The 72,089-nt window shown below is 31.8% G+C and overlaps 7 protein-coding genes across 11 annotated transcripts; all 7 read left to right on the top strand.

Annotated features, from left to right (window-relative positions):
- The first annotated feature begins 3,085 nt into the window (after positions 1-3,085).
- Positions 3,086-5,221, top strand: LOC137812696 (uncharacterized). 2 transcript variants are annotated; one of them, XM_068614860.1, is made up of 7 exons: positions 3,086-3,421; positions 3,522-3,691; positions 3,787-3,889; positions 4,077-4,193; positions 4,276-4,446; positions 4,666-4,789; positions 4,861-5,221. In XM_068614860.1, the coding sequence occupies exons 1-7, from the start codon at positions 3,131-3,133 to the stop codon at positions 4,989-4,991; spliced, it is 1,107 nt and encodes a 368-aa protein (XP_068470961.1). In that variant the 5' UTR covers positions 3,086-3,130; the 3' UTR covers positions 4,992-5,221. The 2 variants fall into 2 exon arrangements, with proteins under 2 accessions (XP_068470961.1, XP_068470962.1); XM_068614861.1 differs by having other exon boundaries at positions 3,092-3,421; positions 4,077-4,226; positions 4,333-4,446.
- Positions 5,222-12,046: 6,825 nt separating this feature from the next.
- Positions 12,047-12,820, top strand: LOC137812695 (disease resistance response protein 206-like). Its single transcript, XM_068614859.1, has one exon. It carries the CDS (start codon positions 12,142-12,144, stop codon positions 12,685-12,687), a length of 546 nt encoding a protein of 181 aa, XP_068470960.1. The 5' UTR covers positions 12,047-12,141; the 3' UTR covers positions 12,688-12,820.
- A 7,094-nt stretch (positions 12,821-19,914) lies between these two features.
- Positions 19,915-20,689, top strand: LOC137812694 (dirigent protein-like). The gene has a single exon (XM_068614858.1). It carries the CDS (start codon positions 19,986-19,988, stop codon positions 20,553-20,555), a length of 570 nt encoding a protein of 189 aa, XP_068470959.1. The 5' UTR covers positions 19,915-19,985; the 3' UTR covers positions 20,556-20,689.
- A 5,224-nt stretch (positions 20,690-25,913) lies between these two features.
- Positions 25,914-34,954, top strand: LOC137812693 (potassium transporter 3-like). Its single transcript, XM_068614857.1, has 9 exons — positions 25,914-26,085; positions 26,826-27,069; positions 27,166-27,414; positions 27,541-27,591; positions 27,714-27,974; positions 28,052-28,104; positions 28,766-28,880; positions 30,793-31,047; positions 33,368-34,954. The coding sequence occupies exons 1-9, from the start codon at positions 26,044-26,046 to the stop codon at positions 34,468-34,470; spliced, it is 2,373 nt and encodes a 790-aa protein (XP_068470958.1). The 5' UTR covers positions 25,914-26,043; the 3' UTR covers positions 34,471-34,954.
- A 10,868-nt stretch (positions 34,955-45,822) lies between these two features.
- Positions 45,823-51,027, top strand: LOC137812692 (uncharacterized). 4 transcript variants are annotated; one of them, XM_068614852.1, is made up of 3 exons: positions 45,823-46,308; positions 47,373-47,470; positions 48,380-51,027. In XM_068614852.1, the coding sequence occupies exon 3, from the start codon at positions 48,702-48,704 to the stop codon at positions 50,688-50,690; it is 1,989 nt and encodes a 662-aa protein (XP_068470953.1). In that variant the 5' UTR covers positions 45,823-46,308; positions 47,373-47,470; positions 48,380-48,701; the 3' UTR covers positions 50,691-51,027. The 4 variants fall into 4 exon arrangements, with proteins under 4 accessions (XP_068470953.1, XP_068470954.1, XP_068470956.1 ...); XM_068614853.1 differs by having other exon boundaries at positions 45,907-46,308; positions 47,373-47,475; XM_068614855.1 differs by having other exon boundaries at positions 45,960-46,308; positions 47,350-47,475.
- A 4,300-nt stretch (positions 51,028-55,327) lies between these two features.
- LOC137812689 (calcium-dependent protein kinase 1-like) lies at positions 55,328-61,930 on the top strand. Its single transcript, XM_068614843.1, has 8 exons — positions 55,328-56,105; positions 56,673-56,816; positions 57,800-57,952; positions 59,071-59,186; positions 59,525-59,692; positions 60,824-60,951; positions 61,052-61,151; positions 61,454-61,930. Exons 1-8 carry the CDS (start codon positions 55,445-55,447, stop codon positions 61,541-61,543), a joined length of 1,560 nt encoding a protein of 519 aa, XP_068470944.1. The 5' UTR covers positions 55,328-55,444; the 3' UTR covers positions 61,544-61,930.
- Positions 61,931-62,902: 972 nt separating this feature from the next.
- Positions 62,903-70,620, top strand: LOC137812688 (potassium transporter 3-like). The gene is made up of 9 exons (XM_068614842.1): positions 62,903-63,143; positions 63,865-64,108; positions 64,211-64,459; positions 64,575-64,625; positions 65,457-65,717; positions 65,798-65,850; positions 66,806-66,920; positions 68,035-68,289; positions 69,074-70,620. The coding sequence occupies exons 1-9, from the start codon at positions 63,102-63,104 to the stop codon at positions 70,168-70,170; spliced, it is 2,367 nt and encodes a 788-aa protein (XP_068470943.1). The 5' UTR covers positions 62,903-63,101; the 3' UTR covers positions 70,171-70,620.
- Positions 70,621-72,089: the final 1,469 nt, after the last annotated feature.

Genomic DNA, 72,089 nt, shown 5'->3' with positions numbered 1-72,089 from the left:
CCAACAAATAGAGAAAGAAATGATTGTTTAGGGTTTAGGTTACTCTATAAGCCTTCATCTTTTTTGCCATATCCTTGACAATTCCCCTAAATTTAAGTTTCACCATTTCTCATTACTCTTTGCTCTATAATTTTATTATAACTGAATAAAAAATTAACATGTAAACATCAATATTTTTTTTCTTTCATTTCAAACATAGTCAAACATCAATAATTCAATTAAGAAACATCAATATTCTTCCATTTCAAAACATACACAAACATCAAACCACTACATTAAACCTAGTAAATTCAAAAACATCAATATTCTTCCATTTCAATAACATTGGATGCATGTTAGTACATTACTCATTCATTCTAATCGAATATGCAAATCAGGATTTTGATAGAAAATATAGAATAAACATATAATTAAAATTAATGGTTGAACAAATATGGTCATAGAACAAAATAAAATATTATTCTAATCCCACAATAAATAGAAAGAAAAAAATGATGGTTTAGGGTGAAGGTGATTGTGATAAGCCTGGATGCATCCTTTCTTCCATATCCTAGCCAATTTCTCTAAATTTAAGTTCCACCATTTCTCATTCTACTCCTTTCACCTTTCTGTTCCTCGCCTACATGATCTTTGGACTCGAATGGTACATGCAAAATTTATGCTTATTTATATAATTATCATGTATCATTTGTTATTGGATATAATTAAAATTTTAATTTATAATTAAAAAGATACTATTTGATCTTTGATGTTGACCGAATAAGGTACTTCGAATCGATTATACAACTCGACCGATAGATAAGTTAATCCAATTTAAAAAAAAAAAGACTGTCCCATTCAGATGAGTAGCCCCAAGAAATTAAGTCATTCTTAATTAGATATTATTACCATTGATAAGTTACAAACTTCACACTAACAATATGTTTTAATTCTTTTTCTATGTTTTATAAAACGAGTATTATTTTTGTAACAATTTGATATTATAATCTTCTCCCACTTTAAGAAGACAATGGCTACAATGGTACAAATAATATTTCGCCCCTGTTTGTCCCGGATGAAAAATATGAGGATTTATTTTAGTTTCTTACTGATATTTAAAAAGAACTGCAAGAATGAAGAGATATGTGCTTTCCCTTATTGAAATATAAATTTGGGAGGAGAGATAGCTATTCATGACAAACCAAGAATAAATATAATTTTTAATATATATTTTTCATTAAAAATATAATTTTAATATATATTTTCCTTTAAAAATTATATTTTTAATATATATTTTCCTTTAAAAATTATATTTTTAATATATATTTTCCTTTAAAAATATAATTTTTTTATTTAACTTCAAAATTATTTTAATTCTAATTTATATTTTAAAAACTAATGTTTTATATCAAATTATTTTAAACAAATTTTCTCTTCGGTTACAAAACCTCACTTTTCATTTCTTTTTTCCAGTCCCTCCGTGAGAAACCGTAGAACTGAAAGAAAAAAAAAAAAGGCCACAAGACACTATCTCTCTTTCTTTCTCTTTCTCTTTCTCTCCTTTTTTTTTCAATTTTCTTTTCCATAACTCATCTATTTCAAAACCAGATCATATCGTGTAGTAGCTGAAGAGTCAGACTACATTTTAATCCGATTAGATTTTTAAAAAATAAGTTCATTTTTACTTTAAAAATCTCTTATTATTATTTTTATATGATTTAGTCATAAATCTTAGTAGAGTCAGTTGATAAAAGTGTTTCTTTCAACTTGATTAAGCTCATATTAAAATTTGGATAACTTGTTATAGGTTCCTAAATTTTGGAGGGGTTTCCCGGTTTGAAGTAAAATATTCATCAGAATAAGAAATTAAAGATAAGGGAAGTTATCTATGTTTTTTTAATACAACCTTAGATAGTTGATTTAAATAACAAGTTAATCTAGTAATTGTATGCTTGTTAGGTTATAAAGTTAGTTAAACTGAATGTGATTATGAGTATGAATTTGAAATATACATGTAATTGATTTGAGAAATCTTAAATGATATATGTATGAGTACTTGATATGTGTTGTATGTGAGTGATGAAAGCTGAATGAACTTGATGTCATACATTTAGGATAATATATGAGATGTTGAGTTTTGGTACATTAAGTATGAAAAACCTAGCCTATGAACAGAGATCTTCTGGCTTCACTAATGATTTAAGCCACATAGACCAATGTATCAGTTGGTGGAAACTGAAGAATGAATTCATACACACCGTGATCACTTGTAGTCACAAAGTATGGATGTTTAGACTTACACTGATCCGATTGGAGTGAATTAGATGTTAGTGTATAGTAGAAGCATACTTAATAAGTCTTCATAAAAAAATAATTAAATACTTATAGTCTTATCTATATAAACGTCCATTATAGATATCTATTTTGTATTCATTATCATTTAATCACGTATAATTTTTATTTTTTTTCAACTTATTAAAGTAGTCACTCCTTTTTCCTTTAAGAAAAGTTTAAACGAATTTCTCTCTGTTTTTTTTTATCATTTTTTTTCTATTAGCTAACACAACAAGACTAGTGTATTCTTTTACATAAAACGCAGGGTTAGGGTAATCACTGCTTATTAACTTCATTTGTGTTTTTGTCTTCTTTATCACCCTATTTTTATAAAATTATATGTTTTCATGGCAGATGTTGTTTGTTTTCAGGAAGACTACTTTTAAATCTTTCTTTAAAAATTCTCTATTTACTATATAAATAAAATACTACTAATATTTTGAAGAAAAAGAAAGTATTAAGCATTTTAAATTTTCAACATCGTAAGTATGTATGCATTTTATTTAATATTTTCTTCTTAAAATATTAAAATTCTAAATCCTGTTTAGACATTTTCATTAATTCGCTAGTTTTGTATGTTAGATACTACATGGTTTTATATTCTAAAACTATTTATTTTTATTCAATAATTTTTTATAAAAAATATTAAAAAATGTATGGGAGCATATCATTCTTTAAAATACTAAATAAATGTAAGAAAACTTGAAGGAGGGTAGAGATTAGTAACATTTTCAAGCAATAAGGATAAGGGTTAAACATAAGAAAGTGAATATTTTCTTTTCTTTATGTCTGGTGTTAACATAGCTGCCACAGCAAAATGGGAAGCTGCAGTGTGGATAGGGAGAGGCTTGAGATGTTCGAAGTTGGACCATGCAAAGATGCTTTCGAAATGGGTCTCTTAATTGGCCAAAGATTCTCCAAACTCATAAGGAGCAGAGTGGCCAGAGATCTCATTTTACAAAATCATCTCCGACCCTTTGCCCTTGCACACACCCCTCACTCAGAATCACTTCTCAAAGCACTTTTTCATTCCAACAAAAGCAAATTCCCAAGGCATTGGGATGAACTCTTGGGGACTGCAGCAGGAAGCGGTGTGCCACTTCTTGATGTAATTGCAAAACCTTATATTATACATAAATAATTAAATGCTGCAACATAACTATGAGCTTGTAACATTGATATCTCGTGTCTTGTGTGTGCGTGAGCAGATTTTACTTATCAACTTCCGGAAGGAGATTCTGGCGTTTATTCCAAAAGAAGGGGCAAAAAGTGCCAGTGTGGATACCTCGGATGATTGCTCCGATGTTGCTGTTGTCGGTGAATCTATGGCTATTGTTGCGCACAATGAGGATGCAAATGTTGCTCTTGTCGGGCACACGTAAGCTTAGAGATTCATTTATGTCTTGTCCTCGCTTCAGAATTCGAATAATTAAAACGGCTTTGTGAGTGTTTTCTGTGAAATTACAAGTGCAGCTACTTAATCAAAGGAATCTTGCCGGATGGACACTTTTTTGTTGGTTATACTTATGCTGGGGAGCTTCCAAGCTGTGCATTTGGGTTCAATAGCCATGGACTGGTAAAGTTTCCTATATAATCACTGTATCTAGTAAATGATGTTCTTTATTTTTCTTCGTGTGGTAAAATTCTCAATTTAAAATATGTAATATAATGAATTTAAGGATTTACAATGTCATTAAAAAGATATCAATTCAAGCATGGTCTTGTGCCAGCAATGTCTACAAAAACAATGATATGATTCGCAGGCGTTTACTCTGGATTCTGTACCCCCCGCTGAAGATGAAATTGTGGCTGGTGGGATTGGGCGCAACTTCATTTCTCGAGACCTTCTTGAAGCTTCAAGCATGGATGATGCACTGAGTGTTAGAATTTGCATCCCTTTCCTTCCCATATCAGTGAGTTCATAAGTTTGATGTTTTCTTTTTTGTGTCATTATTTCATCAGAGGATCCAATTGTCAGAAGTTTCTCTGGGGCATTCTTATAACCTGATAGAAACAAAGACCCGCAGGATTTTTAACGTTGAAACTGCATCTAGGAAGCGGATTTCAGTTTATGAGGTGGGGGAAGTACCTTTCTTCCATGCAAACATGTACCTCCACCTTCCTATTAATCAGGCAAGTGATACAAAACAAAATCCTGTTTTGCATTTGTTTGATCCAGACCTCTGCATACCAAATCACATGGGCATGTTTTGCTGCTTGGAAGTGTCTCAATTCACTTCACCAATAAAAGAATTGAACTATTGAGGAAATTGCATGTCAAAATATCATGAAAAAATCCATGATGAAACATGTGTATCTGTGACTAAAACATCATTTGGATTTCATTCAAAGGTGCACGATGAGAATTCAATCAGCAGGCAGAAAAGAGCATCTGTGTTGACAAAAAAGTCGAAAGGGGATTTTCTGTCACTTCTAGGAGATATGGATGACAAAAACTACCCCATCTACATGACAGGTAAATTGAAGACATCTCACATCTGAATCCATATACTCTTGATGATCACTTTTTCTTTCCCCTATTCTCAGGTCCATTACTTCACACCCTTTGTACTGCCCTTATCGATCTGGACGAACAAACATTATCAATCATTGAAGGGAATCCAAAAAAGGGAGATGTTTCATATGTTTTCTCCATCTCCCCTCAAAAGTCCCCATGATTCTAAAGCAGCCAAAAAATTATTAGAATTGCAAAAGAACCTGTTACTGGAGTTCCCATCAATACAATGCATAGCAGTAACCTGATCACAAAGAGATCTTATCCATTTTGTTATAGTCACTGACTTTGCTGTTGATATCAGTCGCTGTAAACGATAGAAGGATTGCTACTCCGTTACTTGGTCACTGTTATATATGCTATGCTATCATTGTCACTTTGAACCTCGTAAAATCTTTATCGTCTATGTTGTCACTTTTAACATCAAATTTTTGAGACGATACATTTTGGGATGTTTCTTGTCGAATACTAATTGATCAACGTATTGTCACTGGATGATTAGGTGGTAACATTTCTTACTCAAACTATATACTCAAAAAAACAAAACTTCGAGTTACCTTACAGGCAATTTCTTCCTGCATTTTTTTATATGCACCCAAACGTAACCATTTCAATCCAACTTTTTCCTAGTTGTCACAAATTTACTTATGCATATTAATATCCGGAAGTGTCAGTTTTGTCTATGGATATTAACATCCGAAAGTGTCAGTTTTATCTACGGATATTGGTATTCGGAAGTATCATATTTGCTTACGAATATTATCATCTGGAATTATTCTCTTTAACTACGGACATCTTTATCCGGAAGACACATCATACTTCTGGATATACATATTCGAAAACCAATCATCCTCAACTATTTTTTTTTTACAGTATGATGATTTTGGTACTTTTAATGAATTAAAATCCACTAAACTAAATAAATTTAAAGAATTAATGTTATGGACTTTAATCCAAAAGCAACTAGAAAATACAAAATAAAATTGTGAAACCATGTACCTAATTACCATTCAAGTAGCAAACCAATAGTTTGGTGAAGCACTCCGAAAATTCTTGGGCGAAAGTGCAATAGAAAGAAATGGTTGCATTTCTCAAATCAATTGGACAAAGAGAATGAGGTTTGTAGGATCCTTTTATCCCCCAACAAATGGGATAGTGTCATGTGTTGGCAAGGGCCACATGAGATTTAAAGAAAAAGTTAAAGGAATTGGCAGGGGCACATTCTGGATTTTTTCATCCGGAACAAATCAAGCAAAATATTCTTCCAGACATAATTATCTGAAATTATTTTGGATATATATCCAGAACAAAATAACACAATTACGGATATATATATCCAAAAGTGAAAATTTTTATAAAAATTTACTGTTTTACTGGGTGCAATCAGCTTTAATCCAATTTCTATTTTATTAAGGATACAAAAGTAATTTCATACTTACATGTTGGGTGCCAATCACAAATGGTGCAGGAAGAATGTTGAGCCCAATGTATTTTCATTGTGTTTTTTTTTTTTATCAAACTTAGTTTTGTGGTTAAACAGTGTTCTCAGGATGATCTAGTTCAATACTACGAACGAAATTAACCTTTATATTGTAAACATTTATTATATTAAAGGTAATTACAATACCACAAAACAAATTAATCTTCATCAAATAAATAGACAAGAAAAACGTATTTTCTTTTAGTATATGTATTCTCTGGCTGCTTCTTCCTGCACCTCCATAGCTTCTTGTGTCACCCCCATATATTTTTTATATTCCAAAAATGCCATTTTTTAATATTCTAGATTACATAATCCGGAAGTCTTTTTCTAGATTCAGAATTAGCTTCCAGATTATGTAATCTGGAAGTCTTTTATGATTAGCTTCCGGATTACATAATTTGAAAGTCTTTTCTATACATAAGATTAGGTTCCGGATTATATAATCCAGAAGTATTTTTTTCAGATGTGTGGTTAGCTTCCGGATTATATAATCTGGAATATATCTAGATTACATAATCCATAGACTTATTTAAAATGCAAAAAAGAGTTTCGGATTTTATAAATCTCAAAAACAGTTTTCAGATTATGTATGGAGGTGGTACAAAAAAGGAGAAAACGGTATTTTTAAATTTAGTATGAAGGTGGCAGAAGAAGGTATGGAAGTGTAGGAAGAAAGAGTCGTATTCTCTTTATACACATTTTCAATGTAAGAAAAAAGTCCCGAGGCTTTTCAAAATTGGGCCTATATTCTCTTGCCCTTCGTGAGAAGGCTGTTCTTCCTGCATATCCATAGCTTCTCCGAGATCCCGTCCTTCTTAAAATACCAAATACACTCTTTATTATATTGATGTTTTTCATTTCAGAATTAATAATTCGAAAAATTCTGAATTATAGAATTTTAAAAATATATTCTTTTCAAAAAATTTAAAAAACATACTTTGAATTATAAAATTTAGATGGTATTTTTTCTGATTCTGTAATCTAAAATGTATTTTTCTTAAAAAATCAGATTGTATAATCTAGAAGATATTTCTGAATCCGAAATAACTTATGGATTTTACAATCTGAAAAAAGTGGAAATTGAAAAAATACATCATCGAATTCTAGATTCAAGATTCAGGAAAGTATTTTTTAAGGACAAAATGGTCTTTTACTTAACCTATGGGAGTGCCAAAAGAAGTTATCAAGGTGCAGGAAGAAACAACCTCGTGAGAAACCTAGTGTCATGTCCAGTAATGCTTGTATCTTTTTCCCCTTTATTTTAAATATAAAAAATAGTATCATAATAAACAAAATTTACCAGAATAATAATTTTTATATAATTTGGAATACTTATTTGCATGTGATACTTTCAGTAACTCTTTGATTTTTTTTAATCACAAATCAAAATACTAAAATTTGAGTTGTTCTTAATAATAATAATGTAAATTTAAGTCAAGCGGATTATTAATACTTTGTTAATTTTGATTTATATTTTAAATTTTAATTCTATGTTGAAAAAATTATGAGTTGATAACTTCATTTTTTAGGTAATTACAATTCTAATCTATTGACATTAGATTACAAAATTCTCTATTACTTTTCTAGTAATATTTAATACATTGAAAACATAACATAATTATAAAATAATTACTGAAAATTAGAAAAAAAAACAAGATGTTTAATTTTCACAAATCCTCACAAAAGTGCAATGTTAAATATAAAATAAATAAATAAATTCATATGTTATATAACTTTATTTAATTTAAAGTTATCTTTTTCCCCTTCTTGATTACTTAAATAAGTTTGTTCTCATAAAATTGATAAATTTTAAATACAAAAAAAATAGTTAAAGTTTTTTATTATGTTATTCACACATCCACGATAAAATAGATTTTAGCATGCTATTCAACATTATGCAATAAATCTCCGTGTAAAAAGTAGATTTTATATTTTAAACCCTAAAATCAATAAAAAATAGAAAAGTTCAGAGAAAGTTACCACGTATATTCCCTTCACCTTTGTCATTCTTTAATATTGTGTCAAACAATGAAGAGGAAGAAGAAGCTCTACTTAATTTGGAGTTAGTTTCAAATACATGTAAATAAGATTATGGATGGAAAATTTGTGCTTAAAAGAGAAACTTTCTTGAGATTCGTGAGTTAAGTTTTTCAATATATATTAATAATTGACAAGTTAATAGATACTTTATTATATCAACACTGTTTATAAAAAAATAGTTGAAACTTTTAATATACACTAAGTTTTTTCTTCTGCAGTAACAATTTATAATCTATAGTTTATAACACTATATAATGATAATAGAGGTCCTTTATTACATTTTAATAATAATAATAACGATCTTCATCTTCTTTTCTATTCCAACCACATTCCGAATGAAATGGTTCGTTTAAATCATTAAATTAAGACTATCGTTTATTAATTCAACCATTCATTTATTGGTCACCAAGACCATGATATTATGTCAAGAAGGTCAACCATTTAGGCCAACGACTTCATTTAATTCATTGAAAACACAAAAATGTTCTTTCAACAACGACTTGGTGAAAACAATACATTAAAAAAACTCATATATATATATATATAATATTTTCAAATAATTTCACTTTTCACATTTTTTAATAGAAGGGTCTTAATGAAAAAAAAAGTAACTTCTACCTACGAAAAATGGAAGCTTAATCCTTTTTCAATACAATTTTTTATTATTAGGTTAAACTTTTGAAGAGTTTGTTCACTTTTATCTTATTATAATTGATAGTATAATTTTCTTTATTTGTATATAAAAATTAAAGTCTAAATTTATTTGTGTTAGCAATGTGGGACAGACCATGTGGGACGTTCCACAATCTGATAATAAAAAGTGCGAGACGGGTTCAGTAATTCAATCTGTTGACTTGTTTAAGTCCATCTCGCATGACCTGCAGTCAATCGCGGCACTGAGCTAATTGAAGTCATTTCTTTCTCCCCGATTTATTGTGAAAGCATATTTTATTTTGTACGATGCCTGTATTTGTTGAATCTTTAATCTTAATTTACACATGTGAAAAAAAACATGACTTTGTGTTATCATTGACAATCAATTAATTAAATTAATTGTGGAGTACTTATGTCAATCACCTAATTTATTTTGCAAATTGGATTGGAATTGATGAGTAATGTACTAACGACATCCAATGTTATTAAAATTAGAAGAATATTGATGTTTTTTAATAGACTATATTTAATGTAGTGGTGTAGTTTTAATGTTTGAATATGTTTTGAAATGGAAGAATATTAATGTTTGATGTTTTATATCAATAACAAATATAAGTTCAATTTTTTATTCAATTATAATCAATTTATATTCAACTTTTTTTATAATTAACAATATAAAAAGTAACAAATATTTTGATTGAATTTTTTCATATTTAATTTTTCAATAACAAACATTTTTATTGAATTTTTTAAAAAAAATTTGTATGCGGACGGGTCTTTAGACCCACAAACTGACTCTTATGCGAAGCGGAGTAAAGAAATTTCGAAGGTTTCGCAGACAGTCCACATTATCATTCATAATTTATATATAAAAACTAAAGTCTAAATTTATTTGTATTTTACTTTTATTTATTCCTCATGAACCGACCATGTTGCCCTAAAACTACAAGGCTTTTATTATTTCGATTTATACAAATAATATTGTCATTGAAGTATATGACAATTAACTTCAAGTTAAAAATATACTATTATGGGTTTGAATATTAAAACTCTCCGTCTAAAAGTTCTAGGATAAATTATCTTCTTATTTGTTTAACTTGTTGAAGGGACTCAAATTATAAAGAAAGAAAAGAAAAACAAAAACAAAATATATATTATATAATTTATTTATTTTTGTGTATTCTTCTTGACTTTTAACAAGTTTGTTTTAAATTCCTTTTTCACATCGATATTTAGATAGTATATTACAAAGAAAGTGTATCAATTAATAATCGATGTTAAAGAGTAAAATTAAAAATAGGAAAAAGTAGTTTGTTAAAAAGATAAGTTATTACGTTGATAAAGAAAAATATTTCATGACATCCACGATTTTATAGTTTTTGGACTCATTAATATGAGCAATTTGAAGATTTTATTTCAGTTTAAATGCATTAATTACTGAAACAAACGGTCTAGAGTGTGTTTAATTTTTCATTAACGCCGTTCTTTTTAATAAAATTTGTGACCTAAAAGACCACAAACACAACATTTAGTGATTATTTTCTACTACCGTTAAAATAAATATATACATTTATAAAATGTCAAGAAAATTATTGAACTTAAAAATAAATTAATCCTAACAGATTTGTAGGAACATTATTAATTAAGGGTAATAATAGAAGAACCTACTTGTCCCTTTCTGCATGTTCGTTAACATATAATCGGAGGTAGATGAAGCCAAATGAAGAAAAAGATTGATTTAAAAACGGGACCAATGACCAGTGTTACGTGGTGGTGATGTGAAATGTGGAATTTGCACCACTGAATAGGGATCACCAACAACGAGTCACCAACCCTTAACATAAGGACTTTTTGCCACTAAATTCAAGATCTACCTAATACCACCTACCTCCATTAACTTATAGCTTCCCAAAAAACGATTAAAAAAGAAAATTATATTTTATTTTTTATTTTTTATTTTTATTTTGTTAATTTTTCTAGTTTTTTATATAATGAAATATTTTAAATTTTAAACATCGTAAATATACTATTTTTAAGGTGATAAAAAATCGTAGGAAGATATAGTATAATCATTACCAATATATATAAATATAACTTTTGTTTATTTGTAAGAGTTTTTGCCATATTTCTGCACTAAAAATAGAGTGCTTAACATATTTTGAAAAAATAAAATACGTGGTTGAAGCATCATTACCTCTGCAAAAAGATTTGTATATCCTCATGTGAAAAAAAATGTTTTATTAAGAAATATTTATTAGAATATTACCTTTTTAAAATATACTTTCTAAAAACAAATAACAAATATAAAAATTGAATATTTCAACTTCAAATCTTAAAAAACTTAAAAAGAAACTCCTTAACACGCATATAAACGTCCCTCTTGTTAATAATGCAATGGAATTAATTAACAGACACCATAGTCCTTTTCAGCCATCAGCATCGGAAGTTACAGATGAATGTAACTGTGCACTGAGGAATAAAGATGTGGAGTAAGTTTACTCGTTTTATTCTCTATTTCTTTTAGGAAAAGATTTCTTTGACTTTTTGTAACTGTTTGTGTTCTTTTAAGCATTGTTATTGTATAATAATATATTACTATTGAATTGAAAAAGACATATTATAAGGGTGAGCTTGTGTACACACAACTTAATGAAAAAAAAAGGTTAAACAGAACCAGAATAATAAGAGCTTAAATTAATATGTAATTTTAAGCAAATTTTAATTACAAAGAGTTTAAATCTTAAAGTTACTATTGGAGATATACTATATTTAATTATTATTCTTAATATTATCAGAATTAATATTCGGCTAATGGCAAAAAGTTAATTAAGGAACATTTTTTAATTAAAGTTCTTTAACATGGCCAAAAAAGTCTTACTTGTAGATACCGATGCATAATATCATTTGAAACGTAGATACATATTTGTGTACAAAAGTACAAACAAATTTTACAATTATTAAACTTCTTCCTACTTCCTACCAATTGTTTTCAAGAAATTGGAGAATCATCAAGTCCTTATAAAAGGACACTAGAACTATGTAAGAACATCACACAAAGTTCCCAAAGTATTCTTGGCTATAGAATAAATACTCTAGTGTGTTTCTCTCCCTCTTGTTTTACTTTTCTTGGGATATAATGGGTGGCAAAGTTTCCCTCATCATTTTCTTGATGCTGCTTGTTTCATGTTCAGCCGTGAAGAGGAAGCAATTTGCACCATGCAAAAACTTGGTCCTCTTCTTCCACGACATCATTTACAATGGAAACAATGCAGGCAATGCAACGTCTGCAATAGTGGGAGCCCCAGAAGGTGGTAACTTAACCAAACTGGCGAGCATGTTCCACTTTGGAAACATAGTGGTTTTCGATGACCCCATCACGTTGGACAACAACCTTCACTCAAAAGCCGTGGGAAGGGCTCAAGGCTTTTACATCTATGACACCAAGAACACTTACACTTCGTGGCTAGGATTTACGTTTGTTCTTAACAGCACTGAGCATCAGGGAACCATCACATTCGCTGGAGCTGACCCCATCATGCAGAAGACTAGAGACATCTCAGTGACTGGTGGCACTGGCGATTTCTTCATGCACAGAGGAATTGCCACCATTATGACCGATGCATTTGAAGGCGAAGTTTACTTTCGACTTCATGTTGATATCAAGTTCTACGAGTGTTGGTGATACTACAACTCCTTGCTAAATAAACTATGTTCATCTTGATCAAATGTTTTAGATTGGATATTGGATTATGGCTACGTTTCTCTTCGCAGAGATTTTATTGTATCAATCTACAAGTTTGGATTTCAACTCAAAATTCCCTAGACCATCGAATAACTGAACCTAATTAAATTGATTACTCGAATTTATTAGTCAACGAGGTTTTATATTGACACATGCTAGAAAAAAAAAATTTCTTCGTGGGGTAATATTTTTATTAATATTTGATTCAAGAATTAAGAGAAGTAATCAAGTCTAACACTAAACTTTGGAAACAGACTTCGAAAATAAGGTGTGTTTGCATTAGGAGTAAGATGGATATTAGATGCATTTAAAAGAATATATACATTTTACTCTCATTATCAGTATCCATATTTTTATTTTATCAGCATGTCAGTATCCATATATACTTAGTATTGACTCCTTACATCACTACTGTTCACAATGCTTTCACTACTGTTCACAATGCTTTCCTTCTGTTGACACCTTTTTATACAACATAGTTCTCTTCTTTCGTTCTTGCTATTTCTCACCACTTTTCTTCTGCTCACCATATGAGTAATTTTCTACGACTGAAATGTAAAAGCTAGCAAAAGAAAAAGAACTGATTTCATAGAAATCATGTTTCCCAAGGTAATCTGTTTCTAAGTTGCTACAAACATTCAGGCAAAAACTCAACATCTAATCTCTAGTAGAGTGATAACTAATTGAATCAATAAGCAGTAGTTTGGTGAAACAGATATCAACTACACTAATAGTGTAAAGTCATGGGCTTAGTCCGAAGGAATGTAATATATGGTTCATCTTTTGAGCTCCAACTCACCATAGTCTCATTGGTCTACGCTTGAGGCTGAAGAACATTTAAGATCATGGATCTGACCCGATAGTTGGCAATTTACGGGTCATTTTTCGATCTGTGTATCTAACGTAATATTATAGCATAAATCAAGAGATCTCAATTAATTAATCGCTCAATTAAGACAGAATCATGATCAAAGACGAAGATGTTAGAATTTGTTCATATGTATCAGATTACGCTCTGCAAAAATGATCATCTGAAACACACTGATAAAGGATATACTTATCCTCGACCACCTTGAATGTTCTTGGTTGAAAGTCACCTATACTCTTATCTGAAACAATTATACTCAACTTCATATGTAAAATATAAGAAAGGTTGTGATGTGAACTTGTGTATACGTTGTCAACAATTAAAATAGTTAAAAACGAATATGAAGAATAAAACATGTAACATGTAAACCACATCATTGACTTTTGGGATAAAGAGATTACCAAAGTATAGTATAAAAATATATGTAAATCTTATTTTATAAACTTATCTTATAAATTTAAATTAAATTTAAAGTCCTCTTTAAATATGGTATCAAAGCATTCTGAGTCTATTATAGTAATAGTTTATTCAAATAACATTCATTGAATTATGCGACCGATTATTGAACTTGTTGAACCACTGACAAATATCTAATTTTACTATTGAAATATTGATTGCTTAGGTGAAGAGATATGTTGGATATTCAATTGTATTAATGATGACGCCTCTTCCTTGGGGAGAGTGATTTCAACTATGTAAAAACACACTTTACAATTTATATTCCCATTTGTTTCTCCATAGGGTGTTCTGGATTAGGTTGAGTAGAATTTGGGTGAACTCATTACTAAATCCTTTAAAAACAAGTATAGAATTGAATCAAATTTTTGCATTTTTTTTTATGTTATACCCAATTTAATCTAACTTACTTTTGAACGATTTAGTTTGAGTTTGATCAATTGGATCAAGATTTTAAAAGACTTTTTTTTATTAAAATTATAATTTTCAAGTATCAATCTAATTAAAAATAATACAATATTTATAAAAAAAATTAATTCAAGGCTTAGTAAGTGAATAAATAAAGTCATAATAAATTTGTTTAAACTAATTTTTAGACATAAACAATATATAATATAATTCAATGAGTTTTGTGTCACATATAAAAGTGGATTAGTTTTGGATTAAGTTAGATTTCATCTAATATAAATGAAACTGAAAATAATTTGTGTTGAATTGGATTGATTTAGATCATAGGTGTTAAAATGCTTTTAATATAAAGCTTACATGCCTTTGCGTGTTTTCTTTTTCAATTTTTCTCGTTGGACCTTTAATAGTTCTCTATGTTTCATCTCCCTAGCAGGATGCACAGTGAAGTCAGGAAGACGGACGACAAGTTCTCATCAAAGTCCTTTCCAAATTCGTGCAGTAGGTGAAGGGGGCATACCACCTAGAGTGGCTGTCGGGCAAAAGGAGTGCTTATGTTGCAGTATATATACCAAGGAGATGTAATGTGGTAGGATAATTGTTGTCTATTTTTGGTTGGTAGAGGAATTACAATAATTCTAATAGGATTGGTTTTGGAGAGAATATGAAGCAATAGGTAACAAACAAAAATTATATAAGAAAATGGTAAGAAAAATGAAAATCTTTTTATTCTTTTGTTTGTATTTACATAACTCCATATACAGTAAATATATACAAGTGTTATGTAGGGATCCATTAATCATAAAATTCTATCAGTATTAAATTAATTGCATATAATTGCGTTCAATATCGTACAATAATGTACCATAATTGCATACAATAATTACGTATAATTTGATAATTATTATTTTCTTAATATTCCCCTTAAGTTGGTAGGTGAAAATATGAACTCCCAACTTGTGTCCTAACGTCGTCAAAAAATGTTCCTTGTGCCTTCATAAAAATATCGTAAAATTCAACTAATGTTTGAAAATGAAATCCTAATCATAGTAAAATTCAAAATGGTTAGGTTTCTGATCCAATTTTTTAAAATTCAATGAACATTGTTTCTTTCAATATTCAGTTCAACTATTAAATAATATGTATATATCTCAACTTTCATACTCTACATCCATTTTTTTCTAATCCTATATCTGATCAGCTCTCCTCACATCATTCACCTTGAATTGACAAAACGTGACTTAGTATTTTTATACGTGACTTAGTATTTTTATGTGTATTTCTTTTGAGGTAAGATTCCCTTATTAGTTTTACATTTAGACACATTTTCCTTTATCTTTTCAGGATGCTGCTAGATATCGTAATGAACTAAACAAAATTGCCCCACACTCTTTTTTGAAATCTTTATGCTACAGCATTGGTATGATCCCTATTTCCTTATTCTTTATCTAAATTAGAAATACGTTTAACTAGTAAAGCAACTTCCCTTTTTAAAGCAATCTTTGAAGCTGATAGAATAATTAGTTAGATACCAAGTGTTAAGAAATGGAAAGGTTATAAGATTCCAAATCCAACCCAATTCCCCCAAATTCAAGCTCCACCCTTTTTTATTACTCTTGAATCTCAAGAAACTCATCCCCTGAACATAGGTATAAATCTTTGAAGGCTCCACCTTTTTCATTACTCTTGAGCCTCAAGAAACTCATCCCCTGAACATAGGTATAAATCTTTGAAGGCTCCACCCTTTTTCATTGCTCTTGAGCCTCAAGAAACTCATCCCCTCCACCCTTTTTCATTGCTCTTGAGCCTCAAAAAACTCATCCCCTCCACCCTTTTTCATTGCTCTTGAGCCTCAAGAAACTCATCCCCTGAACATAGGTATAAATCTTTGAAGCATACAAAACATTCCATTGGACTCGTTACTAATGCCTTTTTTGCCAGACATGATCTCTTATTTAGCGGATCAAAATGGAAAGGGATGTGTACATATTATTTAATAGTTGAATTGAATATTGAAGAAACCGTGTTCATTGAATTTTAAAAAATTGGGTCACAAACCTAACTATATAACAATTTGAAACCAACTGGAAAATAATGTACACTTTCACGTTATTTTTACTATGATTACGATTTCATTTTCAAATATTAGTTGAATTTTAGGATATTTATTTATGTTCATCCAATGACTGGCACATTGTACGAGAAAAGTTACAAATTGAGATAATTCGTTCTTCATATGTACTGACACAATACCAGCTCGCAAATACTTTTACGAAGGTACCGCGAAAGGAAAAATTTTTTGACACTACGACACAAGTTGGGAATTCATATCTTCATCTACCAACTTGAGGGGAATATTAAGGAAATAATAATTATCAAATTGTACACAATTATTGTACATTATTGTACGCAATTTTATATACAATTAATTTAATAATGATAGAATCCCATGATTAGTGGATCCCTACATAATTTTATTGACCGCTAGGCTTTCCTCGTTTAAGGTGAGATCGAACATTTGTTGTCGTATGGTGGGCTCGCCCACTTCGACCGGATCATCGCTTCGGTCCCGTATGTTAGGTTGTACGGTGTTTCCTGTGCGGTTGTTTGGGGTGTGCATATGTATGCCCTTAGTACTTCTATCACCTCTTTTGTCCATCGGTCTTTCGCTTTTCCGAGACGTTTCTTCAGCTCGTTCAATATGACCTTTTTTGCGGCCTCGACTTGCCTGTTGGTTTGCAGGTGCTCGACCGAAGTTGTGATTGACTTGATGTCGAGGTTGACATAGAAGGATTGTAGTCCTTGGTAAATGAATTGTCAACCGTTATCAGTTATTATCGTGTTAGTGTTAGGGATGCCGAACCGACACACGATACCTCGCCACACGAAATTTTGAACGTTTTTTGCTGAAATGGATGCGAGTGGCTCGACCTCGATCCATTTAGTAAAATAGTCAATTCCTACCAGGAGGAACTTGGTCTGCCATTTTCCTAACGCGAAAGGGTCGATGATGTCCATTCCACAGATGGCGAACGACCATGGGGAGATGAGACTGTGCAGCGTTTCTGGTTTAGCATGATGGAGGGGGCCGAACTTTTGGCATTTGGTGCATTTTTTCACGTACTCAGCGCAGTCTCCTTGAACGGTCGGCCAATAGTAGCCTTCTTTGAGGACTTTAGAAGTCATCATCCGTGCCTCCGAATGATTTCCACAGACCACTTGCTGTATCTCGGTCAGGACATACTCGGCTTGCTCGCTGGTGATGCATTAGCCTCTTCGGTATAGATCTTTGTTTATCATAGTGTACCGGGCACACTGCTGCTTCATTGTTTTTTCTTCTTCTGGCTTACATGTGCCGTCCTTGAGGTACTGGATGATGGGGGTCATCCGGTTGTCATCCTTAGTCTCGGCAACAGCAAGACATTCAGTTTTCGACACACTGGGGTGTCTTAGCCTTATCCGTATAACTGATCGTTAGTGGCTCTTCTTCTTTGTAACCGACAGTCTAGACAAGGCATCGACCCTTTTGTTCTCCTGTCTCAGTATGTGCTGCACATGTGCCTTGTGGAACCAGGCGATGCTGTTTCGGACAACATGGTAGTAGCGCTGTAGCAGGGGCTCTTTCACCTCGAACTCTCATTTGATTTGGCCGACCATAACCTGAGAATCGCTTTTGCACGTGATCTCACGTACTCCCACGTTCTATAATAAATAAAATATAAAAAACCATACATGTACAAAACTCACACACGTATGAGACACCAGAGAAAGAAGTATTTAAGTAGGAGTAACTACCCGATCAAGAATAGTCGTAACATCCACTTAACCACTTCTCTCTAATATATATATATATATATATATATATATATATATATAATATTAATAATTCATTAAATAACTAAATATTTAATATTTAATTATATATTTTATTTATTTTAAATATTTGTGTAAGATAAAAAAAATTATGAATATATTAATTCTAGTGTATTTATTCAAAAAATGTATTCATTTTATAGCTATTTATAAAAAAATTAACTTTTATTAAATTGAGTGTCAATTTTTTCTTTCATAAATGAATTTGCTTTCAAATTTTATCAATTTAGTGATCAATCCTAAAAGATTGAATTTAATTTCGAGTGTTGATATATTTGACCACCTTTGTCAAATTACAACTGGAGAATATTTTTTTCTTAAATAAAACAATTTTAAAATTATATTTACTAAATCACAATTACAAATTAGTGTTTTCAATAAACAATTGACAAAGTAAAACACTAAACATTTTCCTACCATTTTTTCGAACAATTATGTTTTCATTTTGAAAAAGTCGAGTTCATTTTCAATAAGAATAAATAACTGAACAAATATTACAAGTTGAAGAAATAACGTTATAATTAGCATATATTAAATTGTAAGTATAAAAGAAAAAAGCAAATCCTTAAACATTTGATAATTATAAGAGAATAGCACAAGCTATTTCATTTATTAAAACTAAAAAAGATTCATCCGAGTAGTGGAGTTGGATGAGGTTTGCTTGGGTGGGTCGACGCAACCAACCAACCAGCAGCAGGTCCAGTTGTAGTTACACCAAAAACACGTTTAGTACTTTGTCTTATTCCTCTTTACGTCTTCATCCAATGATTTCGCATGTCGTAGACTCAAAGCAACCAAAAATTAAGCACTCTTACAATTTTGTTTCCTTAAATGGAAAATGATACTCTAACAGATATATAATTCTTGATGATATGATGTGTTAATAAAATATAAATTTAAAATTAAATGATATAAAAGATATTAAAATAATAATATTGAAGATTGTAATGTAATTATATAAAAAAATGTAGGTTGTAAATGTATGATTTTTTTTGTTTTATTTTGTTGGAGATCTCACATCGACGGGAGATTATGACATTTCATTGTATATAAGTGGGTGCAAACTTCATCCCATAAGCTGGTTTTATGGGGTTGAGTTGGACTTAAAGTTCACTTTGTAATATGGTATCAGAACCATTTTCAAATTTATCATAGCGAAAATTTGTTAGGTTTATCAGGCCGTTATCGGACCACCCATAATATATTATCCCACGCACAAGTTGTCACTCTCAGCGTGAGAGGAGTGTTGAAGATATAACTGAGTGCAAACCCATCCCATAAACCGATTTTATGGGATTGAGTTAGGCTTAAAGTTTACTTAATATATTTATTATAACTTTTCCTTCAAAGCCAAGCCTAACTATATGCTAGATATACAAAAAGAAGTCATCACCAAAAGAGAAACAGTGTTATTCAGTCAGCTTAAAAGGTTCACCTAAACATAAAAATGGCATTATAATAATAAGTTGCTAACCTTCTACAACATTGGTTCATGTTAAACTTGAAAGTCTTTGCAGGGATATATTTAATTAACTGCAACTTTGCTTTATGGGTATAGTCACTAGAGTCTCTAGACCCGTGCTTATAAATTACAAGTTGGTGACCCAATATTTCCATAATTGAGGCATCATTAACAATGGAACTCACGAGGTTCATTTTGGCTCTCGTCTTCTTCCTAATGATGGCGGTGGGATCTTGGGGTTCTCCGAACCATTGGAGAGAAAAAAGGGTTCGTGAGCCCTGCAAGAAGCTGGTGTTCTATTTCCACGACATAATTTACAATGGCCATAACTCCAAGAATGCAACTTCAGCCATTGTGGGAACACCAGCATGGGGGAATAGGACCATACTAGCAGGGCAGAACCATTTCGGTGACGTGGTTGTGTTCGACGACCCTATCACCTTGGACAACAATCTGCACTCACCACCCGTGGGACGTGCCCAAGGGTTTTACATTTACGATAAGAAGGAGATTTTCACGGCTTGGCTTGGGTTCTCCTTTGTGTTCAACTCGACGCAGCATAAGGGTAGCATCAACTTCGCAGGTGCAGACCCTTTGATGAATAAAACCAGGGACATTTCTGTGATTGGAGGGACTGGTGATTTCTTCATGACCAGGGGGGTGGCCACTCTCTCTACCGACGCATTTGAAGGGGAAGTTTACTTCAGGCTTCGTGCGGATATCAACTTGTTCGAATGTTGGTGACTAAGCTAATTGGTTTCTCTTTTCATGGTTTCTTGTTTTGTGTGACATTTTTCTTTGTGTTGGAGGGATACTTAAATGATGTTAAACAGCTTATTCACAGCTAATTAAATGATGTTAAACATCACATTTTTTCATCTACCATGTTTATTTTCTTGCTTTTCTTCATATATTAATTAACACCCAAAACTGTTTAAAAACTATAATTTTTAATTAAAAAATACTTTAGTACTCTCCCAAACAAAACTTATTTAGTTGTTAAAAGTAACATAATCATAATGTTATTATATAGGAAGTAATCATAATGTTATTATATATAGGAACGTAATCATAATGTTATTATATAGGAACTTAAGAGTTACAAAAACAGCACATGTTTTGTGCACACGTGTTATTACTTTCAATAGGTATTTTCAAATTTTAAATAATTTTCTTTTAGTAGTAATAATTTGGGTTTTATTTTATATTTTTAATTAATTTGATCTTTGCTTACTAGTTTAGTCATAAATTAAAGAGTTTGATTTCTTCCTCCCACAAAATTATTAAATCATTTATCAAGTAACTTAGATAAATAATTATGTCAATTTTTAGATTGTTTAGGACATAATAAAATGACAATAGATAATAGGATATATTTGCCCTTCAAGGTGGAAGGTTTTAAATGACCAATAAAATTAGTTATGAAATGTGGTTAACACTTAAGTTATGAGACTAGTTCATTTTATCTACAATTAGTCTAAGTATAAAGTTTATTGTCTCACTCAAAAAAAATTGGAAAAATAGAATATATATTAGATATCGAAGTTGTCAACCATTTTTTTTAGGCAGTTTCTTCCTGCACCTCCATATTTTTCTTCCTGCACCCCCACACTCTTATGAAAAGACTAAATCACCCTTATTAATTTTTAAAATTCCAAAAATATTCTTAACCTAAAAAGACCCTAAAGAGGTGCAGGCAAGGATGCTCTCTTGCGCAGCCTTGTCTTTCATGTTCCAGTAGCAGCACGCTTTCATGTTCTAGCAGCAGTGCAAGACCTCCAAATCCTTCTCTTTCAATCTCACATTTTTTGTTGGTGATTTAGAGTGTTCATGACAAAGGTAAGTAAATTTCTTTGCTTTCGGATCTGCACATCCGTTTCTTTTATGGATTTTTGTTTCCATAAGTGTTTTCTTCCATTCCAAGTTCTAGAATCCGATAGAATTTCGGATCACAAAATATGGTAAAATCTTGAATTTTTGCTTCCGGTAAAATCCCAGATTTGTGGTTCTAGGAAGATTCTGAATTTGTGGATCCGGAAGGTTCCGAATTTGTGGATCCGGGAAGATTCCGAATTTTTTTATCCGAATTTGTGTTTTTATGGTCATCCTTTCTTCAACATATAAAACTTCATCAAAAGATTTTTTCTATCTTCAAATATGATTTGCAATGAGCTTCTTTTTTTCTTCATTTAATATTTTTTTTTTGGTCTATAGTTTATTTATATTTGTTTAGTAAAAATGATTCAATGCTTTTTTTTCTCTCTTTTGGATTCAATAGAATTTTATATTTGCTTTTTTTGTTTGTATTTGTTCAACATCTTATTCATTAGTTAGTTTGTAATTTGGTCTTAGAATGATGTAATTCAACAGTACTGGTGAAGACTAGGAGAGGAGGTTCACAAAGTGATCGTCTACGTCCCACAGCCTCTGTTATAAGAAGACATGTTAATGAAGATGAAAAACATGGATAATGACTTCTCAATATCATCATCATCCCACAGATCAACCCCATCATATAATTATTGTTCAAATTCATCAATAATGTTCATGCTTTTACAAATAAATAAAAAATGAAACAAAATCATTGCATTTCGGATCCATAAATCCATAAGTCAAAAACATTATTCTGGATCCAACAATTCATAATTCAAAAAGACCATTCTGGATTCAGGAATTCATAACACAAAAAAATAATTCTGGATCTACCAATCCGTAATGCAATTTAGACTTCTGGATTCAGCACTCCGAAAAACAACAATTTATTACCTTTTACCTTCCGGAATACCTCCCTCATCCGGAAAACACAATTTAATCAATTTCGGATTCATGAATCCAGAATATATTACTGGATTTCGATATCCGGTAGCCCCTTTTGAAATTATAGGTGAAGGTTAATGTTGAAATATTTAAAATTGTGGGGTGCAGAAAGAAAAACGTGGAGGTGCAGGAAGAAGAAGCTTTTTTTTATCATGTCCATTAGCAAATAATCAATTAAACCTTGAAACTATAGGAAGATGCCATAAAAATTGTTAGAGGACCATTATTTTATTTTATTGACATTCTTCCACATCCTCTACTTTATAGCTTGATACTACATGAACATTTGTGCAAATATTCAAATTCTTTTTTATATATAATATGCATCAACTATGATAAATACACACTTTTTATATTCCAAATCTATCGAACAAAATATCTTATTCGTCTTTTATATATATATATATATATATATATAATCATTTGGTAGCATTTTCTTCAAAATTTATATTTCACTCATATTTTACCTTCAAATTCATGAGACACTAAACAAATGACAACCACATAAATCTTATACACTATGATACAATACAAAGATATCTCACCATCACTCTTTAATTTATTATTTTATAATACACATAACATGTTCTGATTGAAATACAATTATATGTATTTATAGTTAATTAATAACTAAAAAAATATATCAATGTGTCTTTTGAAGGTTGTTTTATACTTTGATTTTATTATATTTAAAATATATTTATACTTATCAAAAATAAAAATATGATAATAAATTTTATTACAGTTTCTTAAATGTAAAACCATGTATACACAAAAAAATCATGGCATGTTTTTGTATTCGACAAATTTTAATTATAGAATACTTAATAATTTTTAAATAAACATTTAACAATTTTACAATACCAAAATTCAATCAAAATTTAATAGCAAAACATTGTTTTAGTTTGATTTTGATTAAAATTAGGGATCACTGTAATCGAGTTAAATATATATACATTAAAATCGAACTAAACCAAACCACCTTTCATTTATATGCTTGGTTCAAGTAACTTTTTATTGAAAAATAAAACCAAAACAAACTCTCAACACTCTAATTGCATTGTGTGTAAAGCATCCAATTTCTTTGACTGATGTGATTAATAACTTTTTGAATCTCAAAAAAAGTAATAAGCAAAATAAATGGAAAATTCATGGAAAATTAGAATCACGTTAAGAGACTATGGATAATTTTTTTTTTATTTTTTTCCATTTTTTTATACAGATAGACTCGTAAGCCCACAATTGTATAAGATAAGTTAGACAGTATTCTTCAAGTATTACGTGAGTCAGCTTCTCGTGTTTTTAATATAAATAATTAATTAATGAGATATATTATTTTTCTAATTTTAAAATTTAAAGATACATTGCTATGATATTCCTAATTAAATGACTTAATTATATAATAAATTAATTGGATATATACGTTTTATTTATTTATTTTGGAACTTAAAGATGAATTTTGTGACAATTTTTTATTATATTATAGTCCTTTTTAAATTAAGCATGTTTTTTTAAGTACCAATATGGGCCTATCTTTTAGTTTCCCTCAATATACATTAGTTATGAGGGTTAAAAAATCTAATATAAAATATAAATATTTTCTATTAAAACTACTATTTAAATATTATTGTTCATTGCAACTGAAGAAACATAAGAGCAAATATAGAGCTAAATATATAAAAAAACATAATATTAATCTTTATATTATTTAATAATAATTTTTATGATAATAACTGTGACTAATTGAATTTTAAAAAAATAATAAAAACATATGCAAATTTTATTTAATTATTTTAGAGTGATATAAGTATTTAAAATAAAAAATAATAATACTTAATTAATTACAGGAGTCGTTTTTATAAGAAACATGGAAGGTGTTAATATTTGTTTACACATAATTAATTATCGAATTCAAAGTTTCGTTTCGCAGACCAAACGTTTTCCAATTCTCGATTGTTTATTTAATTCTTTTTCTCATCTTATCTCAACCGTGATTGACCATGATTCATGTGATTTTACTTTAAATTAAATATATTTTTTATTTTTATTATAATATAAAATTGTTTTTTCTCTTTAAAATAATTAAAACAATACTTGACACGCGACTTAAAAAAATAAGGAGAAATTAAAGATAGGTTCTCCATTATAGGTTCCTCTTAAAATGTGAACGTCATTTAATAAAATTTCAAAAAATAAGAATAAGCTTTCTATAATTAAATTATTTATTTATTAAAAATTCTTTAAATTTTTTTATTTTAAAACATTTTTTTATAATTTTTTTATTTAAGTTTAAGTGAATATGGTATTTAAAAATGTAATAAATGAGATAAATAACATTTCAATAATAAAAAAATAAATATCACTTTAATAAAAAAACAAAAGATATGTTTTATTTAATTTAAAAGATAAGATATATATACACGTGAACTTGCATAATAATAATTAACATAAAAGTTTTTATAAAAAAAAAAAATACATATACACGTACTTTTTCTTTCTTTATGTTAACTTGCACATCATTTATGATTTTGAACTAAGTGGAAGTTTATACCATATCAACAAACAATATATATATATATATATATATATATATATATATATATATATATATATATATAATACCACATTTTTTTATCGGCATTAATATACCACATTGCTTTTAATTTTTTTTTATATATATTTAGGACAATATGAGATTGAAAATAAATATAAAATTGAAACATAACTAGAAGAATTTTTAATAAAAATAAGAGATAATATCAAATAAAAAATACACATATCTTAATTTTTGAAGAATTTATTTGTAAAAATATTTAAAGTAATATTAGATATTTGTCTTTTTTAAACCAATACGTAAATTAACCTATAAAATAGTAACATATAATTTTGCATGAAAAGAAAATCAAATTTTTTTCAATCATAATTATTAAAATTTTTCTATTGCTTTTTATAAACGAACTTTTTTTAAAAGACTGGGAAACAATTCACTGTAACATTAAAAGGATGAAGTTAAAAAAATAGAAAAAATGTGAATATTTAGTCACCTTTGATACTTCGTTAGTAATTTGATGTATTATCATGTAAACATTATAATCTCTAAATTAAAAATTCTTAAAAAAAGAAGAGATTGAATTTTGTAAGAAAAAGAAGAGATTGAATTTTGAAAGAAAAAGAAGGGAAAGTGTACAATTTGATTGATTTGAGATTTTACCAGACACTTTTACCACTGCCACAACATTTTGCAATTGAAATTAAGTTTACCGTGGAAATAATAATAAAATATGAAACACGGTTTCCATAGGAGGCAATTTCGCGGTCCTAACCCAATACACAGTTGGAGTAGAATTTCAACGACAAGACAACGCTCTCTCACAAAACCAAAAAAACTCTTGCTCTGTTTTCTTCTGCCTTTGCTATGAGTTCAGATACGATTAGAGAACGAGGTGCATCAACCGGGGTACGTTTTCCCCTCTTTTTCCTCTCAGTTAAAACCCTAAGTTGACCATAGAAGTATACTTATACTTCATATACTCTGTAATGCTTCTGGAACTTTCTGCACTTCTTTCCGTCTTTTCAGATTTGATTTTCTTAGTATCGATTGAATCCTAACGTATGAATGTGTGATATAGCAATTCTTGAATAAGCAACGTTTTATTCGAGTTTTTAACTGTAAAAAGAGAATGCGAAGTGAAAATGGGATCCGTTGTTTCAAACTCGATCGTCAATGTAATTGTGGATCACTAGCCTGGAGATGAGACAGGGTTTTGTTGTGTAGTTTGGGAGTTCACAAGGCATTGTGGCAATCACGTGCATCATTTAAGATATTTTGCAGCATCAGAAATTGAGAAAGAAATGCAAGTTGTTGTGTGGAGAGTGTGGTGAATGTTTGCTATGTCGGTAGAAGCTTAGAAAATGAAAATGAAAATGAAACTGTTCCTGAACATAAGCCGCTATAAGTAGATGCTTTTTGTTCAAGACTTGTGTTCTTTTGCACCTCTTTTGTCTTTTATTATCTAATGGAAAATGAGCAAATTACACGAGTTGCATGCTAGTGCAGAAGAAGAGGAAATAGGAAAGAGAAGCATTGAACATCTATGTAATTTATTTTGTTCACTGCTTTCAATTTTAACCTAAAGTTTGTTCTATTGAACTTAAAGACCTTGTGTATGTGTATGACATGTTTTTTTCTGTTAACAGGTAGAACGGAAATTTCAATATAGACAACTTTTGTTTTTGGCATACCAAAGTTTAGGATTTTTGTTTGGTGACTTGAGCTTATCCCCTCTTTATGTCTATCAAAGTATATTTTCCGAAAGACTGAAACATGTCCAGAATGAGGATGCAATATTTGGCGCTTTTTCTTTGATCTTTTGGACTCTTTCAAGTATTTCTTTGTTGAAGTATGCACTTATTATGTTAAGTGCAGATGATAATGGTGAAGGTAAGGGCTATTGTTTTTTATTTTTCTGTCAACCTAGGTTCTTTTTAACTCATTACTTAATTATTGTGGTAATACTAATACATTCAACTTTAACAGGTGGAGTTGTTGCTTTGTATTCACAGCTTTGCAGAAGTGCAAAATTTTGTTTGCTTCCTAATCATCAAGCTTCCGATGAGGAGCTTTCTACATATTACAAACCTGGCTCCTCAAATGGAAGTATACCATCCTCACCTTTGAAAAGATTCATTGAGAGACACAAGAATACAAAGATGGCTTTGCTTATTTTTGTTTTACTAGGTGCTTGCATGGCAATTTGCGTTGGTGCACTCATGCCTGCCATTTCTGGTAAGGACACGATTTTTACTCTCTCACAAATATGTTATTGTGTCTGGTGGGAAACCTTAGCTGATTGATGTTTTATTGTTGTATTAGCTCTATTTGTACCTCTGCTGATAAGAATTCTTTTTGTAGTTCTTTCCTCCGTTGAAGGCCTGAAAATCGAAGCAAAGATTACAAATAAAAGTAAGTGTAAAAGATGCTAATCTCAATTGACATGCTTGTTATATGATACTGGTCCTATATTCCTTCCTTAAAAAATTTGATGCAAATTTTCTATCTAAGCTTATGTATTTATCATTTCACAGGTATGGTGTCTTGTATTTCTTGTGTTCTACTGATTGGACTCTTTGTCATGCAACATCGTGGCTCCTACAAGGTTGCATTCGTGTTTCCTCCTGTAATCATCCTATGGCTACTGACTATTTTCATGATTGGCATTTTCAATATCATCAAGTGGAACCCAAGAGTATATCAGGCTCTTTCTCCATATTATGTATACAAGTTCTTTAGGCTTACAGGAAAAGATGGTTGGACTAACCTTGGAGGAGTATTTCTATGCGTTACAGGTCTGCATCTTTTAAAACTAAAGTCTGCTTAAGCCTTATTCTTGCCAAATTCATTATGTTTTTCTTGTCATCTACAGGAACTGAAGCTATGTTTGCAGACCTTGGTTACTACAGACAAACACCTATAAGGGTATGTGTGGCCAATAAGTATTATGTTGGCTTTTGACTTCATGGTTAAATTGCAATGTTTTGTTCATAACGGGCCCTTCAAAGGGATACTGAGAATGATTAGTGTTACTTTACTAAATGTTTTTTGTAAGGGTGGTTATGATTTCCATTGGTCAGTAATAGTGTGTGTACTAAGTTGTGAACTACTTTTTAGACTTTAACTTGATATACCTGCCTAGTCTATGAGACAGTTGATGAAATTTTCTAAGAAAGAACTAAATATCAAATAGAAAGCTGCTACAAAGAAGGAAAAATACAACCTAATTTGTATTGCACGTATGTATTAGTATCATGAAAGACAAACCTTTGTTTAAAATGATGGACATGCATAACAAGTGAAGGAGTACAGGTTTTATTGAACTGTAGGTTAATGACATCTGAAAAGTTATTCTTGATTTGTTAAGGAGAGGTATGGCTAAAGTGGAATATGTGAAATCAAAATTTGAGTTTATTTATCTGTTGTGCAATGTAATTCACGTAATTTACCTTCATCTGTGGTCCTTGACATAATAAATTGAGGCCTTAATAGTGATTCATCATTTAAAACAGAATGGCAACTTTTCCATAGATTTTGTTTTGAAAATGATTGTTGTAACTGTTATTGTATCCTTGTTACTGTGCAGGTTGCATTTCATTGTATCATTTACCCATGTCTAGTTCTTCAATACATGGGGCAGGCGGCGTTTCTTTCCAAGAATTTATCTGCAGTGCCTATAAGCTTTTATGCTTCTATTCCAGGTCAGTTAATGTAAATACTAAGAATAAAGTATCCCTGATAGGCCATTTCATGTAATTCTAGAAGAACGTGGATTTGAGGTTATTTGTCACAGACAATGGAAAAATATGCAGTGAATAGTGTAAACCTTCTAAGTGTGACTCGACCACTTACATTGTACAAAAATTTCTGAACTTTCTAAGCAGCAGTACATTGAGCTAGCGATAAGTTGGGATTCTTTGAATAATCGAATATATTCTTTTTTTTTTTTTTTTGATCGGCAAATCGAATATATTCTAATTTCTATCTTTTAAGTATTATCTTTTTATTCCTTGTGTCATTAGTTGTCCATTATGAACTGATACCAGCACTGATAACTTTACCTGGATATTGGCCAATTTATATGGAATAGTCAAGAGATCACTCTTATGAAGTAGATTTAGGCCTAAATCAACTCTACAAAATCGGTTTGTAGTGTAAAATTTGCACCCACTTATATGCTATAATTTGACTATATCTGGTTGGACATCTCGAGTGTGAGAGTAGATATTTTTGAGTTATTCAATAGCGGGTGACATGATAAGTCTAATAAACCTTACTATTATAGGCTGTGATACCATCTTAGAAAATAGATGTGTAACTTTATCTTACAAAACTAGCTAATAAGGTGAAATTTATACTTATATATTACAATGTAGTCATATCTCAAGTCGATGTGAGATCTTTGACAACAACTTTACTCTTGGAGAATTCTATATTTTCACAGCTTGTTTTTAATGAAGCCTAAGTTTTTCATATGTTACTTGAGAAAATAAAGAAAAAGACAACATATTTTGAGGGCTAGAAAAGGTCTCCCTTAAGTGGTCATATTTATATGCAACAACCCAGTGATAAAATGATGAGAAAAGAAAGTGTTAAAAACAAGTAATTCTAGGTACAAATAGGTATTACCCATAGCATGATCAACTCGCTCTAATACCAACGTGAGAAGATAAAGAAAAAGAGAACAATATATTTTGAGCTTGAAAAGGTCTGCCTTACGTGGTCATATTTATATACAACAGATTTGTGATACAATGATGAGAAAAAAAAGAGTAACAAACAAGTAATCCTAGGTACACATAGGAATCTAAACCTATTCTGATAATGTTCTAGAAACTTAAGTTGGTTTCGTTTAGATATTATATTTCTATTAATTGTACTATGATTTTCTGAGTTGAAAAAAAGTAATATCTATCATGTCTTGCTTCAAGTTATATATTGCTGTAGTGATCTATAGATTAACTGTTTGTGACACTATCTTTTTCTTAGTGAAACTCAACCTCTAACTAGAATGTTATTGATCTTGGGAAAAAGGTGCCAGAATCTCCACCAGTCTATGTCACTTATTATTTAGGATGTAATTCTTCGTGAAACTGGATAAAACTAGGGAAATTTCCTATATTTTGAACAAAAAAGGTTGAACTTGTACTGTACTATTTTTCATGTATGACAGTCGTTGGTGGACAAATTAGTAGATCTGGTACCTGCCCCTTTTTTTCAATGTATAAAAGTCACTGTTAATTGGTTTAGCTTAACTCTAATTGATAATTTTTGAGCTAAACCTAGCTAATGGGTTAGTTGTTATTGTTTCTTCATTTTGGTTCTGTACTCTATTAACATTTTTCCCCATAAAAGGAACCACTCAGACTATCCCTGTATCTGATTTTTGTAACTTTTCATTGTGTTGTGCTGTGTATTACACGTGTTCAGAGGAATAACTTCATGGTCTACTTTTAGCATTTGCCATCATATATGGAAGGAGCTTACATTAGTGGTAAATAAAGCAAATAGTTGAGTTGGTAAAATGTCCTGCCATTCGATTTTTATGAGACTGCTGTACATGTTTTCAAGTCTCTGTCATGTATTTCAGATTTTTTCTTTTCATTTTTGTAGATGTTCTCTTCTGGCCAGTATTTGTGTTGTCTGCTTTGGCTGTAATAGTTGCAAGTCAGGCTGTCATTGCTTCAACATTCTCTGTAGTCCAACAATGCCATGCATTTGAATGTTTCCCTCGGGTTAAGGCAATACATTCCAGAAGGTGGATCCCTGGTCAGACATATATACCGGAGATAAACTGGATTCTTATGATAATCAGCTTGGCTGTGACAGTTGGTTTAGGAGACAAGAACCGTATAGGATATGCTTATGGTAAGTGGGTGAATTGGAGAATTGTATTGTTAGTTAAATCACAATATTAGACAATGGAACAAACGATTCCCTATTACACAGATTTAATAGTGTGTTCTAACTTTCTGTCCTGAGTTGTCAACATGAAAGTTACTATTCAACATTCTCACACAACTGCCACTAACCCTCAATTCCCATCATAGGTTGTCTAAAAGTAATGTTATTTATAATATCTATTATCTAATTAAAATAGTTTGAGTTCCATTATATTTCTCTTGTCCAATATGCTATTTATTCAATATTATTTGATGTTAGTTGAAGGTTTTAGATTTTAAAATCAGTGTGTATCATTACGTTTCCACTGATGTGTAATCTGAGTAATTGAAAATGCAACTCTTGAGAAAATTTGGGACCCATATGCTAAAATAATGTGGGGAAATTTAAGGGGTATCATGGAAGAAAACAAAGAAGCATTACCAACTATATGATAAAAAAAACTTGAATAGAAAACCATGGACTTTGATTAGCAATAAACACATGTTGAAACACTAGGAGTGGAGGAAGACTGGCTTTTATTTGAGGTTTTCCATTGAAGATGTTCTTGAGCGCCATCTCAAGATCTTAATTTTAGATTTTTCGAACTTGGACCAATTTGTTGTCTTTTCTTCTAATCAGTGAACACGGTAGCAATTTTCCTCTGTATAACACATTGTCTTGCAATATAAACATTGGGGACAATCACCTCTACTTCCTCTTCCTCCTCGATTTCTATGACCTCTTCCTCTGGAAGATACCATTGCTGAGGATTCAACCATATCAGTTGAATTTTCCCTTTCTACAAAAGTAGGAATATGAAGAAGTCTTGTAATTAAGTTGTCCAAAGAATGAACTTCTTGACTAGTCAATATTTGACCATGAATGTTATTAAAATCTTAATTTCTCGTCGAGTTTAATTCCTTCCAATGAGTCTACATATAAGAACATTTTCCGTTCTTCCACTGCAACTTGCGCTTGAGCTAGATGAGCATTCATATCATGGTTGGCCTGTTTGAGAGAAATTTATTTCTCAGCTGAGTAGTACAGACGTATATCATTAGCAAAAATACTGTGTCTTTTTCCAAAATGAACGTTTGAAAGGTTCTGAGAGAGTCCCTAAAATATGTGGTCCCACAAATTGCCTCAGTCAAACAACTGAAAGTCAAGCTTCTTCCACTAAACATTACTCTCTGTTGATCATCCACTACCCGCTTTTGCTAGATGCTCATGGGATTGTTGACCAAGAAACCAAAATTCCAGAGACAGCCCATGATAAGTAATTTTTACCATTTAATTTATTTGTGGTGCGGTGGTGTCCCAGAAATAGAGAAAATAGGACCTGAAACAGACCCAAGAGAACTAGGAGTGACCAGAACAGGTTCGGTGGGAGAAAAAAACATGTACAAGTCAACCAACCATACAAAATACAGTTGAAGATGAAGATGATCTCTGAAACAGATCAAAGAAGCTCCGGTGAGACCTGTGGAAGAGACCCGATGATGTTCCGACGGTGGCAGACCAGTGTGTGAGATGCATGCGTGTGACAGGACATGGGTCGAAGTTTGGACATGAACCACTTGGGCAGTGGTTGATGGGGCACCAACCCTAAAGTCGCCAGAAGAATTGGGTTCCAGCATTGCTGGTGATGGTGGTTTCCAGCAATACAATAGCTGTTTCCGACGGTAGGCGCAATGATGGAAGGAAGGACAATAGAGTGGGATTGTTCTCTGATACTAAGTTTGAAGCTTTTAGATTTGAAAATCAGTGTTTCACTACACTCCACTGATGTGTGTCTTTATATATAAATCTGGGTAATTGAAAATACAACTCTGAGAAATCAGAGATAACGGCTACTGCTCTGGCATACTCGATACAGCAAAAACCAGCTTTATAAAAGGCTATGCAACATTTAATGACACTGTAAAAAGCTTTACATTCTCATTATACAATGTCATCTATTTAAAAAATAGAGGTGAAACCTTTACCGAGTGAAAATTAGCATAATTTTGATCTGTTGTCAACGTAAGAACTATGTAATTTGCATTCAATAATTTAATATGATATTATTAAAAGAGTTGGCTAAAGTAATAGCTTCCCAATAGGTTAGACTTTGTTGATGATATGGCAACACAATATTGGATCCTAGGGTTAAAAGTTATGCTAGCCGTGAATAAACATTTTTACATTACTTAGTTATAGATGGTTTAATAATCGTGAATGAAAATACATTGATGTCATGGGTCATTTTGTCTCTCACTGCTGTTTTTCAACTCATGATGCTTAACAACCTCATTTTTGTTTACAGGGATTGCATATCTAATTTTGGTGTTTGTGACCACATGTTTGACATCACTAGTAATCAACCTTGTATGGCATCGAAGTCCTATAATTGCTCTGGCATTTGGTTTGTTCTTTGGTTCAATAGAGATTATTTTCCTGTCATCCTATTGCACGAAAATCCTCAGAGGTGGCTGGATTCCACTTGTGCTTTCGGCAGTCTTCATGGTTGTTATGTACGTTTGGCATTATGGTTCTAGGAAAAAGTATTTATTTGACATGCATAACAAAGTTTCAATGAGGTCCATCCTTGGATTAGGTCCTAGTCTTGGGATTGTTAGAGTTCCTGGAATGGGCCTTATCTACACTGAATTGGCTACTGGAGTCCCTGCCAGTTTTACTCATTTCTTGACAAATCTTCCAGCATTCTACCAAGTGGTTGTTTTTGTTTGTGTTAAGACTGTGCCAGTGCCTTGTGTGCCGCATGAAGAACGTTACCTCATTGGCCGAATTGGTCCCAAATCTTACCGATTGTATCGTTGTATTGTTCGAAATGGCTATAAGGATGTGTATAGTCACGAAAATGATTTTGAAAATGACCTGGTGATGAGCATAGCAGAATTCATTCAATTGGAAGCAGAAGGTTCCTCTGGAAATGCAGAGGGTTCAGTGGATGGACGGATGGCAGTGGTTAGGACATCAGGGAAGTTTGGGACACGATTGCTAATGTCCGAATCTTCTGGTTTTGAGGAAGGCAACAACATTAATCTTCCTGGAGCTTTGACTGTCACTAGCAGTAAATCCCCGACATTGAAGAGACTGCAGGCCATGTATGAGCAGGAGTTGCCTGAACTCAACACTGGACGACGAATTCGATTTGAGTTGCAAAATGTAATATATAAAGACGCACGTGTCAAGGAAGAACTCATGGAACTTGTAGAAGCCAAGCGCACTGGAGCAGCGTATGTAATAGGTCATTCTCATGTAAAGGCGAAGTGGAACTCATCATTTATAAAGAAGTTTGCTATCAACCTCTACTCTTTTCTCCGGAAAAATTGTCGGTCCCCTGCAGTAGGTCTAAACATTCCTCAGATTTCTCTTATTAAGGTAGGAATGAATTACCATGTGTAGCATGAGTGGGTGACAGTGTTTTGATTGGGGATGTAATTTATGCGAGCAAGAATATATACTACTTTGGCAGATTCCACTTGAATGGATTTCACTCAAGAATTTCCTCTTGGAATGTTTGAAGAAATAGCGGCATCAAATTGCCAACATCTTTTGATTTTGTGATGGGCCTGGTGAGGTATCTAAAGTAGTGAATTGGTTGCCAAAGGAGTTTTGTGCAGGGTCCTATACCTGTTTATTTTGTTAGCCAAATTGGCCTTGTCTTGTGAGTTTCGCTCTAGTTTTGTTGAATATAAATTTGCATGTAACATCTACTGCTGCCGCCTTTTTGTACTTGTACAAAAATTTGTTCTGGTTTTCAATCTTCCTAGGGAAAACAGGGAAATGAATTGTATTTAGAACGGAACCATACCTGAACTGAAAACGTGTCACGTCGAGTTTGATTTTGGTTCTTTGATTTATTTATTAATTTTGGCTACTGAGCTCATCTCTCTGGTTAGTTTTGCTCTGCTGTTTTTACTTTGACTGGCCAAATATATCTTATTTCCTCTAGATATTTTGCAAAAATATATATTTCATTTACCTATTTTCTTTATGTACTTCTATACTGCTTTTGTTTTCTTTTGTCGTGGGTAACTAAATTATTATCTTGGATTGTTTTAATCAATTAATTGAAGAGTAACTCATCCTTGCACCCCATAATTTCAGCTTCCAACTCGTAGATTTTAAGTTTCCAAATTTACCTTGTCATCTAAGATGTTCATTTTCAATTCTAGATTGTGTTATCTGGAGACAATTTGAATTGTTCAATCTTGAAATGTGAAAACATGAATATTTTTTATGTCGTAATGTATATTATTTGATTACAAAAAATACAAATGTACTGTGGGACTACTGCGGAGGTGGCGCTGGAAGTTGGAAGAGAGGTTGCTGCGGCTCGGAAGAGGAAGCGACCTATTCAATGAAGAAGAAGAAAATGTCAAAATTATCATTTTACTTCTTCTATGATGGTGGCGAAAGAAGACATGGAGGTGCAGGAACAGAATTGCAAGGTCATTAACTCATGTGATAATACTGATGATAGTAGTGTAGAAACAAAACATGACTCTTAACTAGTTTCTCACTAACAGGATTATGTGTTTTTTATGCTCATAATTTCATGATTGCTAATATATGCCTTTTTTATTGAGGTAATAATATCATATCCTAATTAGGATCTTAAAAATCATATGTTCTTCACATGCATGTTAAAAAGAAGAAGAGAAGATTAATACAAAGATATATAGGATATTAAATAAAAAAACTATATTTAAAAAGACCTATATTCTAATAACTCAAACTAGTTTCTGAAAAAGACTTTAGTACAAGACAATAAAATATCATCTAAAATCTTGCTTAAACTCTACTCTTAAATTATGAAGAATGTGAACACATTTTTTTTTTCTAAAAATGTAAGAAGCGTGAAAATTTAAAATTTTAAACTTAATTAAACAAGGGTTTCATCTTCCTTTAAACACCAAAATACAATATAACAATTTACAAAAACATGTACCACCAATATTCAATCAATCTGAATCCATAAAGAAGAACAATTTTTACCCACTCTTAATTCAAGGAGTAACATGCTACCATAATTTCATAAGAAAGAGAAACACTTTTATATATACCTATCATGTTAGTTACACTTGATTCACGTTAGTGTCGAAGCAATGAATTCTAGCTTATACGTACTTCTTCATAGTTGACGTGAAAATTTAGGAAAAAACTCAAATCAGTGATGTATATACAGTGTAATTAATTTAATTTAATTCCATCTAAATCATCCAAAGCATTTTTTTATTTTTTTCAATCAAATAAGAAAAAATAACTCTTTTTTTTCACTTTTTTTACCAAACAATTAAAAAAAATATTTTTTCCATACTTTCAGTCGTAAATAAAAAATATATAGTTAATTATACTTATTTTCTCTTTATCTAATCATGGGCCAACAACTGGTGGACCAAAACAAAATGGGCAATGAAGTGAGCATAATATCTTGAAGATTGACCCACAAAAGGCCCACTGAGAAATTGGGGAAGATTTTTTGGCAGGAGGGGAACTCTTGTGTGTGCATAATTTAGAGGCGAAGGAAAGAAACCTAGTATAAAATCTGAATGATTGCCATAAACAGCAGCGACATGGTGGAGGTTCCTTTAAAGGAACCATTATTGGGAAAGAACATGTTCTGTTCTTCCAACCAGACAATAGAAGAGAGGAGTGAAGAAGAGTCCATTGTTGGGGCGGTAACATTATTACAGGCATAAGAATATGTTATATGTCGATGCTCTTCTCACCACAGTTTTTATATTCCATACTTAGTGCACTATGCCTCAAGCATCAACAAACTACATTCCTCTACATCTCCAATATGCCTCATGCACCCATCTCAAACTACATACACTCTCTTTTATTCCCTTTTATTCTTAAACTTATTTTAACTTAACAACCTTTTATATAAAAATAAATAAATGAGATTTGACAAATCCGTTGAAATGACATATTAGGAGTCAAAATATTTGTATCCAATGTATTATCTGTTTTAAACTTCAAAGTTTACGATTTTGTTCATAAAAAATAATTTGACGAAGAAAGGTGTATATAAATTGTACTTTTAACTTCTTTCTTAAATAATATTTTATGAAACTATATGTATCGAAACTGAAAATATTAATAGCACAATCTAACTTTTCAGGGCAATTTACATGTTATAATCAGTAATCGATTTTATATAATTTTGTTTCTCTTTTAAGTGATACTATTTCTTCTACGTGTAGCAATTCACATCTGTAAATAGTCTGGAATGCAATACTTGTATTTCAGGAAAATCGTTACAATGAAGGTAGAATATGCTTTGATTGCAGGGTAGATTTTTTGTTGTTGAAAAAACATGTGGAGACGTGGCATTACCTTAGCCATTGCTAAGGTCTTTGAATTGGAAGAAGAATCATAAAGTGGTGAAAGGGACGATTGTGGTTTGTGGAGAATTGGGGATGGAGAAACGTCACTCTCAGTCTACCCTTCCCATTCCTCCAAACCTTTACTTCCACTTGTATTCTTTTCCCACTTTCCTTTTTCTACATTTCATCTCCCTCATCCAAATCCCATTTTCTCAACTCCTTCCACAAATATTTATCTCACACCCATCAATCAAACAATAAACAAAACAAACATTTTTCAGATATTTCAACACTATTTCTTCACCCATTATTTCTTTATCAAGCTCTATTGTGTTGTTATCTTGTAATTGTAAGTAGTATTCATTCCGCTTTGTAGCATGTGTTCTATGTGTGTTAACTTTCAAAGATGAATGAATTTTTCATGTAATGTTTGGAGTTGTAGGGCACAGTGTAAAGATACCTAATTGTACAAATTAATTAAAAAAATTTATTTTGAAAAAGTTGAAACTGTGCAAGTGGAAGTGGTGAGAATAAGATATAGAGGGAAGATCTGGTGGGACAAAGAAGCACACATGGTCTAAGTCCAGAGTCCAGATCCACATGCTACTTTTTTTCTTGCTTCTTTCTTTTCCTATTTCGCAATATTTTCTCCAAAAACAAAAACAACACATTATATTTATATTATCTTCTTTGGAAAATGCTGTGTTGTGTTGGTGAGTGGTGACATGTGTGTGCGTGTGTGTGAGATGAGCCACCCCATCGATGACTCACCCTCAAACATGGCACGTGCATTCTAGGATCCGAATATCAAAAGGTATATTCTTTAAAAACCCCCTCTTTTTCCTTGATATTCCCAAACAATTTTTTAATAATTAATTATAAATATTTTGCACTTTGTAACTGTGTCTGAAAATGAAACCAATTTGACTTTTCCTTCTAAATTTCGCGCTTCGATGGTTAAAACATAATCTCCATTGAGCAGATCCAACGGTGCAAAATTTTCTCTTGCAATGCGGGCGCCCACAGTGTGATGGCTAGCAAACCTGAATCGCCTTTAGCCGGTTTTGGCTGAAAAGGGTGGGCGGTGGAGGCGATGAGTGCGGGTGGGACCATCTGACACTACAGGATCCCATCCAACGGTCCAAGTCCAATTCCATGGGATTACCTGTGAAGATCCAACGGCTGGGAGATCTACAAGATAAGGGAATAGATTCCTCTTAACTTTTTTGTTTTATGGATGACCTACAAAATTGCATAAACCCAAGGATTGTATCGTTATGTGAAATATGATTCTTTTTAATTTATTTAGAAAAAAATATTATATTAACCAAAAGCATATGAGGTATTTTTTTTAAAATATTTTAATTTTATCACGATTTTATTTTAAAAGATATTTTTATGAATTAAAAGAATTTTTGTTATAAACTATTAAACATTGATTTTGAATTTTGGACATACCATAACAAGAATATTAATTCTCGAAATAGAATGCCTTTATGCCTATATTAAGAATTTTAATAGAGTATTTTGAAGAAAAATAATGGGAATTTAATTTGTTATAAAATAAAATAAAATGTGTTGAGGGAGAAATAAAATATTAGTATTATTTTTGTTGTAAAGGCAGTAGCAGAGGACAAGAGAATAAAAAGGACGCACTCACACACAAAGCTATCCACAACCATTACTCTCTTCTTCTTTCCATGCTTATTCTCCTAAATGGAACAAACGGGGTTTAGAAATTCACACCACACCCACATATTTTACTATGCAAATTCCTGTCTTGCTCCTGCGCGTCCATCACACCTTCTACTCCAGCGCGTCTTCTTCACTTTCCCGTTTTCTCCAAAAACTGTTCCGTTTCTCAACTCAATGCTGTACCTAATACAAGTCAAAACGAAATGACGTTAATATATACTACTAAATTATTTACTGTTAAAATATAATCCATAGAACGAATAAATAAATTGACAAAGATGGATAAAAAATTAAATATTGGAAAACATTTTTTTTCTTAAGATTATTATTATTATTAAACGGGGAATTACTAATTTTTTGTGAATGACGAAGAGGCGCACTTTAAAACGATCCCGTTTGGTATTCGTAAGGACGTTTCAGATCCATTTAGAGTTGTCTTTTATGCTTGCTCGTGGCTACTACCTTCTAATAAAAAATTAATTCGTCAATTTCACGGTTTAAATTAAAAAAGAAATGGCTGTTCATTTTTAATATTCTTATCTATGCATATCATTTTATATTTTTTATTACATCATCATCATCCAGAACGGAAATGAAATGAGATAATGCATTTATTATCCAATCTTAAAAGCAATATAAAATCGTACTTATTAAATTTTATTTCTTAAATTAGTTAGAATAAAGAAACACGACAGTTTCTCTCTACTAGAGAATATATGAAAAGTTAACTGTAAAGAAATTTCGGGTGTCAAGCTAAAACATTAAACCATATTTGAAAATATTTATGAAAGTAACAAAATGATTTAAAATAAAGAAAAAGTATTATTAAAATATGTAGTGGTATTAAGGAAGGGTATTAAGAAAAGACAAGTTTCATAATTAATATAGATTTGGTGTGGGGTCGAAGGGGCGAGCAGTGACGAGACGAGCCGCTACCGTTTTACCTAAAAAACCTCAAAAAACATAACGTGGAGTTGACTTAGGTGTCCGCTATTGATGCCTTGTCCAGAATCACGGTTCGCCACGCCGCGCCACCCTTCACCCTTCCTTTCTTTCACACTCTTTACTCTTTATCCACCCACCTCTCATCAACTATAAACTGCATCTGGACATAATATTGTCTATATTCTTTTTTTTTTTTCAATTCTCATCTCTCTCTGGTTATTTAAAACCCTTTTTCGATAAACATATGTAGGGTTTTTTTGTTTTTGCACAGACGTGTTCAGAAATACTTGTTAAAGAAATAATAAAAAATATAGTTTATCGAAAATCATGGAAAACTAATATTACCCTTGTTCTTATCGGGTTGAGTGGTAATTGTCGGAAGAGAATTATATGATTTAATTGATTGTTGAAAGATTGAGAAGGTGGGTTTGTTAAAGAAATAAAAAAATACATTAAAGAAAAAAAATATTTTATTCAAAATCATGAAAAAACAATGTCACACTTTCCTTCTCAAACTAGATATGAATTATATCAGAATTATTCTCATGGGTTCGTAAAATGTTTAATTGATCGTTGAAAGGTTGGAAGGTGAATTTTAAGTTTAATATTGTTTGTTTTGAAGTTTAGAGTTTCGTCACAGTTTTATTCTTAAAAGGTATTTTGACAGCTTAAGAGTGAAAGAAATATATAAATTATTTTTGACCTCGACTTCTAAGACATGTAAAATTATATTAAACATATGAAACACTTATATATATATATATATATATATATATTATGAAATGTTATTATCAGTTGATGGGATATCCAACACATCTTTCACTCTGATAGACTCTATATAAAACTTTACAAAATTGACTAATAAGGTAAGTTTTATACCACTTATATACTATGAAATATCATTAATTTTTAGTCGACGTAAATCTTCAACCGTTACTCAATTTTAATAATAAAACCAAACCAGTGGTGATACACCTCTATAAAATTCTTTTAACGCTAAGATAAGTAATAAAATAAATAATAAGTATTAAATTAAGATAAATACTTTTAAAGTTATATTTATAAGTTTTTAAACAGTTAAAATATATAATTAATTAATATACTAATATTAAGTTGATTCCAGCGATCATGTGGTTAATTCTCATTGTCACGATTTAGTCAGTATTTTTCAGTAATGGGTACTACACACCTTAATGATTAATGAAAAGAAGTATATTGAATGGTTTAATAAATGTTTTAACGAATCTAGGAAGAAGAGTAAGAAGAAGGAAAAAATGGATGGAAACCGAGATTGAGAGTGATGTTTATGTCTTCGTAGGTGAAGCGTGTGGTCTCTTTTCCTTCTCCCTTCGTCAACATGATATAGTGAAATGAAGAGAAATTGGACCATTTGGCTACAATACAACACAATCTTGGTTCATGAATCACGCGTATGAACCTATTCTCACATCATCTAAAAATTATCCATAATTGTGCTTACACTCCAACTATGCTACTCAAATACGTATTTCCACAAATGCTACCTCTCAACGTCTTATCATTCAACATTCCAAATACAAATTAACCACTTTCAAATTCTATTCAAGATGTAAATTAGAGTGTTAGAAGTTACTACAATATATATCAATAGAATCAATAATCTTATAATATAAACTAATTTTGCAAACCCAAGTTTATTATAAAAATATACACTTTATTCATTGAAATAGCTAAACAATGTTTTTTATCAGTTTTTCTTTATTTTGATGAAAAATGGTTGAAAAAATAATAAAGAATGATTTTAAGTAGTTTTTCAATTTATTTTTTGAATGAAAAAAACAAAGAGGATAAATTTTAAATATATCTTTAGTTTTTTATGTGATGGATTCTTCCGCTAAACCTAATGATTGATTAGTAGTGTGTAGAATTGGAATCACGTTAAAAAAATAACTATTGTAGTTTTAGCTAAAAACAAATATATGTTCGTTTTTATACGAAGGAAAAATATTATTACTGTTTAATAATAAATAAAAACTAAATTTTATTACTATTTTTTAAATGAAAGTGTCGAAATGTAAAACAGATTATTTTGAAAATATTTTTTGTATTTATGAACACCCACTCACATACAGTACTAAAGTAACTTTAATTTAAGAATAAATGAATTGAATGCATTACGTACATAAACAAATGATTGATGGTTCAAATTTGATCCAGTGGATCATTACTGCATTATTGATAGTATCGAACAGTGGGTTTGAAATAGAAATTTAGGATATATTTTTAAAATATTTTATTTAAATTACAGATTAAATTTTCATAAAACTATTTCATTTATTTAGTAAGATAGTTTTTATTTTGTTTTAATAAACTAGTTAAGTTAATGTTTTAAAATAATTTATTAAGATATAAGTTATATTTCATTATCTTATCTTTAAAATGATGATAAGAAATAGTTGTCTCATGATTTTTTTTATTATTGTTTTATTAATACATTTTCATTAAATTTTTTGCGTTATGCTTGTTTATTATTACAATTATTTAATTTTTATTAAAAATAATAACTATTTAATATACAAGCATCATTCACATTTACCTTCATCTCCATTTGTAGGAGGTTTCCTTTATTAAATTTTTCAACGCTTCAACAATAACTTAATGGTGAAGATCTCAAAAAGGCATAAACATTTTAAGATAAAGGAAAAATACAAAATGAAGATTCCTCAAGAGAAAGAACAGCAAAAAAGAGAGTAAACAAGTTAATTATATAGGAGATTAGAAAGTATAAAATATAGAAATTATTTGAGTTCATTTCATTGTATTAATTTCATGATTTATCTTTCACTCTTAGGAATCTTTTCAAACATACCTCTTCATTCTAAGAATATAATAGAGCACTCCTCTCCATTGTATTATACACTTGCAAAAATATGAAATAAAGTTTTTGTTTTGTGAGATTAAATGTATTTTAATTTTGATGTTAATAATTTACTTGCTTTTTATAGGATTTTTTTTTTAAGTGGTGGATCATCTATAATAATTTTTTTAAAATTTTCAACACCATTCTTTAATTTATGAATATTCTAAAAGACTTTGAATATTTTAAAAAAATAATGTTATTGATAAATTATTTAAAATTTGTTTGCTAACATATTTGATGTTATAGTTGTTATTACACTCACTATTGTAAGAATGTCTTTAAACAACAACTTTTAAAGTCTTTGGGTGACGATTTTAGAATCGTAGTTTATGCGCATATCATTTATAGTTTTGAATTATAAACGATGGTCAAACAACCATAGTTTATTACACCAATATAGATAACACTTACTAATAGAATCGTTGCCTAACCTATATTCTTTTGTGGGTGTTCAATGTTTTGTACATGGAGCCAACATAGACTACAATTATAGTAAAAAAGTAGTCTATGACTATAAATATAGTTGTAGACTTGAAATTGGATCTTAATGAAAACTTATTCAATTGAGAACTAAGTTATGAATAAACCCAATAAAGGATATACAAAAAGATATTCAAAGTTAAAATAAGAAATAAGTCACTAAAACAAAGAAAGTGTTGGTAACAACATGTAAGAAAAACATGACACAAATATGAAACTTGTCACCTTAGACATAACACATGAAAGATTCTTCTAAATTTTTTATTTGAATGTGAGTTTGAGTTTGTCTCTCATTTACATATAGTTTTAGATAAGTAATTAATTATAAATAATCATATTTTCCTTTTGTAAAACACTTTTTATTGAATGAAATTTGTATAAATTTGAGATATTGTCTATTAATAAAAGTAACTATCTTTCTCTTTTAATCTTTTCTATAAATTGTTAAGAATTTAAGTGATGATTTTTTCTCTCTCTCATTTATCTTAAGTATAACTCAAGTGACATTTTTATATTTCTTCCCTCTTTCCATTTTCTCTTTTTTTTTGTTTAACTCTTTACATTATTTTCAAATTATGCTCTTAAGTCCATTACTCAAAGCTAAGCATTATTAGTATTATGGTGTAAAGACATAGAGGAGATTCAATTCTTTTGCTTATAATTTTACATGATATTGATTTGCTTCCATTGATAATTGGATTTGATAGATTGTAGGTGAAAGTCTCTTATGTGAAAAAAATCACCCTTCCATACTCACATTCAATGAACTAAGTGTCTACATTCATATTATATATATTTAAAACGTCGAATATTTAAAGATTAAATTATCTTATTTACTTTTGGCCTCAATTTCAATAGTTTTTATGATTAACCTTGATATAAGGGCATTCATTTATAAAATATTAGAGAAGGTTGGTTATTTTCAAGCACTTCAAGTATAACATGTATCATTTATATGCTAAAGAATGGTGAAAAACAACCAACTATAACATGAGCAAATTTATGTTTAATAAATCTCCCTACTAAACATTTCATGTTAACTAAGAACGGGTTAAGTAAAAATAAGTAAGTATTTCATTCCTTCCTAAAATGTCAGTATTGTATTACAACTCTATTGATGCTCATAAATGTGAAAAGAGAATTATTGATCACAAAACAATAGTGGAAAGTTGTCTATTACATCCTAACAAATCGTAAAACTTTAATTAATTTCCGTCTGTCTCACTTATATTTTTGTCTTGGACATACAAACTTTCACCTAGATGGATCTCTACCTCTTTTGGAATACAACAATTACACTAACTATGTGAAAATTTGAGTTTTTATATTATTATTCTCCATGCGTTTGTAGGTGTATTGTTCACTGTCCCAATGAAACAATGTTAAAAAAACCTATAACTCTTCTCTTCCAAAAAATAATCCAATTTTGTAATTTGTAACATTAGGGCACTAAATTACTCACAGGTCTCATTATCCTTTGCCATTTCACTAAGACACGTATGAATTTCATATAAAAATCACGAGTAACAAATAAATTTTTGTATTGATTAATATTTTTTTCCATGGAGGAGCATATGTCCCCAAACAATCCTTTCATATCACTCAAAATATAACTTGGAATTTTTAAGATGAAATGTTGATGTAGTGTAATCCTATAAATATGGAAAGAATATTACCTTTAAAGAGACCTAATTTAAGTTTTTATGTTATGGTATATGTAAAAAATTGACAATTTTTTCCTCCACAAAATAATATATTATCTTTCACCATATCCTAACACTAAATATAAATGAGACACCTCTTTAACCCACTCTGATGTTGGTTTTTCTTACTACCAAAGTACATAACATTATCTTTCCTACCACATAAAACAAACAATTAAAGAGTATATTCAGCAATAATAAAACACAATATATAGTAATTATTGAGATTTGAATACAATTAAATGACTCTTTCTTGTTGAACATATGATATTAATTGTCTTTCAAAATTCAAAATGACTTACCAATTGTTATCCTCCATTTCTTCTATTTCAACCTCCATTGACCTTTTTTAAATAAATATACAATTTAATATATAAATGGAAGAAAGTATTACAATTAATAAATATAATAAGCTCTTTAATTACTATCCACAAATTTCTTAAATCATAAAAAATTATTAACCACGCAAATAACACATATAGTCTATAATCTATGCTAAAGTAGAAATATTAGTTAGCAAGAATAAGCTCAATAACAACAACACAAATAACACCAATTCTATGAAAACTAATATGATATAAAGAGAAACATGAACATAAGAAATATGTATTTCCACTTGTTAACACAAATAAGAAAAAAAAATGATTTGAACATAAATCATAGACCAACATAATTTTCTTTCTTCCTCAATCACACCAACGAAACAAGAGAGAACAAGATTCACATCCTAATTTTTTACAAAAAACTAAAACAAAAGCGATGTTCCAATCCAATTCAATCAGATTTATCTTAAATCAAATTAGAAAATCATATCAATGAGAGGCTCAAGAAACTGAAATTTCAAATGCGGTTTAAGGCAGATAACTGTTGAGAAATTCTCGAAGAAGCAAAAGCAATTGCGGTATAATGAGGCAGAGAAAAAAATAATTTAAAAAAGAAGAAAACAAAGAAAGAAGAGAAACGTAACCCTAGAATTCGTGGAGTATTAAAATTGGGTGTAGCGTACTCTCACTAGGAACACGCGCCTCTTCTTCCTCATTCATCTCTCACTCTCTCTTCCTCTTCACCGTTTACTGTCGGCTTTCTCTGTCCACTCTCTCTCGCCGGATTTCAAAACCCTAGGCCACCCGTTTCTCTAACCCCAAATCAAATCAATTCGAATCCAATCCAGTCTACGCGCTTGGTAACTCGCTCTTCCGAGATCTCCCATATTCATTCTCAATTCATGTTATGTGCTTCTGGCAATCTAATTTTCGTTAAGCATCTTCATCAACAAGCTACGGAATCATCATTTCTGTGTACTTTTCGTTTTCCATTTCATTTTTCTTTCTTTGAAATCTGGAATTGTATTCAAAGGACGGCATATGAATTGATGCTTTTATTCTTCTTCTTCTTCTCGACTATGTGGAAACTTAATTTTGAATTTGATTGAAGATTCCGCGTTTAGCACAATTCAGCAAATTTGGAACGATGAAAATTGAATTGGAATATTTCTCTTTTCTTCTTCTTTCTTCCCTGCCTGCATAATTCACAGAAAAGCAAACATATAACCTTAGGACCAATTTATCATATTTTCTACTTCAATCTGTTTCTTCCCTAATTAATTTCGATTTAACCACGTGTGATCAAATTCACCATGTTTGGGGTGCTTAGTAATAATATTTGCTAATTCAACTTGTGCGTTTCTATCCTTATTTATTTATTTATTTATTTATTTATTGGAGTGTCTGATTCCAGGTACTTTGAACTAAGTCTCGGAATTTCCCTCGTTCTGTGTCCGTTTCACGTTTTTTTGGTCGATTTTTTCTATGATTTATTTGAAAGGATTTTATTTTTATTATTTATGAGGGTTTACCCTGTATGAAAAGAAAGTTTGTAGTTAGCCCCCCATCTTCTCTTTTTGGTTGGGTTTAATTGATTTTAGTTATTGAAACAAGTTAATGGCTCAGAGCAGAAGTAGAAAAAGAGAGAAGAAACAGTTTTCGCACTAATGGTTGTATTTATGTATGGTACTGTGCTACCGAGTTGTAGTCTTGTTCATTGTCCAGGCTTTTTTGTTCGTTTTTTTAATTATGTGTTGTTTTGTTGAGGAATTATTACACTCAAAGACTGTCGTTATCTTGTATGCCTCAACATTCCAATTTTTGGTATTTCATGTTTTCATCTCTGCAGTTGCTTACTCTTAGTCTTCGTTTTTTATTGTTTTTGTACTATTGGATCCTAGCTTCTCTGCTGTAATATTTTCAGAACTTTTTCAACCGATGCACCTGGGTGTTAGGTGTTAGGCTGCTGTATTCTCGTAGCTGCTCCTGCTGTTTTATGGAAATACGTCTCATCAGTAATAGGTGAGGTTCGTTCAAGTGCTCTCTCTCTCTCTCTCTCATTTTCTTATACGCTAAATTTTGATGCATTAGTTAAAGCTTGGCAGACGTCTAAGTCATCTATTTTATAAATTTTTATTTAGCATGAGAAAAGTCTTGTTGTGGTAGTGGTTTCGTCCAGTTGGTTCAAAACACAGTATAAAGTGGGGGATCCCTTCTACCAAAATAGGTCAAAAGTATAACGTGGTGGTCATTAGGGTCTGATACGCACTTTTGGTGTTCTTGTAACAAACAAACTATCAGAGAAAACAGTTTTTTTGACAAACAAACTTACAGAGAAAGCAATGTGCTTGTTTTATGAAATGCTGCAAGGTGTAAAATAGTTTATATATATAATAACTACTGATTACTTCAACTACTTTCACTTGGAGTACTCTGGACAATGACTCAGATACTCAGCTCTTTCTTCGTTTCAACCCAGTTATTTTTTAAAAAGATTCTCTCTTTGGGGGATTTGGGTTGATTTGTAACACTTTTTGTAGGATCGGGCATGCAATTTAATAACCTTTTGCTTCATGCATAACTATAACTAAGTTTTTGTTTTGCTGGCCTGTGATGCCCTTGCAAAACGGAGATCTGTGTGCCCAGTTCATTTATTTAAGTGTTATTTTCTGAGTAGATTTATCTTCTTTCTTTATGTTTTATCTTACGTTTCAATTTCTATGGATAAAATTTCTAAAAGAAGTTTCTGGTCAAGTTGTTCTTTTAAGTTTTAAATTGTAGTATTTTTCTTATTTTGGGCCAATGAACATCTGGTGTTTGGCAAACATAAGTTTATTTTTTGTGTGCGTTTCGCTTTCTGATGCCATCTATTACCGACTTTTATTTTAGTAAGCATGCAAAAGTTGACTGTAATCATGTTTATTCTGGCAGATGTTCCAGTTCTGACCATGTGGTTCGTGAATAGTATGATTGCTTCCATGGTGTGTTTTGGAAGGAGTCAGACGTTGTTAGGTTAATTTGTACTTGCAACTGACAAAGTGAACCTCAGCTTAGTCTTTCTATATCTTATAGATGGATCGGCGTGATACTTCAGGATTTGTCAGCGGAGGTGCATTATACACCTGTAGACACATCTAACCCTTAATTTTGTAGATAAACATCTATATCTTTTTTACCCTGAACTCAGGAAGGTTGTTCTGTTAAATTCATAAATAGGATTAGATATTGTTTCTACAGTGGTTTAATTACTTTAATGGACGTGAGGTTGAAGCAATTTTTGGGATTTGCTGCAAATCATTCTGCAAATGCATTCAAGATTTTGGGCAATTCTATGCAAGCTGAAGGAAGGGGCGCTGATCATTACGGTACAGATACCATCTTACGACTTGATTCCCCTGGTTCTTCAATTCCCACCGGGGTGCCCTCTTCTAAGGGAACGAAAAGAAAGTGGGATTTAATTGATGGATGTACGGGTCAAAAAGTCGACTCATCTTTGTCACTTGGGCTTGGTCGTTCAACCTGTTCCTCTGATAGCAAGGGGAGTTCAGCTGCTGCTTGCACAGCTATGTCTTCAGCCAAAGATACTGATGAGGAATCATCTATGGATATTGAACTGGACTTTTCTCTCCATCTTGGCTGTGAGAAGGTACAAAGCCAGAAGAAACCTGTTAATTCAAGTTTGAAGACGTTGGAGCTGCAACCAAAATTTGATTTGGAATTAAGCCTTTCTACTGGGCCCTGTGAGTCAGATATTACAAGCGTACATCTAAATCCTTCACCTCTTCAATTGAATATGGAGATGCCATTAACATTCAGTGGGACACAAAATACAGACGAGGGATCAACTTCATGTAGTTGGAAGCCAGGGATTGTTTTGCCATCTTCAAAGACGTCATCAAATACTGGCACTGGTTTTCTTTTAAATCAGGCTTTAAAGCAGTTTGATCGTAGTCCCGTTGTTCTGGATCTCTCGTCAACCAGACCTAAAAGTTCAGTTACATGCACTTCCGAGCTTACACAGCAGCAACAGCCACTACGCCCCAGTAATTCTAAAACATGTCAAGTGGAGGGATGTGGAAAGGGTGCCAGAGGTGCTTCTGGAAGATGTATATCTCACGGTGGGGGTAGGAGGTGTCAGAAACCTGGCTGCCTCAAAGGAGCTGAGGGTCGCACAGTTTACTGCAAGGCACATGGAGGTGGCAGGCGATGCGAATTCCTTGGTTGCACAAAGAGTGCAGAAGGACGTACAGATTTCTGTATTGCCCATGGTGGTGGCCGGAGATGCAGTCATGAAGGCTGTACCCGGGCTGCTAGAGGGAAATCTGGATTGTGCATCCGACATGGTGGTGGCAAGAGGTGCCAGAGAGAAAACTGCACCAAGAGTGCTGAAGGCCTATCAGGTCTTTGTATCTCACATGGTGGAGGGCGTCGATGCCAGGCTACTGGATGTACAAAAGGGGCACAAGGGAGCACAATGTTTTGCAAAGCACATGGTGGGGGAAAACGGTGTACAGCACCCGGGTGCACCAAAGGCGCTGAGGGGAGCACCCCGTATTGCAAGGGCCATGGAGGGGGAAAACGCTGTACGTATCAGGGTGGTGGAGTGTGTACTAAAAGTGTGCATGGAGGTACCAACTTCTGTGTGGCACATGGGGGTGGAAAGAGGTGTGCTGTACCAGGATGCACAAAAAGTGCTAGAGGAAGGACTGATCATTGTGTCCGCCATGGTGGAGGCAAGAGATGCAAGTTTATAGAGTGTGGAAAGAGTGCACAAGGCAGCACTGACTTTTGCAAAGCACATGGGGGAGGCAAGAGGTGCTCTTGGGGCCATCCTGGTTCCGAATATGGCATTCAACAGGATGGTCCTTGCAATTCGTTTGCAAGGGGGAAAACGGGTATGTGTGCTCTTCATAGTGGGCTAGTGCATGATAAGAGGGTTCATGGAGGTATCTCGCTGGGATCTGTTGTCCAGAATCCACATTCGAGTAAAACAGATGAACTAAAGCAGTTACTCGTTGACAAAAACATGGATATAGATATGATGAAAATAGGGAGTAGCCTAGGCCCGGCTGCAACCTGCTCTGACTTCAAGCACTATGAAGCTGTAACTGCTCATGTCTCAGCCAAGGAAGGTGGTCACTTGCCAATGTCAGTTGCTGTTCCTGAAGGCAGGGTGCATGGTGGAAGTCTGATGGCAATGCTGAGTGGGAGTCCCATGCCCCAGAATTGGATTGAAAGCTAGTTATCGTTTCCTTTCTCATTGTCTCCTTAGTTAACAAATTTTATCAGCATGTTACATTATTACTCCATTCTACGTTAGATTTTGACGAATTGAGTTATTCTGTCATCCTTTGAAATTGAGTTGGGAGAATAACCAAAACGTTTGACAATCTCGTGGAGGGGATATCATGTTAGGAAATTGTACTTTGATTAGGTAGTTGGTGCTGTTCTTTTTTACATTCTTCCTTCCTCTGTAGATATTACATGTAATGTAAGCTCTGTCAGTGTGTCATGTATTCTATTTAATAATAGAACTTCACTGAGATTGTATTTGTTATAATAGTACTTATTTTTCAATACATGGTGATCCTCGAGTAAAACACCCATTTTACTGGCTAAAGGGATTTATGAGGGCGCATTCACTTGGCAATTCGTGCTGGTGTCTTGTACCATGACAGCATTGTGTTGATAATTGTGTTCTGTTTTCCACCTTTATTCTCTCAAAGTTGATTAATGGTCTTTGAGGTTTGTTAGTATTAGGTTCAGATATCAAAATAAAAATAAAAGTGTACAATAAGACATGCCAAAAATATATCGTTCAAAACTTTTAAATTGATGTTGAATATTGTGACTTAATTGTTGAAGATATGGAGACTTACAAAAAGAAAATAAATCTTAATAAAGTTGTTTATACAATATATTTATATTTATCTTCCTGGAAAATTTTCAAAATATTTTTTCTTCATAATAAATCCAAATACATAGATACACATAAACATATCCACAAAATAAAAAAATATACGAAATATAATAAAATTATTTCCTAACTCCTTAACCCATATCTAGTGAGAGTGTCATCTTCCAACATATTTTGTTTTCTTATAATACACTATCATCATAGTTCATAAACAAAACACAAGGCTCGAAAAGATAGAATTTTAAAACAAAAACTTGCACATATATAAATTTATCATACACAAATTCAATTACAATTTATCCATACACTCAAATGGATACAACTCATGTAAGCTCAATTGGTCATCTCTCATGTAATAATTCAAACACATTAACATCAAATAAACTTGACTACTTATGAAAAGCTTATGCGTTGAATTAGATTCAGAGATTTGCACTGTCATATTACTTTCACTAATTTATTACCACAACAAAGCTATATAATAAGAACTAGTCTACTCATGTGATAGGTTAAATTCATTATGACCTACTAGACAAATTTTTTTTTCACACCACATACTAAATCATATGTGACTCTTATCACCTAATTTTTTCTCTATGTGAGTCCAATATTAGTAGAGTTAGGATTATATCCTTTAGAGTCTCAAAATCAATACACAACCTAAACATCTCAACATGGTATTTCCTCCCTAAAAATAACTATAACTTACCATATATTATATCACAACCAAACCATCACATTTAGTAACTCGAAGATATGCCATAGTTAATTCAAATTGTTGTAAAAGAATGTTATATTCTTTTTCCATAGCTTAGTTTTTGTCCTTAAGGAGGGGTTTTCTTTGCAAGGTTTTAATGAGGCATGCTCTTGGATAAATTTCAAAATATTCAATTTAAAAGCTTATTTGACAACTAGATTCAATGTAATTTAGTTAACATATAACTGGATCAAAGTAATTCGGTTATCACAATTAATCAAATCAAAGTAATTTGGTTAACACATATAATCGGATCAAAGTAATTCAATCATCTAAATTAATCATATCAAAATAATTCGATTGATACATTAAAAAATGCACACAATGGAATGCTCAAATCAAAGTAATTTGACACTTCAGTCAACGTAATTTAGTTAAGTTAAGTTGATAATCATATCAAAGTAATTTGATTAAGTTACATTAATAGTTAGATCAAAGTAATTTAATTAAATTAGTTTGAAAATGAACAAGGTCAAATAAAAAGTCATCCGACCAAAACAAATTTAATAGTATCATTTCACAATTTCATAGTAATAGTTACTATTTTCGTTATACTTTAATTAAACTAAGCTCAATCCATCAAGCTATATTAATGGTCGCAAACTCCAACTTAAAGCTAGTCATGAAAATGTGACCAATTTTTTTAAAGCTAGACAAAAATATGACTTGAGCTTAAAAAGTTAAAAATAAAAGTTCGATTACCCTAAAATCGTATTCCCGAGCTTGGCTGCTTGTGTACTATCTAGTACCAAAAGTATTAAAATTATAATATTCACTTGAGATAGTTGAGCCAAACCACCTACGAATCCGAACAACTCAAATTCACTTGAAAACTGATTTTGGTTACAACAAAAATCAACCAAATATTTAATAACATACTAATGGGTCCAATCTTTGGTGACTACCTTATTGGATATTTTTCTAGGTCCAAAAGTTTATAAATATAGTTTTATTCTCTTGGGAGTACTAACTCAGTCTCATCTAATTACTTAAATGCTTTTATATCTCTAAGCTCTTACTAACTTGAGCATCAGAGAATCTTTTACAACAGGTGGATTATCCCTCGATCTTCATCTACGAAGTTTGGCAACCTTTCATAGAGATGTCATATCGTCCAAATAGCTCAAACATCCACCTCAGATGACACATCTTTGGCAGAACATTTAAATATTGACCTCTCAAGTTTATTAATATAACATCGTTAAAGTTAATCATCACATCCAAGGTATTTTTTGCTTTAGAGTTTGGAGGTCCCTCACGATTTTGTTCTTAAAACACGTCTTGGAGGTTAGGAATGGATGTATTTAAATTGTTTTTTACCTTGATTCCTAAGCATTGTGTGATTATTAAGCGTAGTGAAACAATATTAATCATAATTGTGTGATTATTAAGGCGTAGTAAAACAATATTAATCATAATTTTTATAAACTGCATAAGCTATCAAACATGTGAATTAGTTATAAAAATTAATATGTTTTTTTATGCTAGTTAATAAATTAAAGGTATTGCATTAATTTAAAATATGGACGAATATAATGACAAATATGAGTATTAGGACGGAGTGGGATAAACATGTACATATCCATCATCGTCTCCGTATCTTTTTGAAAAATTAGATATTACTCATATCCACATATGTACTGAGTTAATACGAAAATTCTTCATCAAAATCAAGACAAATTCAGAAAATACTCATCAAGATGAATTTATTGTGATCTTAGACAAAGGTATCACATTAATGTCTTTTTAATTTTATATTTGCATAAAATAATTTTGATGTTTAAAATTGAGCATTAAATTTTTTTATCTTACAAATAAATTTATAATATAACTCTTACGCAAACACATTTCAAAGAATAAATTTTGTCTCATAAACACCAACCAAATATAAATGTTTATTTATAATTTATAACAATATATAATGAAATTTCTTTATTTGATATATATAAATTATGTTTCTATTGTATTTTTAATTTTAAAATTTTATGTGTGGAGCGCTTATGAATATTTATAAGGTTGTATCCTTGTGATATGTGTAAGTGATAAAGGGTGAGAAAGATATATAGGAAAAATCAAATTTTGTGCTATAGATAATAACGAAGTGCAATGTCTCGTATGATGTGCAAATGAGATAAAGTAGAAATGCGGTAGTGTGGGAAGTGTTGTGTTTTTTTAATTTTTAATTTTAAAATACAAACTATTTTATTCAAAATATTTAAACTTAAAATTCATTTATATATCAATTTTTTAATACAAAGACAGGACAACAGGTGTTTCTTCATATACAAAGTGTCTAATGTAACCTAAAAAGATAAGTTTAGTAACAATGTTTACTTATAATCACCTTTTCAACAAATTTATTTATTTATATTATGAGAATGCACATGTTTTCAATTGAAATTTGGGTGGGTTTCGTGGTCATTTTTTAATCTCTAATGATTTAGTTTTCAAGAATTAAGTCTGAGGTTCCACCTGTAAAAAAAAATACTCATACGTTCAAGTCAATAAGAACATTAAATTCTACGTATATAGTGAATATAATACTACAATTCTAGTTGAGATACTTCGTGTGAGTGATCATTTATTTATAAACGGACTTAGATCTTTGACACTCTCTAAATTTTAATGTATGGCATATATCTTTTCATCAAATCCGAATATTATATTGAAATACTTCCTCTAAATGGTCATTATTTATTTATAAACTTTTATGTGTGGCTTGGATTTTGACACTAATTTCTCCAAATTTTAATATTTTAATGTGTTCCATATAAATTAAAATATTTATGTAATATAAAGAGAGATATTGTAACAATAGAAAAATCATAATATTGTACATTAAAAAATTATTCCCATTAAAATATTTATATAATATAAAGAGAGATAATGTAACAATAGAAAAATCATAATATTGTACATTAAAAGATTATTCCCATAATATATTTATATATTATGCTAAACTAATATTATTATATGATGATAATTACGTAGGAGTTATAATAATAATTCTAAAAATCACAATGACTTTAACCTGTCAAATTAATATATCACCGACCAAATCCATAACTGTGCACTATGTTTATAAAAAGCTTATTATTTTTAAACTATTATGTATATGATTATATTTTATTAAAGTAAATTAATTAATAGTTTAAATATTAATATTAATTTAAAATATAACAAAACTATTTTAAAGTTTAATGTAAATATTTGAAAGTCCTGTGCCGGCCACCTAGTTTTAAACCCCGACACACTTAGTCTTCTTCTGACCAACCAAACCTCTGACTCCGACCGCCACAGTTCTCTTCATTGACCTCAGTCCATGGGTAACTGCAGCAGCAGCCACGGCGGCGGTGGCACGCCCGCTACTTCCACTTACTCCGACGAACTTCCCCAGCGCAACGGCATCACCGTCCTACCTCCGAACACGAACCCTTCACCCCCACTCCCGAAGCCCCAAGCGTCGTCCTCGCTGGGCCGCGTGCTGGGCCGGCCCATGGAGGACGTCCGGTCCATTTACATCTTCGGGCGCGAGCTGGGCCGCGGGCAGTTCGGCGTGACGTACCTGGTGACCCACAAGGTCACGAAGGAGCAGTTCGCGTGCAAGTCGATCGCAACGCGCAAGCTCGTGAACCGCGACGATATCGATGACGTCCGGCGCGAGGTCCAGATCATGCATCACCTCACCGGCCACCGCAACATCGTGGAGCTCAAGGGCGCCTACGAGGACCGCCACTCCGTCAATCTCATCATGGAGCTCTGCGCCGGCGGCGAGCTCTTCGACCGGATCATCACCAAAGGCCACTACTCGGAGCGCGCTGCCGCTAATTCCTGCCGCCAGATCGTGACGGTGGTGCACAATTGCCACTCCATGGGCGTGATGCACAGGGACTTGAAGCCCGAGAATTTCTTGCTGCTCAACAAGGACGATGATTCCCCTCTCAAGGCCACGGATTTTGGCCTCTCCGTCTTCTTCAAGCCAGGTTAGTTAGTTACTCAATATGCTGGTCACTGTTCATTGATTCTGCTTGTGTTAGGTCTTGTTTGGATAATTAGTCGGAGGAGAAGAAGAAGATAATGTTATGATTATTGAATTACGCATTTTCTCAAATTAAAATGAATTAGTTTACCAGTTAAAATAAGTTTTTTGAAAATGCTGAACAAGAAAACTCACACATAAATTGGGATATGAATAAGATAATCATAATTTATGATTGAAGCTTAATTCATTTTAGTTTGACTTTATTTAGATAAACTGTTTCATTAACATTTACAGAAAAAAAAATAGAACGTTTCATGAGTTAAAATTATTCTATACATATAATTCTGACATAAGATTTCTCATTTCACTTTTTCAAAAGTTTACTTGCATTCGTTGATTTTTAAGAAACTTAATTGATTTTAGTTTCGTATTTTTTTCTTCCAGTAAGTTATTGTGTAAAAGTTCATGTTATCTTTCTTTTTATCTCTTGTAAGTGTTTATTGTGAAATTTGTGAAAATGTTGGGGTTGTTCCAATGGTTGACTTGGAGAGTTGGGTTCTGAGAACAGGAGATGTGTTTAGAGACCTTGTTGGGAGCGCTTACTATGTTGCTCCTGAGGTGTTGAGAAAAAGTTATGGGCCTGAGGCTGATATTTGGAGTGCTGGGGTTATACTCTACATTCTGCTTTCTGGTGTTCCACCTTTCTGGGCAGGTACAACTCCTTCCTTTTTAATTTGTAAATAAATATTTACACCCTCACTTTTATTTTTGAATATGGGTAAGCTTGGAACTTTTTTTGCTGACTCAAGACCATGTCGAATATGTGTACCAGAAATTAGTGTATGATTTTGGTGTGCATATGTCTATGGTCTCATTCATTTCCATTTCCATGTGTCATGTAAATTGAGTTTATTAACTATTTTTAGTAAATTGAAAGTTTTGGTTATGTATCGTGGGAGATTGACTGATATAATAGATAGGTAGTCCAGGCCATGGACACCTGTTGGGTATGCCTAAGCACTTTTCAAAATTATTATTTTTTGAATGGGCAGAATAGGTATGCTTTGACTCATAGGTTTACCTTATCTACTATAATTATTCTCTGAAAAATAATTATAGTTTTTAGTTTAAATTACGGATCCTCCCATCCTTTCTCTTGATTTTTTCATTTTGTTTTTTCGTATTCAATCAAATCTATTCTTCCTTAGCCATCAGATAAGAGTTTATTATTATTTTTTTATAAATGTTTTCCTAATAATCTGCACTGTTTTACTGTATTTATGTTTATTTTGAAATTTACTGTGTGTAAAAAATTGTTAACTTACCTGTAGTTTCAATGTTGAAAGATTGCATATCATATACCTGTATCTGTATTACATGCTTTTGCTCCCCAAGTCAATGCAACATCGTTGATGGGATCTATCTCATACTTGCATGAAATCTTTATGATTCTAATGGTTTATTGGTGTTATGAATTAATTATCCAGCAACCTCAGGTTATTAGGTGAAGGAGCGGAATTATTTTATCCTTATATAACAATTATAACAACTGCTTGAACCTTCTGCTTTGTTTTCTCAGCTTCGAAAGGATTATGTTGGCACTTTACTATGGAAGTTTGCTTTTATTGTACCTTGATATACTCAGTTTTGAACCTTTCCAATGGTTTTCACTTTATTTTAATCTTTTATGTGAAGAAAATGAACAGGGTATATTTGATGCAATTCTGCGTGGACATATTGATTTCGCATCGGATCCCTGGCCTTCCATATCAACTAGTGCCAAAGATCTGGTCAAGAAGATGCTACGAGCTGACCCTAAAGAACGGCTTTCAGCAGTTGAAGTACTCAGTAAGTTAAATTCTACCCATGAACGTAAATTTTTTATTTTTGTGCCAAATTTGGTTTATATTTTATTTTAATCTTACTGGGAGAGAAGAAGAGAGTCATTGTTTACCCTTATAGCGAGGTTCTAAACCTGTAGGATGGATTATGTCGTGATTCAGTGAGGCCGAGATGGCTGGCAAGAAATAGACCATGGATATTCAAAACAGTTGTCAATTGATAGATCTGTGATATTGTTACGGATACTGGACCATTGGAATAGTGTGATTAGTTAAATAAAAAGAAAAAGAAAAAGAAAGAGAAATAATTGTCACATCCAAAACATTTCAGCCCCCTCTCGAGAAAAGTAATAAAAATAGAAATGTAGGTCAGGACCTGCAGTGTTATGGCCCAGACTAGATCGTCATAGTCCCGATCTTAGTAATATTTCTGGTCGGTCTTGGTCGATTCATAAGAGTAAGATATGGGGGTCGTAATGAAGGAGAGATGAACAGACATTATATTAAAAGCATAGGGACAAAAGAATAAAGCTGTGTAATTAGTTATAAATGTAATGAATAAAAATTGAAAACATGGTCTCATAGTGGTCATAAAGAAGAAGGAGGAATGAACAAACATTAGATTAAAAGGAACCGTAGCTTCGGATCTCTATACTTCTTGGCTAGAACAAGACCCAATGATTCTTTCTACTAATACCTGGATTTACATTTTCTTCTTGCCTAGTGTATAACGTGCTCTTGTTTTGCCCGTAATTACAAATAAATTATTAGGTGGTTGTGAACCAGTTAGTCCATGACCAATTTTTGTTACATGTAATTAATTATTTTATTTTAAAGTTAAAAACTTAAGCACATGTCACTTAAAGATTGATAGGGACCATAGAACAGGTGGTGGTCCTGAACCACTTAATAACTTCTCCATCATTACACCTGTTTGATATACGATAACGTTGCACTTAACAGAGTTGTCCATGGGAGTTTACTCTGATTAATATTTTGCTTTAAAGTGATTGCGACTTTTTCTCAAGCACTAAAGCAACATAAAAACATTTAAACTAAAGGTCTCTTGGCAGTTTGCTTATTTGAATTAATGCATCATAGCATAATATGTTATATATGGTGCAGATCATCCCTGGATGAGAGTGGATGGAGATGCATCAGATAAGCCTCTTGATATTGCTGTTTTGTCCAGAATGAAACAATTCCGAGCAATGAACAAGCTAAAAAAAGTAGCCCTGAAGGTAAATTATCTTTTATCATAATATTTTTGTTCTCACCATGAACGTCATTATCGAGTTTTTGGTACAATATCTGCAAAGTCCACTATATTGAAATCCTTTAGGATTATGTTGTTATTTGAGGTGTCAGGTCAGCCTAGCTTAGATGCCAAGTTGCATAGTGATGCCTAACATGAAAGTTTTTATATTATTTAGTTCCGCAATAAGATAGATCCGTCTTGAAGGAATTTGTTTCACACACACCTTCGAGACTTGGTTTCACAGACACCCTCAGTATCCACTATTTGGACTAAATGACTCATGAAATGAATTTATTAATTTTTAAATTATTTTATTTGCAGGTTATTGCTGAAAGTCTTTCTGAAGAAGAAATTATTGGCTTGAAGGAAATGTTCAAATCCATGGATACAGATAACAGTGGAACAATCACATTTGAGGAGTTGAAAGCTGGTCTCCCAAAACTGGGTAGTAAACTTTCTGAGTCTGAAGTAAGGCAATTGATGGATGCGGTAAGATTACTGTTCTCTTCTTTTTTGGTGATACCTTTGCCTAGTGTTTCTTCCAAAAGATTTGCACTCCTTTGTTGATACCTATTGAGAATGTTTGAAGTTTACATGATATCTCATCCTGTCTCTAAATTTGACCTGAAACAGAGGTTTAGACACTACACAAAATCTGGTCACCCAGCATGTTGTATGAAACTGTTATTGTTACATGAGCTGACAAATACCCATTGTGGTTTGCTTCAATTTTTTCTATTCAGACTATTGTATCTCTGGTCGCTGGTCCATGGCTCATGTTTCATTTCATTGTAGGTTAAAAGTGAATTGAATAACTTCAACTTGATGAACTTGCCCTTCTAGAGTATCTCAAGTTAAATTTAGCATATCTTAGTGCACAGTTATATTTTCTTTCAATTCTAAATGATAGGTACCAGCAAGCAAGAAAGACTAAAAGGAAGAAACTGAGTATGAAAATATTTCTACTGCAGTAACAGGTCTGAATAAAGGGTGTTCAGATCCTGGTATTTTTGTGTACACATTTCTGATAGTGTCTAGTCTCTTCCAGCCCAGGCCTAATTTTAGTCTACCTTATACATACCCTTCTCTACATTTTCTGTCTCTCTCTACAACAAACTCGTATGCACTCCCCCATGATCTGCTGCTCGGTTAGTAGTTAGTAATCTTTCTCTCCCCTAAGACTGATCAGGTGCATTTCACCTTTTGCCCATCGTTTAATACACCTTAAGTATCTTGGGCCATGGGGCCACATCACTTAACCACTGTCTGTAGCTTGGCTACCCATAGCTAAGTTTGTTTGTGTGCGTGTGAAATACCGGTGAACTAATGGAGATTTGCTCCCCATAGCTAAGTATCTCTCCGAGCCCATGTACATACTATATACAGTTAGCTTTTCTTTGCAATATCATCTCCTGTCCTGTAGATAATCATGAGCACTCTAATCCTTGTTTTGCACTTATTAAGAACTTGATGCTTTATGCATCTATGTGCTGTGTTGTGTAATATTTGCTGAGACAGGAGATGCCAAGATGGATAGTATGTTAATTTTGTGATCACTAGTCTGTCACTTCTCTTGATTTTACTGATGTTTTTATATGATTGTAATTATTTGGTTCTCAGGCTGATGTAGACGGAAATGGAACCATTGATTACATTGAATTTATAACTGCTACGATGCACATGAATAGAATGGAAAGAGAGGATCATCTATATAAAGCCTTTGAATATTTTGACAATGATAGGAGCGGGTAATCTCATTTATTTTTATTCATAGTTTATACTTTAGCAACATTCTCACCTTAAAATGTTGATTTTCATGTTGGTTTTCTCGTTGTTGATTCTATGTAGTTACATCACAATGGAAGAGTTGGAATCTGCCCTCAAGAAGTATAATATGGGTGATGAGAAAACAATAAAGGAGATCATTGCCGAAGTTGATACTGACAATGTAGTTAATTTCTTTCTACCCTTATTTGCTCCCTCTATATCCGTATATTTTTTTACCATAATCACAATCACATTCAACAATAATGTCATTCTAGAAAATGATATAATTATATTTTTGGGTAATACTGCTTCTTCTTTCTTAATATAACAGGTCTAGAATTTTTCGTGTCCTTTTTTTAACTAGAAAAGCTGTATCATCTTACAGGGCAACAACATTGATGGTTGTCCTAGTGCCAAATTGTATATGTTTATGCAGTGTTGTCTAATTATCCTTTGCAATATTAATTCTCAAATTTCTTTCAGGATGGAAGAATTAACTATGATGAGTTTGTAGCCATGATGAGGAAAGGCAACCCAGACATATCCCACATAACCCAGAGACGTCGCAAATAAGTTCTGCATTGCTTTGTTGAGATCAGTCTTCACTCGTTTTGGTATTACGGCCTGTTATTTAATTGAGCACTTACACTATATTAGTGGGTCTAGTTGCGCCAGGTTTTTTCCCTAATTCACAAGCAGACATGAATGTGTTTTCCATTTTGTACAAATCCAAGAAAAAAACAGATCCAACTTTTTTCTCTAGTGAGGTTAAGAAAGTGCAATTTTATTGAGTTTCTCTTGGTTTACGCAGAGTGTTAACTTTGTATACCAGATAGATCCTGGGGAGACATATTCGTCTTATGAATAAAGTAACCTGAGAAGGCGGATATGTCCCAAGTGCCTATCAGGTATAATTTGTAGTTAAGTTTATTGTTCTTTAATTCATCAATATGTTAACAATGGCCTGCACTGTGAGAATATGGATATGCATATTGTGTCTGTAGAGGTACTAACATAACTAGAGAAAGGGAAGAAAGGGAAGAGAGGGAGGGGAAAGGGAACATGAATCAAAAAATAAAGAAATTTTCCCAAAGAAGCTTATATGAAAACGTAATATGATTATTCATAATCATAATTTATGTCATTAAGAATGTTAGTCATACTTATTTTTAAAAAATCATTCTCTAAACTATTTTTCATATCTATTGATAGAAGATTTTAATTTTATTAAAACATGTTATAGTTGAAAAGACTATAAAAAAACTGACTTAAAATAAATTTTGAGAATATTTTTATTGAGTAAAATGAAATTACTTAGATTCTTTATACTGTAGACTATTTTATATATGTGAATTTCCTTTGATAAAATTTATGATAATATTTGTACTAGAATAATTTATAAATGCCGTGGTCTCTTAAATAATTGGGAATGATTACGTTATGTCTATGCGGGGATATCATTGATTTATCATTTCTTTTGCTTCTAATTTAATATTATTAAGTATAACACGTTTATTGTTTTACATTATAATTATTTTAAAATTATAATTTGTTCAAATTTAACTTAAATTAAATTAACTTGTCCGAATTAGGCGATTGACTGAATTGATTTTTTCGTGAATGTGGACTAATATGTGTGATTTATTTTAAATATTTCATTAAGAGGGTTTTGAGAAAAAAAAAAAATCAATGCAACATCCAATTAAAAGAGGTTTTACAAAAAGTTACAAATAATTTTCTGAAAGAAAAAATCTTATAAATAAGACGAGGAAAAAGAATTATATATATATTCCATGTTAACTTGCATCATCATTTATGATTTTGAATTATGCGTAAAGTGTAGATTATATTGACAAACAAAATAATAGTTTATATAAATTTTGTTTTTATGTAAATTGGGTATATATGTAACTCAGTCCAAGGATAAATTTTGATTGGTTGAGATATTACAAGACACTTTTACAACGACATTTTGAAATGGAAGAGCTAAGTTTAGTGTGCAAATAATAAAATAATCAAACACGGTCTAAATTGGAGGCAATTTCGCGGTTCCAATACAGTTGGAGTGGATTTTTCCTTTCCAAAAGAGAGCGCAACGAAACTCTTGTTCTGTTTTCTTCTTCCTTTCGCTATGAGCTCAGATGCGAGTAGAGAACGAGGTGCATCAACCGTGGTACATTTTCTCCTCTCTTTTTTCCTCTTATTCAAATACTGACTTAACCACAAAGTATATTGCAAACGTTTTGCTAGTTTCTGGAACTTTCTTCACCTATTTTCCGTTTTTATCAGATTCGATTTTTTGAGAATCGATCGAATTCTAACGAATGAATGCGTATTGAATAAGCACTGATTGTATCGAATTTGACCGTAAAAAGACAATGTGCGAAGTGAAAATGAGATCCGTTGTTTCAAACTCCATCGTCAATCTAAACGTGGATCACTGGCCTGGAAATGAAATATGGTTTTGCTGTATAGTTTGAAAATTTACAAGGCATAGTACCAATCACATGCAAATATATTTAGCATCAGAAACCGATAAAGAAAAGTGAGTTGTTGTGTGGAGAGTGTGGTGAACGTTTGGTAGTTGGTAGAAGCTTGAGAAATGAAATGAACATAATTCGCTATAGCGCATCGTATGCTATATTTGTAGAAAGCGTTTTATGCAATATTTGTGTTCTTCCGCATTTCTTTTGTCTTTTATTATTTGGTGGCAAATGAACAACTTATCATAGTTGTACGTATGTCTGTTGTGCGGAGGAAAAGCAAATAGGAAAAAAACATTAAATATCTATATAATCTATAGTTTTGTTCATTGCTTAACGTAAAGGTTGTTTTATTAAAAAATTTGAAGTCCTTATATATGTGCGTAATATTTTTTTTTTCTCAATTAACAGGTAGAACGGAAATTTCAATGTAGAACACTTCTGTTTTTGGCATACCAAAGTTTTGGCTATTTGTATGGTGACTTGAGCTTATCCCCACTTTATGTGTATCAAAGTATTTTTTCTGGAAAACTAAAACACGTCCAGAATGAAGATGCAATATTTGGCGCATTTTCTTTGATATTTTGGACTCTTTCAATTGTTTCTTTGTTGAAGTATACAGTTATTATTTTAAGTGCAGATGATAATGGCCAAGGTAAGGACAACTTTTCTTTATTTTTCTGTCAAAGTAAGGTCCTTTTTTTACCTATTATTACTATAATTATTGTGGTAACGCTAGTGCATCCACCTTCTACAGGGGGGATGGTTGCTTTGTATTCACAGCTTTGCAGAAATGCAAAATTTTGTTTGCTTCCTAACCATCAAGCTTCTGATGAGGAGCTTTCTACATATCTCAAACTTGGTTCCTCAAATAGATGTATACCACCATCGCCTTTGAAAAGATTCATTGAGAAACACAAGAGTACAAAGATGGCTTTGCTTATTTTTGTTTTACTGGGTGCTTGCATGGTAATTTGTGTTGGTGCCCTCATGCCTGCCCTTTCTGGTAACGTCACATTTTTCTCATTACGAATATGTTATTGTGTCCGGTGGTACAACTTATCTGATTGATATTTTACCATTGCATCAGCTCTATTGCTAATACCAATTCTATCCTGCAGTTCTTTCATCCATTGATGGCCTGGAAATTGAAGCAAAGACTACAAACAAAAGTAAGTGGAAATTATGCTAATCTTCCTCCAAACAGTGTCTAATACTCGGAGCATAAATGATCTACATGAATTACCCACTAGGGTTGGCCTAGTTGTGAGGGGATTTGGCTAGTTTGCTCAAGGTCTTAGGTTCAAACCTTGTTAGCATCTTTGTACGCACAAAAAATGTAAATGAATTAGATTAATCTACTAATAAATTAATGCATACAGACTATACAGAAAAAAGGTAACAGAGTGTAATATTAAATCATGGAATGTACTCCAGAAACTGTGATTGTTAATTTGAAATAAAGTGAAATTAAGGACCTTAATTTAGACAACTCCCCTTATTTTATCCCAAGCTTATTATATATTGCATGCGTTAATTAAAAAAAAATAACACTCTTGATTATGTTCTGCATTATGAACTTTTTTATGAAAGGTTGAATTAAGCTTGCTTTTCATCGTTCTTCAGCATAAGCAAAATTACTGGGGAACAAAAAATCTTGATTATATAATCATATTTGGAAGCTCAAGATTGGTTTTATTTAGTTTTAAAATTGATAATTCATGTATGGTTGTATTTTGTATGATAAGGATTTATTCTCATGATAACAATTCAGAACAATTCTCACTTGACGCTTATTATACGGTACTGGTCCTATATTCCTTCCTTGAAAAATATTATGCATTTTTTCTATCAAAGCATACGTATATATCATTTCATAGGTGTGGTATCTCGTATTTCCTGTGTTCTACTGATTGGACTCCTTGTTATGCAACATAAGGGCTCCTACAAGGTTCAATTTTGTATTTTTTTCTATCGAAACTTACGTATATATCCTTTTATAGGTGTAGTGTCTCGTATTTCCTGTGTTCTACTGATTGGACTCTTTATTATGCAACATCGTGGCTCCTACAAGGTTGCATTTGTATTTCCTCCCATAATCATTCTATGGTTACTTACTATTTTCATGATTGGCATTTACAATGTCATCAAGTGGAACCCACGAGTATATGGGGCTCTTTCTCCATACTACATTTACAAGTTCTTTAGGCTTACAGGAAAAGGTGGTTGGGTTAATCTTGGAGGAGTATTTCTGTGCGTTACAGGTCTGCATCTCTTTCAAAATTCAAGTTCTGCTTAAGCCTTATTCTTTCCAAATTCATTCTGTTTTTCTTGTCATCTCCAGGAACTGAAGCTATGTTTGCTGACCTTGGTTACTACAGACAAACACCCATAAGGGTATGTGTGACCAATATTAAGTTGGCTTTCGATTTCATTGTTAACTTCCAATGTTCTGTTTATGACTGACCCTCTTAATAGATAATACTCAAGAACGAATAGTGTTATTTAACTCCAGGTTTCTGTAAGGGTGATTATTATTTCCTTTAGTCAGTAATGTGTACTAAGTTGTAATATACTTTTTAGACTTTTGATGTGCCTATTATATGAAACAGTTGATGTTATTATGCTTCTAAAGAACTGAGCAACAGATTGAAAGATACCACAACATACTAATTTGTATTATACTCATACATATCAGTATCATAAAGACAATCCTTTGTTTATAATGATGCACATGAATAATAACAAGTGATAGAGTATAGGTGATGTAGAATTTAGTTTGGAAAGAGAAAGAAACAGAAAGACAGGGGAAAAAAGACGGGGAAAGGGGGAAGAACAAAATAGGGAGGATAGAGAGAAGAGGAGAGAAACAGAGAGATTAAAGAAACTGTGCACTGCACTTGATTATCATTTCAATCTATCTACATTCAGTCTAGATTCAACTGTCTAGCATTACAACAACCTACCTTACTTTTAGGCATCTACCAAACAACTATGAATGAACTAACAATAGCTTACTGACTAACTAACTAACATCCTTGTCTTTTAATATTTACATATCAAAAGGGTTTATTAAACTGTAGGTCAATAACATTTAGAAAGTGATTCTTTGATTTTTTATTTAGAACATTTTGGCCAAAGTGGAACATGTGAAATTAAAACTTTGAGTTGATTTACCTATTTGGTAGTGTATTACGCACAACTTACTTTCATCTGTGGTCCTTTACATAATAAATTTAGGCCTTAATAGTGATTCCTCATTTTTTAAAAAGTAACAACTTTTAGATTGATTTTATTTTTGAAAATGATTGTTGTAATTGTTATAATTCTTATTGTATCTGTTACTGTGCAGGTAGCATTTTATTGTGTCATTTACCCATCTCTAGTTCTTCAATACATGGGGCAGGCTGCTTTTCTTTCCAAGAATTTGTCTGCAGTGCCAGTAACCTTTTACGCTTCTATTCCAGGTCATTTAATGTAAATACTAAGAATTAAATATCTCTGATAGGCCTTCGTGTAGAATTCTAGAAGAACGTGGATTTGTATAATCTTTTTGCTCCTTGTCTCACAAATTGTCTATTATTAACTGATGCCAACACTGACAACTTGGCAAGTATTAGATACAAGTTCTGGCTATGCCTGGCCAATTTAGGTGAGACACTTTTGAGAGGTAACTTTAACCTCTGAGATTATTAATCTAACAATGAAATATTTTAGTGTGAATTCTATTTGGGGTGGATGTTTTACTGTGTATTTTTTCTTCATAGCATGTTGTCCGTTAACCTTTACTTTTTCTTATGTTCTAGAATTTAAGTTGGTTTCACTTACATATTCTATTTCTATTAATTATTATTAATATATTATGATTTCCCAATTTGAAAAAGTGATATCTATCACGTCTTGCTTAAGGTTCTATATTGTTGTAATGTTCTATAAATTAGACCCTGTTGTGACACTATCTTTTTCTAACTGAATCACAGCCTCTAACTAGAATGAATTTGATCTTATGTTGAACTGAAAAGGTTGAAGTTCTAGTACACGCACTGTACTACTTTTAATTTATGGCAGTCGTTGGTGAACAAATTGGTAGATCAGATCCATCTCCTACTCCTATTATTCAATGTATCAAAGCCATTCTCAATGGGTTTAGCTTAACACTATTCGATAATTTTGGAGCTAAACCCCAGCCAATGGGTTTATTGTTCCTTGTGGTTTAGTACTCTTTCAAACATTTTTCCCCATAAAAAAACCCACTTAGACAATCCATGCATGGTTTTATTGTTCCTTGTGGTTTAGTACTCTTTTAACATTTCTCGCCATAAAAAACCCACTTAGACAATCCATGCATCTAGTTTTCTTAACTTTTGACGTTAGTGTGCCGTGTATATATGCTTTCAGTGGAATAAAATCACCATTTACTTTTACCATTTGTATGATGTACGCAAGAAACTTACTTTAACGGTTAATGAAGCAAAATAATTGGCTGGTAATAATGTCCTGTCATATGTTTTTTCTAAAACTGCAGTACTTGCTTTCTAGTATCTGTAATATATTTCAGAATTTTTTTTGTCATTTTTGTAGATGTGTTATTTTGGCCAGTATTTGTGGTGTCTGCTTTGGCGGTAGTAGTTTCAAGTCAGGCTGTCATTGCTTCAACATTCTCAGTAGTCCAACAATGCCATGCATTTGAAAGTTTCCCTCGGGTTAAGGCAGTGCATTCCAGAAGGTGGATCCCTGGTCAGACATATATACCGGAGGTTAACTGGATTCTTATGATAATCAGCTTGGCTGTGACTGTTGGTTTAGGAGACATAAACAGAATAGGATATGCTTATGGTAAGTTGATAGAGCACCAGTTGGTAGATTGGAAAATAGTAATGTTAGATCACAAAATACAGTGAAGTTTGTTGGTCCAAAGTCATAGATTACTACAGAGATCTGTCCAAATTACTAGAAATCAGAACAAATGTTTCCCCTAATTCCCCTATTACCCACAAATTTAATATTATGTCTTCTAATTTTCCGTCCTATTCAAGGTATTCTAATGCATAACTGCTTTTGTTAATTGTTTTTTATATTACACAATTTGAAATGTTACTTTCTGCTATTGACTGTTATAACCGCCCCTAACCCTCAGTTTCCATCATAAATTCATTTCTTTTTATCCAATAGGCTATTTTAATATTATTTTATATGGAAATATGATTGAATTGTGATTCATTGACACTGTAAAGCTTTACATTCTCAATGTATAATGCCCCTTCTATTTCAAAAAAATATGTAAAACCTTTACTGGAAGTGAAAATTAACATAATTTTGACCCATTGTCTGCATGAGAAATCTTTAAATTGTCCATCAATCGTGTGGCACGACATTGTTAGAAGAGTTGACTATGAAATATCATAGTTAAGCTTTTTTTATGATTCAGCAACACAATATTGGATGCTAGGGTAGAAGTTACGCTAATTGTGAATCAAAATTAAACTTATTTTGCATAATTGATTATGTGTTATAGATGGTTCAACGATTGTTTGTGAAAATACTCTGATGTTCTGGGTCATTTTATATTTACTATTATTTTCAGCTCATGATTCTCAAAACATCATCCTTTTGTTTGCAGGGATTGCACATCTGATTTTGGTGTTTGTGACGACATGTTTGACAACACTAGCCATCATCCTTGTATGGAATCAAAGTCTTACAATTGCTCTGGCGTTTGCTTTATCCTTTGGTTCGATAGATATTCTCTTCCTGTCATCATATAGCCTGAAAATCCTTAAAGGTGGCTGGATTCCGCTCGTGCTTTCTGCAGTCATCATAGTTTTAATGTATGTGTGGCATTATGGTTCTAGGAAAAAGTATTTATTCGACACGCATAACAAAGTTTCAATGAAGACCATCCTTGCATTAGGTCCTAGTCTTGGGATTATTAGAGTTCCTGGAATGGGCCTTATCTACACTGAATTGGCTACTGGAGTCCCTGCCAGTTTTACTCATTTCTTAACAAATCTGCCGGCTTTCTACCAAGTGGTTGTTTTTGTTTGTGTTAAGACTGTACCTGTGCCTTGTGTCCCACATGAGGAACGTTACCTCGTTGGTCGAATTGGACCCAGATCTTACCGATTGTATCGTTGCATTGTCCGAAATGGTTATAAAGATGTGTACAGTCACGATTATGATTTTGAAAATGACCTGGTTATGAGCATAGCTGAATTCATTCAATTTGAAGCAGAAGGTTGCTCTGGAAATGCAGAAGGTTCAGCGGATGGACGGATGGCAGTGGTTAGGGCATCAGGGAAGTTTGGGATACGATTGCTAAGGTCGGAATCTGCTAGTTTTGAGGATGGAAGCAGTATTCCAGGAGCTTTGACTGTTACTAGCACTAAATCTCCGACATTGAAGAGGCTGCAGGCCATATATGAGAGGGAATCGCCTGAACTCATCACCAGACGACGAATTCGATTTGAGTTGCAAAATGTAATATATAAAGACCCACGTGTCAAGGAAGAACTCATGGAACTTATAGAAGCCAAGCGCACTGGAGCAGCGTATGTAATAGGCCATTCTCACGTAAAGGCCAAGTGGAACTCATCATTTCTAAAGAGGTTTGCTATCGACCTCTACTCTTTTCTCCGGAAAAATTGTCGGTCCCCTGCAGTAGGTCTAAACATTCCTCCGATTTCTCTGATTAAGGTAGGAATGAATTACCATGTCTAGCATGAGTTGTGACAATCTTTTGAATAGAGATGTAATCTATGCAAGCCACAAAAGAATGCCCCTTGGGCTTCCTTGACTCGCTAGATTATGCTACGTTGGCAGATTCCACTTACTCAAGAGTCTCCTCTTGGCATGTTTGAAGAATGAGGTGCATCAAATTACCAATATCTTTACATTTTATGATGGACCTAACAAGGTATGTAATTTGCTAAAGGTTGATAAAGGAGTTTCATGCGGGTCATGTACCTCTTTATTCAGTTTGAGCTTCTCAAATTACACTTTGGAATCACGATTGTCTTGTCATTTCCCTTGTAGTTTTGTTGAATACAACTTTTCATGCAACATCTACTGTTGTTACCTTTGTACTTGTACTAAAAAAATTCTGGTTGTTTTTGCAACCTTGAAAAAAAAAACTAGGAAATTAACAGTATTTAGAACGGTCTGCAAACATGTCACTATGTCCCGCAACGTCCATTGAGTTTGAATTTTTGTTCCCTGCTTGGCTAACTAATTATTTTTGTTCTCCTCTGGATTTTCTGCAAAATTATATTTCATTACCTAATTTCTTTATTTTATTTTTCTATACTGCTTTAGCTTTCCTTTTTTGTCATAGGTAGCTAAATTTTTATCTACGGGAAGCAAGTGGTTCATATATCATTTCTCATTCCAAAATGCACGTTTTGCTTTTATCTAAATATTTTCTTATTGGGAATTGATCCCCTCACATTTTTTCAATCAATTAATTCAATGACAACTGTACTGCAATTACTTGGTAGAATCATACAATAATGCTTACTCTGTATTAATGCTTTTCATGATCAAATGAGGATTTATGAAAAATATTTGTTTACAGTTCTTGAAAAATAGTTGTCAATAAAAATCCCCAAGAAACAGAACTGATATCTAAGAGTTGAATTAGGGTTCCTATAAAATTAGATTAGGGGATTTAAAAGCATTGGTGAAACAGTAACTCTAGGTTTCCTCGTTATTGAATTTTCAAAGTTTTCATTTGCTCTTGTTTTAGCCAAGAAAAATGTATCCCAAACTAGAGTATACAGTTTAATTAAAAACAGTGGTTTTCAGTAAAGTGTTCTATCTCTCCGTATTCCTGCTCTTCCATAATGGAAAAAAATATTGACATTTGTCTAGATTTGTTCATTTTAGAAAACTGAACTTCTGAATGTGAAATTAAATATTAATATACACCAAAATTATTGGACGAAAACGGAGTCTAAGCTTCATGTTTATGTTCAAACTTTACAATTTATTTAGTTTCTAATTATAATATTTATAGAATACAGAAAAAAAGGAATCCAGGATGAATTGTATGTTGTGTTCTCAAAAATAATATTTCTACGAATCTTTTCACAGACGACATATAGAAGGTTTAAAAGATTGTCTTATAATTATAAATTTCTTTTAAGAAATTGAGTTATAAATTTTATTAACTTTGTGTTTGAACGAAATAATTTTAAGAGAATAATTTATTTGTTGGAAAATTTAATATGCTTTGTTGTGATATGTATTGTTTAGATAAGAAATTTAGGAAGAAAGTAAATTTTAGAAATTAGCGAAATATTAATGATTTAACTATTTTAATTAGCCAAATTGGCCTTGTCTTTAGTAACTAATGTGTATAATAAAGTAATTATTAGATTTACATATTAAATTATTTATAAATATTCATGATTTAACTATTTTAATTTTATTCTTGAACTAATATAATATAAAATAAATAATATTTTAAACTATTTTTCTTTTATTTTTCAACTAATATAATATAATATAAAATAAATAACATTTTAAACTTTTTTTATTTATTTTTAAATTACAAAAAGTGGACTGCATGGTTAGTCCTCTTCATCCAGCGGGTTAAGCCGAGCATTCTAATACGGATAACAAATCAAACTCAGTTTGTA

This window comes from Phaseolus vulgaris, chromosome 2 (genome assembly GCF_000499845.2).
Source record: "Phaseolus vulgaris cultivar G19833 chromosome 2, P. vulgaris v2.0, whole genome shotgun sequence".
NCBI lineage: Eukaryota > Viridiplantae > Streptophyta > Magnoliopsida > Fabales > Fabaceae > Phaseolus > Phaseolus vulgaris.
The sequence above is the reverse complement of the archived record's forward strand: the minus strand, read 5'-3'. Positions and strand labels throughout refer to the sequence as shown.

What these genes read in the sequence shown, in the direction of transcription:
- LOC137812688 (XM_068614842.1), top strand. Translation starts at nt 63,102, where the DNA reads ATGAGCTCAGATGCGAGTAGAGAACGAGGTGCATCAACCGTG. An exon ending in CCTCATGCCTGCCCTTTCTG is followed by an intron (nt 64,460 to 64,574) that starts GTAACGTCACAT and finishes TCTATCCTGCAG; the next exon opens with TTCTTTCATCCATTGATGGC. An exon ending in CTTTTACGCTTCTATTCCAG is followed by an intron (nt 66,921 to 68,034) that starts GTCATTTAATGT and finishes TCATTTTTGTAG; the next exon opens with ATGTGTTATTTTGGCCAGTA.
- LOC137812696 (XM_068614860.1), top strand. Translation starts at nt 3,131, where the DNA reads ATGGGAAGCTGCAGTGTGGATAGGGAGAGGCTTGAGATGTTCGAAGTT. An exon ending in GGTTCAATAGCCATGGACTG is followed by an intron (nt 3,890 to 4,076) that starts GTAAAGTTTCCT and finishes TATGATTCGCAG; the next exon opens with GCGTTTACTCTGGATTCTGT. An exon ending in TCCACCTTCCTATTAATCAG is followed by an intron (nt 4,447 to 4,665) that starts GCAAGTGATACA and finishes TTTCATTCAAAG; the next exon opens with GTGCACGATGAGAATTCAAT.
- LOC137812693 (XM_068614857.1), top strand. Translation starts at nt 26,044, where the DNA reads ATGAGTTCAGATACGATTAGAGAACGAGGTGCATCAACCGGG. An exon ending in AGTATTTCTATGCGTTACAG is followed by an intron (nt 27,975 to 28,051) that starts GTCTGCATCTTT and finishes TGTCATCTACAG; the next exon opens with GAACTGAAGCTATGTTTGCA. An exon ending in ACAGACAAACACCTATAAGG is followed by an intron (nt 28,105 to 28,765) that starts GTATGTGTGGCC and finishes GTTACTGTGCAG; the next exon opens with GTTGCATTTCATTGTATCAT.
- LOC137812694 (XM_068614858.1), top strand. Translation starts at nt 19,986, where the DNA reads ATGGAACTCACGAGGTTCATTTTGGCTCTCGTCTTCTTCCTAATGATG.
- LOC137812689 (XM_068614843.1), top strand. Translation starts at nt 55,445, where the DNA reads ATGGGTAACTGCAGCAGCAGCCACGGCGGCGGTGGCACGCCCGCTACT. An exon ending in CTCCGTCTTCTTCAAGCCAG is followed by an intron (nt 56,106 to 56,672) that starts GTTAGTTAGTTA and finishes TTCTGAGAACAG; the next exon opens with GAGATGTGTTTAGAGACCTT. An exon ending in TAAGGCAATTGATGGATGCG is followed by an intron (nt 59,693 to 60,823) that starts GTAAGATTACTG and finishes TTTGGTTCTCAG; the next exon opens with GCTGATGTAGACGGAAATGG.
- LOC137812695 (XM_068614859.1), top strand. Translation starts at nt 12,142, where the DNA reads ATGGGTGGCAAAGTTTCCCTCATCATTTTCTTGATGCTGCTTGTTTCA.
- LOC137812692 (XM_068614852.1), top strand. Translation starts at nt 48,702, where the DNA reads ATGGACGTGAGGTTGAAGCAATTTTTGGGATTTGCTGCAAATCATTCT.